The sequence below is a fragment of the Centroberyx affinis genome, unplaced genomic scaffold (assembly GCF_046629955.1).
Source record: "Centroberyx affinis isolate AG114_WGS23_722 - 3 ecotype Tasmania unplaced genomic scaffold, CSIRO-AGI_Caff_v1 ptg001013l_1, whole genome shotgun sequence".
NCBI classification, from domain to species: domain Eukaryota; kingdom Metazoa; phylum Chordata; class Actinopteri; order Beryciformes; family Berycidae; genus Centroberyx; species Centroberyx affinis.
Window position 1 is genome coordinate 144189 of NW_027279575.1, and position 72089 is coordinate 216277.

The 72089-nt window shown below is 40.8% G+C and overlaps 1 protein-coding gene across 1 annotated transcript; it reads right to left on the reverse strand.

Moving 5' to 3' along the window:
* Positions 1–1755: 1755 nt before the first annotated feature.
* ankrd26 (ankyrin repeat domain containing 26) lies at positions 1756–33847 on the reverse strand. The gene is made up of 44 exons (XM_071522674.1): positions 33648–33847; positions 32629–32743; positions 32307–32480; positions 31882–31988; positions 31637–31774; positions 30431–30591; positions 30253–30279; positions 29785–29821; positions 29628–29697; positions 29488–29545; positions 29204–29397; positions 26204–26399; positions 25422–25483; positions 25241–25340; positions 24859–24963; positions 23703–23791; positions 23548–23617; positions 23392–23436; positions 21949–22269; positions 21751–21852; positions 21588–21664; positions 19922–20884; positions 17029–17249; positions 16388–16627; positions 16067–16097; positions 15739–15886; positions 15053–15266; positions 14656–14839; positions 14224–14370; positions 13365–13827; positions 12675–13180; positions 12370–12522; positions 11938–12113; positions 11636–11729; positions 11382–11408; positions 10836–10913; positions 10505–10639; positions 9625–9737; positions 8218–8368; positions 7686–7976; positions 7259–7494; positions 5749–5998; positions 3228–3273; positions 1756–3092 (listed from the first exon to the last, which is right to left on the reverse strand). The coding sequence occupies exons 1-44, from the start codon at positions 33845–33847 to the stop codon at positions 2962–2964; spliced, it is 7446 nt and encodes a 2481-aa protein (XP_071378775.1). The 3' UTR covers positions 1756–2961.
* Between the last annotated feature and the right edge of the window lie 38242 nt (positions 33848–72089).

Sequence of the window (72089 nt, forward strand, 5' to 3'; positions counted from 1 at the left end):
AGTGATTCTCTGTTTGGGATGAATCACATAGGCTTCTTAAAATTTTAAATTATCACTTCATGCAAATATATTTCATCTGCAATTCATATCCAAGTACACCTCTAACAACATGCTTACTCAAACATTGATACAGTATGGCTCGTAAAATAATGTTTCATATTTCCTAATATTTCTTTGATACATTTACTCATTTTTTGTTTAATTTGGGAGAGGATCAATGTTTTCCAAATCTGTGACACTGTATGCACTTGAACATTTGAACAATCACAAAACTATCCTTTCTGTTGACAACCTCATAACGCAGTGGAGCCTTGAGGTTGAAAACCGACGCCTTGTTTTTCTTAACAACTGCCATGATTTGTTGGACTGGCAGCCTGAGATAACAAGAGTGGGCATCACAGATTCAGGATGACCCACTGAGGAACGGTTTGTTTTAAAACCTACGTTGCTTTTCAAAAACAACCCTTTCAACACATTTTATTCAGAATCTGTCTATTTGTATTCTCCCCTGCTCTAAAGCTCCATGACAGTGTTTGTAACCTCCTCAATCAAAACAAGCTTTATGTGTAGTGTATGAAGTGGTGTCTATTGAAAAAAGAGGAAATAATAAAAACGTAATAGTCAGTCTGTCAGATGTGCCCATCTGCTGTAAAGGAAACAAAAATAAATGTAACCAGATTTGAATATCTAACATTTGAGGCTGACGGAGAGAGGATAGATCAAAGGGAAGAGAGACACAGCAGAGGGGGGCAATCATAAACACATTGTCTCATTTTAATAAGTGAGGGGAATGGTTTCTAAACCAGCGCACGCCAGCAAGTTTCATGTGTGTGTTCAGAGTGCGAGGGGAGGGGGGGGGGGGGTAAAGTGAAACGCATCAAAACTTGGCTAATGAGGGTTGGGTTACAAATGGGTGTGCATGAAATATTGATGGCAAGCTTCATTTTTTATCTTGGAATGAGATACCTGGAATCCAGAGTAAGTTATGCACAGAATAACTGCAGGAGGACATGTGTGAGGAGTAATCCTGGAGCAACAGAGGTCAATACTAAATAATGACTGAATCTTTAGCTCATTTAACTACATTAACCAAGTTTTCATATCTGTTAATTCTCCAACTTTATTCAAGTTAAACAGACTGTATTTACTGACCAGTCTACATCACTGAGATTCCTTGTTTTAACTATGTGTATAAAGGAATCACAGCTGTATAAACCCATTTAAACTACAGCTTCACAGAATCTGTCATCTGGTTAAGTATTGTTATGTTTTTAAGTTTTTTCTTTTTCGCAAAATATTTTTTTGTGCGATTCAGTTAAGATCCACTTAGTTCAACCCATTTTTTTTAAGATGTCAGTGTGAGGGTGTATGTATGCATATATATTTCTCCTTCAATATTTTCCTTATGCATCATTATCTAGTAGTATTAATACATTCACCCCCTTTCAACCAACCAGCCTCATGACTAGACTTAACCTCTCATATTGTTGAAGATCTTGTGTTATTGCGTGTGATGTTTGTTGGTTTTATGTTGTCTCCAGTAGTATGTTCTCATAATCGTCTGTTAGTCTCAGTCTTCTTTTTGTGTTTGATATGATACTGTCTCTATATTAGTTACAGTAGTCACTTTTGTTTGTTTTTGTATTGCACTTTCAAAACTTATTATTAAGAAATTATAATAACTCCCTTTTAAACCTTGCACTGCCATTTCTCTTGTGTCCATGCAGTGTCTAGACATGAATAGTGGACGCAAAGTCAGGGTTTTCTGAAGCTTTATTTTAAACGTTAGAGTCTTCTGTAATGTACAGGCGTTGGAAATGTTCCCTTATATTTTCCACTACAAGAATTGTTATGACTTTCATGAAAAAACAAAACAAAACAAATACTGAAATGTTCCACTTTTGGTAGCCTTGAATGCAAACCAACCAAAACTGAAGTGACCGTTTTAACCTACAAATGACGATACCCTGTTTAAATAACCAGAGAATGTTCTAGTTCGTCTTATTCAAGTATATCATGTTCTCTTAAAAAAAAACAACAACATAATAATAATAAACGCGAGACTCCAATGAGTCTAATAAAATAAGACCAAGACAGATATTGCACCATTAGATGGCACGTACCAAATATAATATCTTGGCAATATTATTCATGACGCATACATCCAATACTTATAAATTCAAATTTAGCAATACCAATATTCACAAATAAAAATCCAAACCACAATCCTATATACTGTATATACATACTGTGTTAAAGATACATAACGATTACAGATTAAATATTCAGGAGGAACAAAAACTCATGATTTGCTCTCCAATTGTACCGATCAATAATGCAAGTGTTAAAAATATGGCTTAACATATGCTTTCAAGGAAAAAAAATATGCCATTTGCTCCTGAGTGGATAAGTGCAATGTGCATTATGTTTGCTTCCTTTCTGAAAAGAGGGAGAGTGATGTATAAGAAGCTGGAGTGGTGGTGGTAGATTACTGGGAGTGGCTTTGGCTAGAGATGCACTGATCGATCGGCCGGTGACCGGAATCGGACGGTTTTCAGCTGATTGGCCATGACCGGTGACCGGCTGATCAGTCTCATATATCCGATTCTGTGCCGGTCAAATTTAAGACAACGGTAATTTTTAAAACTCCGCTGTAATTAAGCAATATTACACGAGAGGGTGTGCGTTACCGTGATGCTTACGGACCTCGGCACAAGCGCCTCGGTCCTGACCGCATCACTGTCGTGCCACTGTCGTGTAACCTGGTGCAGTTTTGGAGAAAATCTAAGTTATTAATAGCAGGTCAGACTTTTAAAAAATCGGAAATCGGAATCGGCCAAGAAAATTGCAATCGGTGCATCTCTAGCTTTGGCCTTAGTGTTGTTGCAGTCAGTAAACCGACCGTTTACGTGCCTTACTGCAAGTTTTTTAATCAGTGAAAAATGAAGTTTGACTGTGTGGTCAGATCATATAGTTCTTCTTCAGTACCTCCAGATACTGCTGCGTGGCCCTGCTGACCGGGTCCAGCTCCGCTCCCGAGGCTGAGCCCACCGGGGACATCCGGGCCGAACCGCCCTCCAGCTCTGCTGTGGCTGAGGACCAGAAAGAGACCAGGGCTCATAAGAGACCATAAAGCAACTGCTACAATTCACATGCAGTTACCATCCATTTCATTAAAAGGTTCCACAAGACAGCTAAGACTGTGACATGTGCTGAACATCACTCACCACGGTCTAATTCCTTTGATATGTTTCTATCCAATTCACTCTGCATCTGGAGAAAAATGGAAAGAGAAAGATGTAGTTAGATTTGAGTTTGAATGCTTTGGTGGAACTCAATTGCAAACAAACTAAAAAAGGTGGCATTGAAAATAAATATGTGCACATTGTAACAGAGATGGAGACATTATAGAGATGGGAACTTGCCACCAAACACGACACTATGATAAATGGCAAGACATATTTTAGGACAAGCATTCAAATTAGTACTGCAAAAAGACTGCAAGAAAATCAGGACTATTCTTTAAAACACAGCAGGACATGCAAGCATGCAAGCTCTGCTTTAGTGTAGAGTTTCTACAGGCTGTTAATGTTTAAATCTGACTACCAGCGACAAAAACAAAGTCAGTAAGGTCAGCTGAACATATTATTTCCACCCAACTGAACACAAAATGTTCTTTCTGAAATTCAAGTTCAAGCTACAAAGAAATGTGTCATACAAGTTATACAAAAAATGTCTGATAACTTTTCTGGTTGAGTCAAGTAAAAATGTGTGAAATGATCAAGACCTGTGTTCATTTCAATCCATTAAACATGACCAAATGGAAAATGTACTTCTATAAAAATTGTAATGATTCCAGCATTTTAGATATTTTGTGTGTATACACATTCTTGAATGGTAGAAATACTACCCAAAAATGAAAATGTCATGTAATTATCTACTCACCCTCATGTCAGTGAGTAACTTGCTGTGCATTATATGAACATACAAATTTGACTAGAGCTGCAACGATTAATCGATTAGTTGTCAACTATTAAATTAATTACCAACTATTTTGATAATCGATTAATCGGTTTGAGTAATTTAAAAATTAAAGTAAGAAAAATAAGTCAAAATTCTCTGATTCCAGCTTCTTAAATGTGAATATTTTCTGGTTTCTTTACTCCTCTATGACAGTAAACTGAATATCTTTGGGTTGTGGACAAAACAAGACATTTAAGGACGTCATCTTGGGCTTTGGGAAACACTGATCGACATTTTTCACCATTTTCTGACATTTTATAGACCAAACAACTAATCAATTAATCGAGAAAATAATCGACAGATTAATCGACAATGAAAATAATCGTTAGTTGCAGCCCTAGACTTGACATGAGGGTGTGTAAATGATAACAATTTAATTTCTGGGTGAACTATTCCTTTAAGGCTCCTGTTCAGCTTCACTATTACTTTAGTTTCATTCATCTATTTGCAGTCCCTGAACGAAAGAAATCTTGGTCAATACATTTCATAGTAAAAAGTATGTTTTTCATAGTAATCTTCAAATTAAATACATAAACTGTGGGGCAATCTTGGTACTGCTGGTGGTGCTGTACTCCAATTCTGGATTGGGCTTTAAAAGAAATACATTCTGTCAAAACTGTCAAATTGAGTTAAAAAATAAAAAATAAATAAATAAATACATTGTTTCTACCCTACCAGACAACTTCGTAGCATGGAGAAAACCAACTAAAAGCAGAGAAATCAAGGAGGAAGGGTATAGAATGAACATGGATTTCAACTGTGGGACTATAGTCAATTTTGCATTGCACATTTTTACCAGTCAAATTATTTTGTTTTCTCGACTATTTCAGACATACAGCATAATGTTCAGTTTTCAAATCCTAGGTGATTATTATTTCTTAAAAAAAAAAAAAAAGGTACCTAGATCTGTCAGCAGCCAAGCACTTCACCAAATAATAACAAAATAAATCTAAATGAATGTCCCTGATACTTGGAAAGCTTTGTGGATATGCATCGTTTTCCATAACCTTCCCAGGCAACATGATTTTTAAATTCTATGACTTTTCCAGGCTGTCATTTGACTGTAGGAACCCTGAAACTCATGGTTGCATGTGAACAGAGCTGTAAATGTGGGCCAAATAGCCCAATATCAGGGTGAAAGGAGCAGCAGCCAATCAGACACTGAGCTAAACACAACTACACACCTGGTCATGAGTCTGGCTGAAGAGAGGAGAGATGAGAGACAGACTTTTGAGCTAGAAGCTGAAGGAGTGAGAAATAGAAGAGAGGTTAAGCGTAAAGTCCTGCTACCAGAAAGACTAGAGACAGACTAGAGACAGACCAGAGACAGACTAGACTGAAGAAGAAGGAAATAAAAGATTGAGAAGGAAGAACTTTTTAGTTTCAGAGAATTTGTTAGCAAGTCATTAGGTCAGTGTCACCACTCCGCTTCATTTGAATAAAGCCTCTTTTACAATCTAAAATATTAGATAGAAGCCTCAAAATCCCCAGATTAAAATGAGTATTACTCTGGATACTGTAGTACCTGCAGTCATGACAAGGTAATGACACAGAAAAAGCAATATCTTTAAATAAAGAGCCACCAGTTACACAGTAACAATGCTGACAACAGTGACACTATGGGAATGAAATGGCCCAAAGTAAATTAACTCGTCAACATAAAGGACAATATTCCTCTGTAATATCCAGGAGTGTATGTGTGTCAGAGTTGCTGACTGTACGGACCTTGGCCAGGTAGTCCTCCACCCTGCTGCTCTGTCCGTCAGTCATAGGGCTGAGGAGGGGGAGTCCCAGGCCAAGGCTCCTGTTGAGGGGCCCCAGTGTGGCCCCATAGGTTGGCGGTGAGCCCAAGGAGCCCACATCCAGCGAGGGCCCTCCGAGGCTACCGTTGACAATGCTGCTGGTGATAAAAGACTTGCTGCGATGGCGCTCGTTGAGCAGCTTGGCATTGGCTTCTGCCCGCCGGTTGTTTGCCCTGTGGGTGAAACATAGCACAGGTTACTAATTTATGACAGAGATTTGTCAGGATTAACACTGCCTATGTCCGATCACACCATCACATGGTACCTGCTGATTAGCAGACTTAGGCTGTGTTCACACATAGCGTTTTTTGATGTGGAAATAGCGCTGCCTGGAGCGCTTTTTGTGAGGAGAAATAAGAAGCGGATCACGGCAACGTCACCTGACGTTAGCTGAGCAGCTGCTAGCTCACTAACCAGCTGGTTAGCGCTTCTAGCAGACAATACAGTGTTGTGCAACAAGCAAAGGCTTAGCAGATATTTCCAATACATGTCCAGTATAATCCATACTGCCTTTATGATCGCTGTTGCGGTAACGGAAATTCACTTATTACAACGTCCCATTTCTCCACCGGCACTTTCGCTTTCTCCATATTTGTTGTTGCTATGGGAAACGGCCAGCGTCTCTGTCATCGCGATTGGTCGGCTGGGAAAAAGCGGTTCACATCACCCGGCGCTTTTCTGAAAAGTTGAACATTTCTCAACTTTTGAAAGCGCGCCGCTCTGACGAAAAGAAAAACGCCGGCTGCAGCGCTTTTCAGGAGCGGCCGCCTTTTGTGCGCCTTGCTGCTGCCTCCCATTACTTTTAATGAGGAAAGGGCGCTGGCAGTTGGGGAAAGGGCGCTATGTGTGAACGCAGCCTTACTCAGTATAGCAAAGTTTTTCACCAACATCAGTATACCAACAATGCAAGGACGTCACACTGTTTTCAGGATCTGGTGGAGTGGACCCATAATGCTGTGCGACATAAACCAATCACAGACAAGACCACCACCATGACACAAGACATACGCCAGCATTCAGGCTTCAGTATGGTTTGAATGCAGTATGCTGAAACTGTCATGTAGCACGTTGATATTTTTCCCTGTAGTACATGGATAATATATATAGTATGGTAAGTATAGATACAACGTATTGTTATAATTGTTTTATGTGCTACACAGTTGTCGGACATAGCTAGTGTACGACAAATTATAATCTACTATTCAAGAATACATTATCCCTAATCCTAATTCCAACAGCATCATTGCATACTACACTAAGCAAATAATTCCTTACCTTACAAGCAGTCTATGGGCCAGAAGAGAAGGAAGAATGCTGTTACTTATGATATCTATCACAAAATGTGTATTGTGTGGTACCAGATATCTACAGAACAGACCTTAGTGCCACAATGAAAACCTGTCACTGAGCTGTGAAGGACAAGCTGGTCTCACCTCTCTAGTTTGGCAGCAAGGGACTTGCGGAGGCGCAGCTCCTCTGTGTAGAGTTCACGGTATCGCTCCATCTCGGTGCGTGTGGAGTCTCTCTGGCTGAGGCTGTCCTGCTGGCTGGTGCGGGCCCGGCCCAGCTCCCCCTCCAGCTCCCGGATCCTCTGCTCCAGCTGGGAGCGCAGGTTGGCCTCATTGGCTGACTTAATCTGATCCAACGCTTCCTGGGACGCTGCCTGGGACTGGGAGACAAAGACAATCGTATTAACCAGATGTAGTAACGTTTTACTAAACATTGTGCGCAAAGGTATGAAAAATATTAATACTGTGTGTCCCAACAGAAATATCAACTTTAACTACAGTTGTATTTAGTAATTCTAATGGGTGTGCTGGGTTCATATAACCAACAAAATCCCCCCAATAGAATCCCTACCTGCAGGAAGAGGTTGACCTCCTCCAGTTTCTGCCGTATCTCCTGGCGGGCCCTCTCCTCGGCGTCGCGGCGATACTGCTCTGCCTGGCTCTGGTCCATCAGGCCGGCATCCATCTGGCGCCTCAGGCCCGACACCTCCTCCTCCAGCTGCCTCTTACTCCTCTCCAGCCGCTCGTTGCTGCGATTCAAGCCCTTCAGGGAGGTCAGCTGCTCCTTCAGCTCCCCGTTCACCTTCTCTAGTTGGTTGCAGCGAGACGCCTCCTTCTCTAGCTGCACCTGCAGATCATCCACCTGGGGAAATAAGGAGGACAGAGGACATGTCAAAGGTCAGTTCCCATATCAAGGAACAAGAGGAATTTTAACTGGAGCTCTATATCGGATTCTTTGTAGCATGTGGAGCGAGGGCAGTAGAGGAGCACAAGTAAAAAATATTGCTGTAAATAAGAGTGTGTTTGTAGTCACTTGCATAGTTAAGTAAGAGCTTAATTAGCGTTTTAAAAATAAACCGCAGCCCTGTGTCAGACTGACAAACCTTATCTTTCATCCGTCCAATGGCGCCCTCAGCCTGGCTGTGTCTGCCCATCTCCATCCTTAGACTGCCCATTGGAGAGCCAAACTCAGCTCCACCGCCACCGTCCTGGTCCCGCAGCTTCTTCTTTGCGGTTTTCAATAGAGTACGCAGCCTTAATCACATATGCAGGAAAAAACACCAAGCACACAGAGAAATACACAATGTGAATATCAGATACACACTAGCCCTATAATCAATCTGTGATCACCAACACACAACCGCAAATTAATGATGAAACAGACATGGCCTGCTCAGAAATAACTGAGTGTATTAATTTGATCAATTATTCCAAATTTTATCATCATTCATATATTCTACACAATTATAACATATGGTACATTATCCTCTCCTTTGATTTCTGATTTGTCCTGACTCGGAGATATCCTACAGCCAACAGACTTGGTACATTTAAAGCACATTTTATAGTCCAAAGTAAACGTAATGTAAAGGGCGAATGTAAAGAACACAGCAGCGCTTACATTTAAGTTTGTATACTTCTGTGTTGATGTGCGAGTAGCATGTCGTTGAAATCCCGTACACAGGGTGGCAGTGTTTAATAAACATCATATTGCACCAAAACCAAACATAGAAGAACAGGAAGCAGACGTGACGACAATCACCGGTAAAAACAAACATCCCTAACAACACACGTCATGATCGCCCCTACGATCAACCAATCAGAGTGCGCGACTGCATAGACTCGACACGAATGTGAGATTTTTGGGCAGGTATACAACACTTAACGCGGAGCCAGTTTTCAACCCCAAATACGCGTCAAACAGCGTCAGTTTACGTGCCGAGATGCCATTTTCATCTAAGTATAAAATGCGCTTAATTCACAAACATGCTTCTAGTTGTAACAACAACAAACAGATTCAGATACAAAACACATCAAACAAGCCACAAGGAACATTTACATTACACCAACCTCTATTCCCACCAACATACACTGCATGTCTAACTAAAAACAATCTCAGACAGCAATTTACATTACTAAGCAATCCTCGACAAAACAAGGTACATCAAAAAACAGGAACTCAGAAAAACCAGGCACAGTTAAATTCAAACACTAGGGTGACACAAGGAGCCACTTGACATGACACAAGCTGTCATGAGCAGGGATGTGATCAGAAACCCCAAAAAGCATGGGAAAAAAAGGTCTCATTAGAAATGAATGGGTGTTGTCTGTCCAAAAACCCTGAGCTCCTGACGAAGCCCCCCCTGAAAAAAAAATCACATCCTTGCACCAGATATACAGAGAGGTATCCATAAGCCAGGAATGATTGCGCTCTACTGGGTCCTAGGAGTGTCTACACAGCGGGAGAAGGTTCTGCCGTAGGTGAGGAGGAGGAGGAGGTTAGGTGTCACCTGTACATTTCTTTTTGAAGCTCAGTGTTTCTGTTCATCTCCTGGTCCAGCCGGGTGTCCACGGCCTTCTTCTGCTCCGCTATCTTCTTGGCTTTCTTCCTTTCTATCTCCATCTGGAACACAGGCCACAGGTTGGTCTTCAAACCCAGACCATGGTATATTCTCAGGTGGGATTGTCTACTAAATCTAATCCATACCACATTTAGTTGCACAGTTTCTGATCTGTAAATATTTCTGTACATTCTCTGCATATGAGTCAGTACCTCTGGACATTTTTTTCTGTATGTATGCTACATTTATTCATAAATATGTTCTGATAATGAGAACATGTAACAACACATTTGGCTTGCAAATTGTCGATTTTTCCGTCAATATGGTACATTCATCTGCATTTCTTGATAAGGTGAACAGCTAGTAATGCACACATCCCAATCTCCATATTCTATACATGTTTTCTACATCTGATAATAGTTTTTACAGCACATGTCTAGAAGCCTAGACACTTTCTGCACATATGTATGGCCTTATCTTAATTCATATTGCACATATTCCATATTTTTGGTATTCTTTTCATATTTTGCAAACTTTTTTATATCGCCCCATTTGCTATTTTCTTCTGTACATCTTATTTTTTTCTTTGCTGTATCTTATTACTATTTACTGCTGCAACGACTGAATTTCCCACATGGACCATTACAGATTCCCCTCATCTTAATCAACCCTTAACCCACAATAATCAGAAGAATGGTGCGATGTTCCCCACTATACATAAATTGATATTACAAAATTTACCTTTATGTGTTATATACTGCTTATCCTCTCCTTATTCTTTCTTTCTTCAAAACAAAACAAGTGCTTTAAAATGCATCATCAGGGTCACCTGCGTGTTGAGCTCTCCTTTCTCCTTCTCCAGCTCTGCCAGGCGCAGACCGAGTTTAGAGCGGCTCTTCAGCTCCTCCTCCCACAAGGCCTGAGAGTCCTGGGCTGTGTGGGACAGCATGCTTTGCTTCTGTACCTGAGGAGGAGAAAAGAGGGGGACACGCTGAGAATTGGATTATAATACACAAAGAACATGATATTTATTAAAAATAATTTATTAGTAGCTAACCTAACATCAGCATTGTTAAGATTTGCTTTGAAACATGGGTAAAATATAACTCATATTAGCAAATTTGTAAAACAAACAAAAAGAAACCAAATATGACACCAACCTCTCGATTGAGTTGGTCTTCCAAAGTCATCTTACTGCCTTGGAGGTTTGTAACCAAGTCCTCCAAACGACTTCTGACCTGAGGGAGTCAGAAAAAGTGTGAAATGTGAGAAACTTTGTTTTGTTTGGTTTCAAGTCTTTTACCATTTGGGAACGTCATGGAAAATTGTTCAATCTAAAGGGTGTTACGTTGCTTTTCTTTTTAAATTTTCACCACTTTGGAAAGTCAGGAGGGTGCTTCAATCTAGACTAGAGGAAGTAACATGCATCAGCTCTAGATACAAAGGAGCAACAGACCCCACATACCAAGATCATGCTTGAGGAAGAAAGCACACGGTCCCATCACCAAAAAAAAGACCCAAACCGGATTTTTTAAAATGTATTTGAATGCCTAGTGCAGCAGCTTGTACAGAGAGCCCAATTAATCTAAGTCCATTTCTTAGGTAGATATATGATTCTCATCAATTGATTATTTTGAAAAAAAAAAAAAAAAAAGAACATAGGTCAACCCACACAGAGAGACTAAGCCTATATCCACAATACCAACCCCTCCTCCAGGTGAAGAGTCAGATGGCTGGAAAAGATTGAATACCTTATAATATATCAACAATGATTCCATAATGAAACATCAGCCATTTGGTATCACAACAAATAGATAATGCTGAATATCACCATATTGAGATATTTTGCTTTTTTAGATGTACATAAAAGTAGATTTGATGCCACTGATATCCTGTGTAAAATAACTTCATGTGTGGGTAGATGATTGGGTTAGTGTTGCTTTTGGTTAACATCACTCACCATGGCAGCTTCCTGGGCCCCTTTCTGTAGTGCGTCAATTTTGTTGGACTGTTGCTTTGCGGCAGCCTCCAGCCTGGCATTTTCTATCTCCAGCCTAACATGACATTACATTGACACTCTGTATCACAGGCATTCATCTATCTATGTAGAGTTAAATGAGAGATATACATTTAAGACCCTACGCTCATATACATTGGAATCATATGCTTTCCCCCCCACAAATGACAATGTCATCTCTTCAATCCCCAATGTGTACAGTGAAGAAAATGTACTATGGTGTGGGTGTATGTGTGTGTGGATACCTCTGCACAGCTTCCTCCAGCTGTCTGATGGTGGTGTCTGAGCCTGCCGAGGCTGACAGCACCTCCTGGAGTTTCTGAGCCGCAGTGGTGAGCTCCCTCTCCCTCTCATCCAGACTGCTCTTCAGACTATTAATACGTCTCTCAGCCTGAACATACTGGTCTTCGCTTTCCTCCAGCTACATGACAGAGACAGAGCATCCACCAGATCAGAGAGGTTAACAGTGGATCTCAACTGTCAACTCAGGGAAAGCATGGGGTGTGAGTTATTGCCGTTTGTGACCGAGAGCTCTGTCTTACAGGTTTCAGTAAGAAATTCTATAATGAGCCATCTCATTTCAGCACAGCGTAAGGTGCTTGATTGAAACTCATTTTCAAAACATCACACCTGGTGAGAGTACACAGCCACAAGGTGGCACTGTCCCCTTTCTTTACCTTCCCTCTAAGTCTCTCCATGTCCTTGAGGAGCCGGGCCTTCTCTTCCTCCAGGTCATTGCGGTAGCGTGTGTTGACCTCCAGGGACGCCTCGCTCATTGACAGCTTCTTCAGTGAGTCAGCTAGCTCCTGCTGCAACTGCCTTAGACTGGTCTGTGATCAGATAGAATTCAGAGATAGCGTGTCTAGGTTAGACACTAAGAGAGATCTTGAACTCTGGGAGGTGGCATATGGAAGAAAGGCTAAAAGTGGGGCTGGAGGAAGAGGTAGTGTAATCCTCTTACCCTCCTCTATCCTGGTCTTACCTCTCTTTCATTCTTCTCCTCTTCTAACTTGTAGACCTGGTCTCTGAGATCAGCCGCCTTGCTGGCCAGCTCTTTGCTCCTTTCCTCCACTAACTGCACCCTCTCCTCGCAGTCAGAGCGCAGCTTGGACAGGATGTCACTGAAGCGCTCTTGGGCGTCTGTCACAGCGCGCTCCTTTGCCACACCTTTGTTTTGGGCCTCCTCTAGCTGCTGCCGCAGTAGCATGCCCTCACTCTGAGCTTGGGCCAGCCGCTCCTGTGTGGCCTCTTGGCGTGCTCCAGCCCGGCTGACCTGCTCCCTCTCGGTCTGCAGGGTTGTTTCCAGCTCCTTGACACGTGCAGCTGCCTGGTCCTTCTCCCGCTGCAGGACCTCCAGCAGTAGGCCTTTCTCTGTCAGCTGCAGCGTGGCACGATGAACCTCGTTCTCCATGCTGTTTAATCGTGCCTCTGTTTTGGACAGTTTCTGGGACAGGCTGCTGACTGCCTCGCGCTGACTGGCCCCTTCACCTGTAGAGGAGAAATGCTCCAAAGTCTAATAGGTTTGACTTCTGCAAATACATGCGTATTTTTTTTTTTTGTTTTTAGATTTGCAATGTCAGTTTGCCAGACTAAGTGTATCACAAAATTCCAGTAATCACAATTTTACTGGATATTGGAATATGTATGGTAAAATATTCCCACCACTGTTCACCTGTGTGTTTGTCTTTAAGACGCTGGTACTCCTCCTTCTCCCGGAGCAGGGCTTTCTCTGTGTCTGTGTGGGCTGCCTGGCAGCGCTCGGCCTCCTGCAGAGCCCCAGCCAGGCGGTTACGAGTCGACTCGACCTCTACCTCCAGCGTCTCACGAGTCTGCCGCTCGTTCTCCAGACGGGTCGTGGTTATGGTCAACTCGGACTTCAGGGTCGCCAGCTGGCTGTTGTACTGGAAGACAGTTTGTGCCAGGGCCTCACTGTTGAGTTTGAGGTCTCGACGAGCATCTTCCAGCTGTTCCTTGAGGGCCTCGCTCTCCTCTGTAAGGTGGCTCTCCTTAAGGTTGCTGTTGGCACGGGAATGCTCAAGCTCTGTCCTCAGGATGCTCAGCTCCTCCTGAAAGGTAGCAGTCTGCTGGAGCAGCTCCTTCTCCCTGTCACTGGCCTCAGTGAGCTGAGACAAGGCCTGTGGAAACATTCAGCTGATGAATGATTTGCTCATGTCAACAGGGTTATTGGGCCATTTAGATTCCAAAATTCCATATTTTTTTCCAGAGCTTCATTTCTTTTCTGGCTTGATGTTCAGTATAATTTACGCTGGTAAATTATACTGAACACCAGCCTCTATTAGCAACACCATGCTGTATCACTGTATAGATTAAGATTGAGAGTGAGGCACAATATTGTTCTTCCAAACTTTTCATGACCTATAAATTAACAAACTAGTTTTCTGCACATTTCCAGACACTCCAGACCTGTATAGAATCCCTGTATCAACAGGCGTAAAATGTTACAAAAATAGCCAAATCATAAAGTTTAACAATATGCTCTAGAATGATGGGTCAAACTCTGTGAGGATTACCTCATTGCTCTTGCTGATGTTTCTCCTGTTCTCCTCCTCTATCTCCTGCTGCTTGCGGAGGTGGCTGTTGAGCAAGTTCTCCTGCAGGGTTCGTGCACTCCGCTCCTGAGCCAGCAGCCTCTGGGTCTCACTGTGGTCATCCTCAAGCTGGGCGGTTGACATTCATAACATTCATAAATGCACCAGCCAACAGCTGGCCAACTACTCATACAGTGTTGCATCCCTCATCACATTGGCATGAATTCCAATTAGATTTCATAACATGATCACTTCTACCTGTATAAAAAAGGTTCTTTGCAACTGTGATGATACATGTCCAAAACAATTTCACTATCTCATAACTTGGCTTTATCAATAAAAGCAGTACAGCTCAATAAAATCATTGTGCACATAAGTTGGACAGACAAACAAATCAAGTCTACGAGGGTGTACCTGTTTCATGTTGTTGACCAGTGTTCGCATCTCCAACTCCAAATTCCTGAGGGTGAGCTCCACCCTCTGTCTCTCCTCGACCTCCAGCTGCTGCTGCTCCTCTGTCCTCTTCAGCTTCTCCCTGGTGGCGTTGTACATCATGGTGGCATTGCGACGGTTCTCTTGCTCTTGTTTCAGCTGAAATCTATATCAAGTGAAGGATAGCATTTTTAAATCAATAAATCATCCCCCTTTGTACCAATATCAACAAGACAAGGAGAGAGAAAAGCATGCATGAGGCAGAGAAACTACGAGAAGAGAGGCCAAGTCCAGGTGAGAGAGAGCCAAGAGCAAAAAGAAAGGACAGACAGACTACAGCTGTCAAACAAATCATGTCAGATTGAGAAATGGTTCTCACTTGAGGTTAGTGACTTCAGTCTGCAATTCCAGCTGGTTGCGCTCCAGGGCAGACTTGACGTCTTTAACTTCCTCCAGAGAGCTCTTCAACTCAGCCCGCTCCATTTCCAGCTGGCTCACCTTGTCTGCCAGGTGCCCATGGCGGCTTCTTGCCTTTTGGATGGAGCGCTCATACTCATGAAAAATGTTCTGCAGCTTCACCATGCTTCTGGAGTCTGAGGGATATAATATGGGAGAGTCAGCAAGGGAGCCCTCTGGGTCTGGTGCTCAATGGGCACACAGACATTCACATTAGCCTCTGAGATCAGGCCTGGAATTTCATTTTATCATTTTAAAATGGAGCAAACCAATTTTTAACGGTTGACTTATGCTTAAATTTTGACTGCCAAAATGGCTAAAATGAAAAATATTAAGGGGAACCTCTGTCTTTGCTTTGTCCTATGAAAAAGAACATGAATGGTATGATTTTCCATTAGCGATGACAATAACAGACTGGGGTGAAGCTAATCATTCTAAGCTGGACTTATTGACTATTCTGGCCCATCCCTAGTGAGCAATGACAAAAGTAGTATCAAATGTACTATTATAACTGAAATGCTGTGTGATAATTGTTCAAGCACAGCTATTTAAAAACGTGTAACTGCAGTTTGAGTGTTATTGTGCTGAAAGGGCATCACCAATCAGTACCTAAGGTGGCAGAGTCCAGCTTCTGGATGAGCAGGGAGGCATGACGATAGCCTGAAGTGGGAGAGTCTATGTCATCTGTGGCAGTGTCTGATGACTGAGTGAGCTCATCGAAGTCTTCTGCCATTTCCATTTCCCCAGGGGTCTGAATCTGGACACACATCAATTAATTTATCATCATCATTTTGTTTCTCACACTGTATATTGTATTAAAACATAAGCCAATTAAACTATGGAAGTACATTTAAAGTCAGACAGTAAGTGCAAATTATAATTTATAATAACTCAACAGAGGAAATTAATTGACAAAGTGACACTGGCAGGGTTTTACCTCGTCTCTCTGCTGAGTTTCAGATGGCAACCTAGGCCACAAAAAACACAGGGAAGAAGAACAGGGGTTATTTAGGAAACTGATGTCACATGCTTCGCTGTCAAGCTCAGTATCTTTAAGCTGAGGAGGGAGAGTCAACTGAAGTGTGATGGTATAATGCAGTATACTATTCCATTTGTCAGAAAGGTTAGTCATGCAACTACGTTGAGAGAAGTGAGTCAAAATCAAGGTAAAGGAGGCCTTGATTATTACCCACCACCAACAGTGGAAGTGTTAGTAAGAGAGGTGACACTGATAAACAGTGGCATACTGCATATATACCTTCCTTCATCGTCCGACACTTCACTTAAAGTGCTATCGTCAAACACAGAGAGAGGGTCTCCGTTAACATGGCTGTTGGTCTGAGGGGCTCTACTGCGCCGGGCCCCTCTGACCAGCTCCAGCTGTGAGGTCCCCTCTACAGCTACAGCTTGCCCCTCCTGCTTGCTGTTATTGTAGGTCTGCTGGAGTGGGAGGTGTAACTGCACCGGGGCCATGTTGGTGCTATGGAAAGCAATAGACCTAGCGGTGAATGACAAGCCCGATGACATGTTACACCAACACGTGGCTGCCCTGGGACATATAATTCAAGCAGGGCCTCAGAAAAAGGATGGAAGAAATCAAAATTTTGACTGGGGTCTCTGTTAAATGTGTCCTGCAAGAACAACAACCTTTATTTACAGAGCATTTACCAAAAAAAGTGTTACAAAATGCTTTACAGGATAAATAAAAATGAAAGCAATAAATTAAAAAACAAGGTATGTAGCAGTACCTGTGGCTGAACAAGTGTTCTGGTTTCTCATTTCAGAGGACATTGAACATGGATGTGTCAAGCTTTGAAAACAATCTGTAAGGATCTGGTGTACATACCAACAGAATATCAGGGCCTAAAAATGTACCTTAAAAAACTAAACAATACATACCTCTTTGGACTTCTAGACCCCAGGCTTTGGGTAATACTGTCAGTGGCTGCAAGCAGCTGTTCCCTTTGAGTTGCTCCATTTCCACTCGGCAGCTCTTTTCGGCATCCTAAACTGGTCTCAGGTTTCTCCGCTTCTACTCCTTCCACTTCTGCTCCACCAGCATCCCAGGAAGCACTGGACATTTGCACCTCCACTGCAGTCTTTGTCCTGTCTTTGCCAACCTGAAAAGACAAGGGTAAATGTTTCATAATCAAAGTTGAGGGATCAGTGGAAAGTGAAACGGGTTGGGGCCAGCCTTTTAAAATGCGTTTTGGAGCAGGTACCTGTATTCTTTGTCATATATAATTCAGTGTGCCACCCCTCCCTCGGGAGACCTAACACCTTAGTGTGGCTACTCTATGTGACATGGTATTTGCAGTTAATTACAAGGAAGCACCATATCCATGCATTTTTATGCTCACTATAACCAACATTCTCAAAAATAGCATTGGATCAAACTGGTGTTATCAGTCAATTGAGACCATACATATATTATTGTTATGGACAGGACAGCCTTTTGGATAGTCCAACTTGAATGACTGTCTCAAAACTAGAATCTAAAGAAAGTAGAATTCTGCGAGGCCCCAAATATTACCTTGTGTGACACAAAATGCATTTTCATCTACAAATTCAAATACAACACTTCATGTCATGCGCAAAGCTGAGTTTCTGGCTTTGATTTCGTGGATTCGTATTTTCATTCGAAAATGCATTTTGTGCCATGAAATCAATTTAAGATAACATTTGGTGCCTCAACGCCTCCTTGTGGACAGCGGATCTGTTCACAACCAAATGACGGATACTTTGAAAAATTTTAAACTTTGTGTTGGCAGCTTTTGGTGGACTGTCAGAATCTGTCATTTTCAGTCGGAAGTGGTGGTTGGCATAGCAACTAGTAAACAATATATGTTTTCGATAAATTAATTTCAATAAATTAATTTGATTGTTATTTAAGGCGTTTGTAGTGACGATCTTTAACATAAATAAAATATTGTGATTATTATATTCGATGAAAATGTTTTCTCACTCCATTTTTTGGTGCTAGTTTTGGTAAATAACTTTATAAACCTTTATAAGACAGATTACTTTTAAGAGCAAGCTAGAGCTACTATTGATAATTCAGTACCTCCCTACTTTAGCACTGGCTAGCTAGCGCTAGCTTGCTAGCCTCCGGGCGCTCCTCCATCTTCCGTGAAGACAGACTGCGCAGTAGAACCGTTGGGTGGCGAGACTGCGTTGAGAATTCAGGCACGTCTCGCTGTCGTGAAAAAGTCGCGTTCGTGCTCGTTTCGCGCACCCGCCTGCTCGCTCATCCAGTGTTCAATTGTCTTTAACTTTTTGTCACCGCGATGCGGCGTTTCACCACGCAATTGATTATCAGTGGACACCATGTCGCCAGTTTGAAAAATGGAGGAAAAGTTGATTCTCGAGGTCTGTGATTTCCCAAAACTTAACCGGGACATTAATGAGAGACTCCAACGTGTTGGTGCAAGAGTGGTACATGAGGTAGGCTATGTACATTACAATTCTGTAGTTATATATGGCTATGTAAACATGTGCAAACGTTAGCAGCTAGCTGTCATTATAGCAGCATCTTCTGGACTACACAGCTGTGCGTTGCGGTCGTTTCTATGGTTACCACGCGCGGAGCACCAGCTATTTTTCCCTCATGCCGACATGCCGACACCGGCAGTGTGAGTCCGCATGCGCGTGTCGCCACACGGACTAATTTGGTGTCATAGTGATACACACCCTGCAGCTGTTCCAATGACTGAATGAACTGAACTCTGACTTCATTAATTCAGCTAGTACTCAGCTAGGCAATCCAAATGGGCTTCACATTAGAGTTGTACTATCAGTTAATTGCCAGTAAAATGTAGTCACTCACTTATATCCTCTGAAAATCACCCTGGATATCATCAGTCACCTATATATTCTCTACGATGTATACAAGTCCGTCTTGTTGACTATGGGGGAAGAAATTAGTTAATGTTCCCTAGTAAGGATCACTCTGTCATTTGGTATAGGAAGAACTTACTTCAAAGCTGAAATTCAACATAATTTCCTTTTAAGTTGTTCAAGATAACATTGATCCCAGAAAACATTCAAAAGGCTGGCCAAAAGTTAATTTACATAAATCTGTTCATTCCATGGATATCAAGTTGTTTTACAAATGTTATATTATAACAACTCCATGTATGAAGACTAATGTCAAACCGGCATGCATGAAACAAAATCCAATACAGCAACTGCCACATCATTCCAATAGCACTTCTTTTCAGGGTAAAGAAGAGTATTATTTACCACACCACCTTCACACCACATCAGCTGGAGAGTTTGTGCAACAGAATTGATCGAATGTAAAGCTACATGCAGAGTCCATGCACAAAGAAAGACGACAAGTCACTACTAAAGAAGATGAAAGATGGTACTTTCTGTGCAATCCAGAATGCCAAACACACTACAACTGTGGATTGAGTGTTGTGCTGACAACCTTAAAAGCCACTAATGTTAGTTTTGTTCTGTAATGTCTTTCAGATTGGTTAAGACAGACAGACTGTTGGCAAAAAGTATAAATGATGAGTTCTATGACAGTTCAGGAATAGTGATGGTAGCAAAAGGATATATGGAAGAAGGAACATGCAAAACTTTTCTACATGAAATTACACTTGGGAGTATTGTGACATGGAAAATTGACATTTAATACAGAAGGAAATAAGCCGATGTGACAATTTGTGGCCATGGTTTGGGCTTTTTCCTCACACTCACCAAAGGTAATGAAATGGGGAAAAAATGAAGAGAAAGAGAGCCAATCTAGAAGGGACTATGGGAGTAAGGGGCGGCCATCCTCTACCTCTTTCTGTAGTTGGGCCTTCTCTTTCTCCAAGTCCAGGAACACAAACTTCAGCATCCCTACCTCATGCTTAAACCTTTGCATGTCCTCTTCCAACTCTTCGTCGGAAACCCCTGGGGTAGCTGCAGAATGTATGCTTAGTGAGGGAGGACGAGACTGAGTAAACTCTTCAGGATCCTCGTCTGAGCTCGCACGGTTCCTCTCAGCTTCATCTAGATCAGTGGTGTTGCCCCCCAGGGGAAGCTCCGGTTGTGGTTGCTGGATTGGCTCAGGTTTGGTCTCATCATTCAAGGATGAGTTCAAGTTGACATCATCAGACATAGGCTCGACATGGCCATCAGTAAAAGCCTCGGTAGCATGATTTATGTTGCAGTCTCTCTGTGTGGTGTAGCTTCCTGCAGAGAGCTGTGGTGAAGGAGACGTGCAGTCCTCCAGAACATCATCACTTAGGAGATCCAAGTCTTGAGCCTTGCCACCCTCACCACATGGGGGCTCACAGGCCTGGATCTGGTCCTCACACTGGGAGTTCTCAGCTGACTCACTCACGGAGTCTTCCAGTCCTGACTCCCGCTGCTCAGGTATGGGGAGGAGAACTGTACTCCTCGCTCTGGCTGTGGGGCGTACAAAGAGTTCCCCCTCCTCCTCATCGCTTGACGCCTCCTCTGCAGAGGGAGATTCAGCCTTGGCCCGCTCTTCTTCTGTGATGTCTTCTGCAGTACATCTGTTTGCCTGAGATAGCTCTCCAAACTTCTCCTTCAGTTCACATGCTACGTTCTTGAAGGTGGATTTTATATCCCTTTTCTCCACCTCTACCCAGAGCTTCTCGTAACGTTTCTCCCACTGTTTGTCATCACCCACTTCATCTCTCAACTCATTGTTTTCTCCACTCTCAGAGCCCACAAGGCCAGAGTGGTGTGGGTTATTTAGGTCTAACTCTGATGTATCTAAAGTATCATCTTTCTCCTTTGATGGCATGAGCGGACAAAGAAATACACAAAGAAACAAGACAAAAAATGCACAAACCAAGGTTTGACTTTGCAATATAGATGTTAAACTTTTCAAAATACAGACAAAAATATTTAAATGAGTGTGGAAGCACTGTAATATCCGATTCTCATATCATTTCCTAATTATGACATCACCAACTTAAATCTTAATACAAGGAAATAATAACCACTTTACAACAGGGAAAATCAAGCCCAAATTGTTTTAATATATCACCATGTTTTGTGTAATTAGAAAATATCACAATTTTGCACATGCATATATTGTAGCAATTTCTATGAGCACCTGGTATTAGAAGTCAAAATCCAGAGTCTATGCCCTTTGATCTTGCTTAGTGTTTTAAAAATTAATGCATTTTCACAACATGAGTCAAAGAAAATCTCAGGATTTGAAGATCCTAAAGGGAAGAGACTCACACAATGTAAAACAAATATGAAAGATACAAATTCATAATGTCAGAAACTAGATAATTTTATCCAATTTGGGTAGTTGTTTGTCAATGTAACTTCACTTTGAAATATACCCATTTATTATTTGGACTGATTTTTCCTGTGAGTGGGAAAGCATAACAGTGCTGTGCAGACAGTTTGGGACAAAAAGCACAAGAGGGTGAGAAATGAGGTAGGATTGAGGTGGGGCAGGGTATTTTCTGACGACTCACCTTTTGTTGCTGCTGTTCAGGCTCTTCATTACTCGCACTGTTTCTTGCCATTGGTGAAGGTTTATGCACAGGGGAATCTACACAGGAGACAGCCAGTCTTTATCTAGAGCAGAAGACGTGTGTACACAAATAGGCCAGCTTTACAAGTCAAGGGGTCCCTTACCTGGTATCACCACTGCCTGATGCTCAGCTATATTTGGCAGCTGATGGTCAGTTTTAACTGGACTGGAAGAAGAGGTCACATTGTCTGAATCCCAATCCGATTCTGAGTGACAGAAAGTCAAAGTCAGACGGAGAATTATTGTGTGAATTACTGAGGTAAATAATAAGGACATGGAAGTCAAGTCTTATGGTTTTTTACCTTCTTCGCTCTCTGGTTTCTGAGGCACCATCTTCCTTGCACGGGGTTGGGGATGGGGCAGGGTTTGGGGAGGGGAATGAGAGGTCAGAGCATGTGGGCTGGACAGTGTTGACATTCTCTTGTCTGAGCTGATGCTCCTCTGGGGTGTAGGGGGTGCTGCTGCAGGGATTTCTTGCTCCTGCTCCTGAATAGATGGAGTGGAGCATTCTGGGACCTCTTCGACTCCAGGGGAGGCCATTCTGCGGCCAGGGAGGGTCCTTCTACTGGTTGTACTGGCTGAATCCCAGTCTGAAGCATCTGCACCAGAAACACAATGAAAACCTGGATGAGCGATAGGTAAAACATGGTATTGATACTGCCAGGGTTGGGGGTTCAATTCCAACTGGGGGAACAACCAAAAATGTATGCGCTCATGGCATACATGGTAAGGTGCTTATATCATGTAATGGAGAAGATCTGGGAAATGCTATTTCAGCACTGCAGTGTGTATAATTGGGGTCTAAAGGGGGTCGCACAGAGGACGAGAAGCACTGCGCCGCGTAGCAGATTGGACAAGGCCAGTAGACGTTAATATTTATAATAGATTAACGTTATAACTTACCGGTACATCCCGTTACTCCCGCAATCTTCCTCCAAGCTGCCGACTTTCATTGGTTATCCTTCAATAATCTGTGATTGATGGCGTATAATTCCGGATATTTACCTACTTCATTGATTAACCGTTCATCATCCATCTTTCGTTTTTTTTTTTTTTTTGAGGGCCATTCATAGAGTGAATGAATGGATATACTGGATAGCCTACATTTATTTGATTTATTGGAGATGATTTTTTAGATGGAAAACAAATGTCAGCTGACAAAATAAAAACGAGTTATTGTTTTTAAAATATTAGATGGCTTGCTACTTCTGTTCACAATGATAAATTTCAAGCTGCATATCTAATATTGATTTGTGGGTCTTGTTCTGGGTTTAGCAGCAATAGTGGCGGTGAGTGGCGATCCAAGACTCTGCACTGAGCAGCGCTGGAAGTCGTGGCTGGGCGCCAGCGTGCGGCACTTGTGTGCACCTTCATTGTAAACTGGTTTCGAATTGGACGCTGTATGTCGTCCACCAGACGCATCCGGTGTGCGACCCCCTTAAGGAAGAACCAGCCTATAGCTGGCAAGGTCAAGAAAAGGTTCTAATCATCTAAATCCATGTGCACTGACCTGCTTTTTGAGCTTCAAAAAAAGTGTGATGAAAGAAACAAACACAGTAACTGTAGTCAACTTCATTTAGTGCTTTAAAACCACAACAGTTTGTACCAACTCCCCAACACCTGTAAGTCTTACCCGGGACCATGGGACACTAATTAGGGGTCTAAGTTCGGGAACATTCACTTTATGTTTAATTAATACAATCTCACCAAAATGTGCATCTGGAGATTTAAATAGTTCAGCTTACCTTCAAGATCATCAACATCACCCAGACCAAGCTCTTCCATTAAATCTGTTGAACAGAAATGAAGTACAAGGTTAAAGAGAAATAGACCTAACTGCTTCAAAGAAATTCATTTTTCTAACATTTGGAATCATGAGGCTGAGGAACAATCCAGTTTACCTGTCTTTCTATCAGTATCTCCTTCAAGCTTGCTCAAAACAGACAGTGGTTCCCATTTTGCCTTCTCAGTCTGCCAGAGGGGGAAAAAAAACATTGTTATAGAAATGGACCACCATTTCATACATTTTCTACAGCATTAAATTGCTGAAACATACCTCTTTCTGTGCAGCAGCATCATCATTATCCACATCTTTGCCATCACTGTCATTGCAACCTCCATTACCATCATTATCGTTCTTTACAACTGCAAGACAAGACATATATCATATGTTTGGCTGAGACAGAACAGGAAACATTTGCTGGACAAGACAGAACAATGTTCTGATGCAATTGAATGAGTTTGCATGGTAGTTTGCCGTATGCAGCCAGAGCACTGTAAATAGCTTTCCCATGCAATTGAGCTCATGGTTAATTAGCATGAAGATGCATGATTAGGCAAAGGACAAGCATTTAGTTTTCCCTGTTCTGGTTTCAGTGGGACACAAGTTCAGCATTAGTTTAGAATGTTGAGAGGTGTCATAGTCACTCATCTCAAAAGAAGTATTTGCAAATATCATTTGAGCCAAAACAGCAAGGGCCACAGAGGCACAAGAAAGGCAAGCAGAACTTGTGACCCTCTAAAGGCCAAAATACATGGGACACGGATGCGGCGCGACACGTCTGCCGCAGAATGCCCGCAACAGAGCGCGTCCGTTATAATCAACTGAAGCTGCTACACGGACCACGGAAGCCACGGCTATGCGGTCCTCAAACACGTAAAAACTCCATAGAACTGTGTAAAAAACGAGTACAATCTGTTTAAAAATCATTAAAATAAATACCTCATTGTACCAGAGGCAATGTGACGCAGCAGAGCAACCTTGTGGGTGTTTTTACATTGCACATAAAAAAAATCAATCAAATCAATGTGTATCCATGATCCTGTAGTTAAACCGATCTAGTTAATTAATTCAGTACCAGTTAATATCGCCTACACTTCCAAACCCTGCATAACCAACTGCATTATCACTTGGCAAAACTCAAAAAACAGTGAATCCGATCATCTATGTGGCAGCAACCACGCGCTACAAAGACGGAGTCTGTGTAGCAGGTAAAAAACCCTGCTCCGCCCCGCCTACGGGACGCGTCGCGTCCGTGTCCCATGTATTTCAGCCGTAAGACCCAAAATTGGGAATATGGGATTCAAGGATAGCAGTCAGGAAGGAGTATGTTTCATGCATTCTCTTATAGTGATCATGAGGTGATGGTCAGTCCTCTGGGATGGTTAACATGCTGTTCTTCAGGCCTATGAGGCAAGACAAACACTCATACCCACTCCCTGGCTGCCTCTTGGCCTGCCTACACTCCTCCGAGGCTCTAGAATTGCCATCGTATTGCTTCCTTCCCCTCTTAAAAAGGAGGGAATATAAAACAAGTCTACAAAAGAAATGTAACATACTGTTGGAAAATCTGTTTGACTGATGGAAATCACAGTGCTTATTTTAATTGAGAACACAACACTTGCAGACATGAACCATTACTCACAGACTCAGTACATGCATTAATACATTAATGCACATTATTCTATGATACTGTTTCTGCAGCATGGAATGGTGCCTGGAATGATTTTATAGAAAGCAAAGCTATAATGGCTGTCATCAGTTCTTTTGCTTTGACATATCCAAAAAAGGATTAACAATGAAGTGTGAATTACCTTCTTTATTCTGCTCTTCAACAATGGACATCTCTTTTTGAACTTGAGCATGAGAGCTTCGTTCCCCATCATGTGGCTTGTTGGGGTTTTCAGAGTGGGACTGAAAGAGAAAAAATAGTCTATGAGGACAGGTATAACAGACATCTGATCCTTCAAGGTATTCCAAAACACCTTACTGTACCTCAGAGTCCCATGAATCCTGCTCTTCCTCTCCCTTCTCCAGACCCAACTCAGAAAGGAAATCTATGGATGAGATTTCAACAGATGTTGATTAATTAAGCTGTTGTTCTGGAGTGTATCTGGTTGATGCAGGTTTACGCTTAATTTGAACGGTAACGGTCCTCACAGTCACAAAGTGTGACTGTGGCAGAGGGTCACAATGAGGTTTGGCAGACCCTCAGACATAGCGTGCACAACTAGACAAATGTAACTACATGACAGGGGCTGCACACACTGTAGATACGTTGATTGGCTTGTCAGAGTAGTGAAAACACTACCTCACATCCCTTCTGGCACTACAGCCATCCAAGATGGATTGATTTGAAGAGAGATTAGCAGAGCTCTAGCAATTACAAAAAAAAAAATCCTGGCAAGAAATCACCAAAATTCTGCAATTCAATACTGAAGAATGTACCAGAAAGTAGAAAAAACGTAGCGACAGATTTGTTAAAAGAAACTAAACAAAAGCAGCACATGCTCTGCACACCTAGGTGCAATCCTTCGGCACAATGCTAAATGATGGAGTCTCTGAACTATAAACAAGTGGTATGCGCGTGAGACGCACTTGTTTATAGTGCCAGCACCAGGGCACGTTATTGTAATGACTAGAATGACCTATACATTGAGATCTTGACAATGGTACATTTCTATTGACCTTTATTTATATGGTGCACATGTGGCTGTTTTATGTTTAGACCATCCATTATGAATAGAAAAGTCTATATTTCAGGATTTGCTTCTTACCCCTTTGCCTATCTTTTGAGACTTCTGTCTCTGGAACAGGAGTAGCAGCAATGGGGGAGTCTCCTTCATCTACTTCGGCCTGATCATTTTCATCTGTGAAGTCTCCTTCGTCTTCCCCATCTTCATCTCTCTCCTCCTCTTCGTCATCATCATCATCATCATCATCCTCCTCCTCCTCAATGGAATCTTCTTTTTTCTGTATAAAGAAGAAATGTGGTTTATTCACAATGAAATATTCTCAAAACCCAGTTACCTACTTACAGAAGCAGTCCAAATTACGACTTTGGCAGAACTGGAGTGTTTACAAAGGCCTTATTAAGAATAACTAGACTACATCACAGACACTGCTACACTATATACCTACAAACTACCTGTTGTATTCCACCACACAAAGCCTGTTTTACCTCAGTCACAAGCTCTTCAATGTTTCTGAGCTCTGGACCTTCCTTGCCCGTGCTCTCTAGCTCAACATATGAATCTACATCAACATCATCAATGTCAGTTTGAGGTAACTCCTCGTCAGAATATCCACCACTGTTGGACTCATGGCACTGACCAACAGCAACATCATCTTTGGTGGGTGGGCTGGATAATTTCACTTCCTTTGCTGGTTCTTCATCGAGGTCATCTAATGAGGCCGTTTGGGGGACAATGCCACCTTTATCACATAGTGGAACATATGCAGTTAATCTAGGCTCACGTTCTTCGTCTGACTTGTCGCCTTCACATAGGTATCCATCAAGAGTGTTGTCAGAATCATCTCCCACATTAGGCACTTTGATCGTGGCATTGGCAAAATCGTACTGCAGCATTTGGTCCTGGCTGTCAGAATCCTCACTTTTCTCCTCATCTTTGATGAGATTCTCTTTCTTATCATCAAACAGCTTTTCTTCCTCCAGTCCGTTATATTCTGCAGACTCATCATCTCCATCAATCATTGATACGGGAACCTTCTCGTCATCTTCATCTCCCTCCATGTCAACCTTTTGAGAGATATCTACGTCAGTTTCTTCATCTAACTTCTTGTCCATTGCACTTGTGGGTCTAGACACTAGTGATGGCAAATTTGTTGGTGTAGAAGGCCTGCTATTTGTCTTAGGTACAGGGGAAGCTGCAGTGGGTGTATACATGTGTGGTGAATTTTCTGCTTTGTTTTGAATGGGAGAGATAGGCTTTTCTGGCTCATCACTTTCATCTTCTTCATCATCATCATCATCATCATCATCCCAACTACCATCATCATCATCATCATCTTTCTGATTATCTAATTTTCCTCCTATTTCTGGAGATAGAGAACTGGGTTCAAGACCATCATTATCTAGTATCTGGATACTGGTTGTCTTTTTGTCCTCAAGTTCTGGTGACACTGCAGGGGAGGCATCAACATTTTCTTCATCTTCATCTTCCCAAGAGTCATCAGAACACTGCTGCTCTCCAGCCTGGTTTGTTGACGATACAATATTCATACTAGTAAATGGTGATGACACTTCTACTTCTACTGAACCAATAACCTCTAACACTTCACCTTTGGTGGAGGAGGCACCAACTTTTTGATCATCATTATCTGAGGAAGAATCCCACTCTGATTTTGACTGATCTACCTTTGATTTAGCTGATCTGTTTTTTGAGTGAGGAGTGCTTGGTGAAGAGACTTCCAAAGAGGACTTTGGTTCACCTACCTTTGGCTTAGGTGAGATGCTTTTTGAGCGAGGTATCACTGATGATGAAGAATCCCACAAGGACTCCAGGTTGTCTTCATTTGGTTTAGGTGATATACTTTTTGACTGAAGAGTCGTTGCTCCTGGCAACAAATCTGATGCTTGAGCATCACCTTTCTGATCAGGAGTATCTGTTTTTACCTTATCCTCTTCTGAAGCACAGTTGTCACTGTCATTTTCCTCTAATGGGGAGCCCAATGAGGACCTGCGTTTTCCTACTTTAGAAGTCTTTTCATGTGATTCATTATCAGCATCTTTAGCATCTAAAGAACCATCTGAATTTTCCTCAGATACCATATTGCTTCGGTTGGCTAGTACTGTGTTGCGACCAAATCCCCCCTTTTGATTACCCTCATCATCATCATCACTGTCATTCCACATTGTATCAACATTGTCTGGTTTATCACTCCAGGAGTCTGTATCTAGGTCGTCGTCATCCTTTTTCTTCTCTTTATCAAAATCCTCCGCAACCTTGCTAGGTGAATGAGTTTGGGTGCTATGTCTGGAAGTCATGAGGCCTGCAGTAGAACCTAGGTCTGAAATTATTTTTTGATCTGATAGCCATTTACCTTCCTTCCCACAGCTTTCATCTTCATCAGATAATTTAGATTCTACCCGAATGGCTGACACAACACAGTCATCCTCTATATCTAGTGTCACCGGCATACCATAGTTTGATATCCCAGCTGAACTGATGTTCTCATTATTTTGAGTCTCTGTATTGGTCGCACTCTCTGGAGCCTCTACTTTCTCAGCTATACCTACAAGACTAGGACCAGTTACTTTGTCAGTACCAGGTACATTTTGAGTATTGCCACTGTCAATAATCTTAAGGTCACCAGTGGCAGACAGTTTTTGTATATCTTCTATTCCAACGGTGTTGTCCGGGACTGAGGCCACAGCATTATCGTCATCCTCTTCCTCCTCACATTCTTGCTCCTCTTCATCTTCTTCCTCATCCTCCTCTTCATCATCATCATCATCCTCGTCCTCCTCATCATCATCATCTTCCTCCTCCTCCTCCTCATCATCATCTTCCTCATCATCATCATCATCATCATCATCATCTTCATCTTCTTCCTCAGAGTCTTCTCCTTCTGGGCTTCCCTCTGGAGAGTCTGATTTTGCTTTACTACTTGAAGGCTGCTCTGAAGGCTCACTTTTCCTCAGCTCAGCTCCATGGTCTGCTTGTTTTAAGTATTAAGGACAAAAATAGAAGAAAAGAAGGAGACAAAGATGTCACAGAAATACAACTGGTACGGTTTCAACATAGTTATTTTACCTTTTTGTAGTTTGGGAGAGGGACAGAAGTCATCTGGGGAGCTTTGGAAAAGGAAGCAGGGGAGGGGGCTACTAGGTGCTGTGGAGCTTTGCTGGATGGTAAAGCCTTGGGGAGGGATGGGATTCTCAGGACTCTATCCTCACTCTCAGGCTCAGACTCTGTGCCGCTCAAGGATCTGTCCGGTTGTGCAGAAGCTACAGGGGAGGCAGGGGTCAAAGATAACTACCAACAACCACAAACTATGGAGGGACACCAACAAGTGAACGAGGTTAAAAAAAAATTACCAGCATCCTCTCCATTCTTAGAGGCAATCAGTTTCCTTAGGTTTACCTTCTGTGGTTTCTGAAAAAACAACAGAACAAATAAGGGTCAGAATTGACTTCAGAAAAAACAATATTCGTAAGAATAAATGTGTAACAATCACCTTTGGGATTAAATCTGATTCATCATCATCTTCTGACGATGGCCAATCATCAGCAGCACTTTTTGAAGCCCTGAGCAGGTAAGAAGAATGACATGAACTGGGAAGTCACATAGTTGTTGACTGTTAAGTTTCAGATATTGAAAAGAAATGTGCTCACCGACTTAGTGACTCTGATTGAGAATTGTCCTCAGTATCTGCAACACAACAGAGGAACTTGGTGTTGTCAGTTGTCAGTTTTTATACACCTCAATCCTCTTTAGTCAAGACTTATCCACATTGGAACCAATTTCAGAGAGGTTCATGTTGCACGATTATATTTATGCTATCAAATGTTGGGTCCGAAACATAGGTTAGCATCTTAAAAAGTGCACAAAGTGCAATCCACAAAACACTATCAAATCAGCATGACAAAATCAGACATTTCCTCAAGACAGGAGGTGGGTAAGTATGCAGCCTTGGTAACGGTTAATCATCTTTACTGGAGAAAAAACATTGAATGCATAATTCCCTTTGAATTATACAAGTGCAGCATATTTTTAATTTACGTTAAGAGACAAAGATAAGCCCTGAACAACTTGAATTTGTCTGATTTTGCTGTCAAAGCTATATCTATGCATAGTAATACCTCTCCCTGCTTCATTTGCTCCATGCTCTAGATCCAGTCAAGTGGTATTGCATGAGGGATAAATGAAATAATCAAGGTCAATTATGAACAGACACAATAATGATACAGTACTAGGTTAGACTGATAATATCCTCGTACCACTTGTTTATTATGATGCAATGAAAACCCATCTTCCTACCATCTTTGTCAGTGGCTGGTCCTCCCAGAGAGAAGCCTGCTTCAACATCTTGGGAAGGACTGCCCAACAGCATTTTTTTCTTCTTTTTACTTGGGACTTGATGTGAGAGGGAGGGCATGGCGTTCCTCTTGGTACCATGCTCGATGATGAGGTGGGAACAACTAAAAGGGAGTCAAAAGAGAGTCATGAGACTGAAAATGTCACCAAGACAAATTCCTGTACATTTATTGTACTTGTACTAAGTGATTCTGATTGTGATATGCTAAAAGCCAAAGGAGATGTGGATATTACGTATACAGCAATCCTCTAGGTCAGGGGTGTCAACCCATCTGTCATAGAGGGCCGAGAGTATGCAGTGTTATATTCCAACTAAAGACTCCACCGGGTGATTTCACTGATTAGCTCCACCTCTCTGGTTGAAAGTGTGCTAATCAGTGAAAATCACTTGAGTGGATTTGATACACCTGAGTGGATTTGATAATCCACTCAGGTGGATCCAAGGATGCCAAGTTGATACTTGTGACCTTGTGGAGAATGTTCTTCCCAAGTTGTCTCTTGAACAAACTTCACATGAACGTAAGCACAGAGATGCATAATTACAGTTTGAGATGGACTGTGTGATTAATTTAGACACGCAGCTGTTAACTTTCCCAGCTGTTTCAACTGGCTCTGTACTAGGGCTGGGCGATAAATCGATTTTATCAATTAATTCAAATTTATGGTTTAGGACGATGTTTAAAAATGAAAATCGAGATTCACTTTAACCTGGGTAAATACGCCACGGATTGCTCTCTGTCAATCAAGCCCCAACGCTTCCCTGAGCTTGTGAGGAGCTCGTTTGGAAGTGGTTCGGTTTTGCAACATCCGACGTCGAGCGAAGCACTGTCTGTTGTAAAGTTTGTCTAAAGTCTGTGGCAACTAAAGGTAGCAGCACGACAAATTTATTCCAGCATATCCAACTGAGGCAGCAGCCGAGTGGGAGAAGTGTGTGGCACTGCGAGATGCACAAGCTAGCGGCAGCCCCCAAACAGCTGCTAAAAAGCAGGTAACATTAGCAACATGGAGGATAGAAGAACGCATACTGAGAAAGACCCCTGGTATAGTGTTTGGTTGGAACAAAACCTGCATACTCTCGGCCCTCCATGGCACATGGTTCGACACCCCTGCTCTAGGTGAATATATGAGCAAGTAAAAGAAACAGCTTACGCATGATGCCCATTCATCACTGCATGGTCGTCAGATGACCATCCTTTGGTATCCTTTAGTGTAATGTCTGCGTCAAACTGTAAGAGCAGCCGCAACATATTGATTTGTCCATTGCCAGCAGCTATCATCAATGGGGACCTAAAGGCGAAATAAATGACAGCAACATGACCTAGTGTAAACTGACAAGTCAACAAAATTAAGGTCATTCTACATGTATCACAAATGTGCCATTGTTTTGCAGTGACCTTTGCCCCTGGTCCTTAAAATTCACATCAGCACCCTCCTTAAGGAGAAACTCAGCCATCTCCGCATGGTTCTCACGGACTGCCACAGTCAAGGGGGTGAAACCCTCCTAAAAATCAGATCAAAATCAATATCCTCTTTCAGTGCACAGCCTTCATCAGAATAGCAACACCTCAATGTTAATATATGATCCAGTGCCCGATATCAAACAACGCTGTAGCATTTTAACATGTTAAAAAACAACAATTATTATCGTGTATAGTTATGATGTAACTGTGCTCCTGTCTTTAGCTTCATGCTCTCGCTATTCTAAACCTATAGGAGATAAGCCTACTCCCCACGGCTTTGCTAATATGTTTCTTTCAGTGTGTATTAGCTGTGCTACTGCAGACGGTCCCAGTATGTGGCCTGAGGCCGCAAGGGTTACCTTGTTCTGGGCGTTGATGTCAGCCTCATGCTCAAGGAGCAGCATGGCAGTGGAGATGGCAGGGATGTTTGCGGCCAAGTGCAGGGCTGTGTTCCCATTGATGTCCACCAGGTTTGGCTCGGCATGATTCTCCAGCAGTATGCTCACACAGCGCTCATACTGGCCCTGCACCGCCTGCCAATGTGGAGAATTAACAAGAGTGTGGGGACAAGGCTCTAAACAAGACATGCATTAAGAAATTGGCCAACCATGCTCATCACCAATACATTTTACTTTAAAAGCGTTGCTCTCTCCATCTAGGACTCTCATCATCCAGGATTACCTTCATCAAGGCGGATCTATTTTGATTGTCGCATAGGTTAAGCTTGGCTTTGCTCTCAACGAGGAACTGAACCACTTCAACATGTCCACTGGCACAGGCAATATGAAGCGCTGTTCTGTAAAAGGAAAAAAGGATGATAATTTTCTCACATGCAAGCATTCTAATTCACACTCTTGTACTGACCAGACATAATGAGCCAATTCAAAGCTGACACAAAAAATAATTTAATACAATTAATAATAATTACCATTAGAATACTACTTTTAAAACAATAAAAAAAAAAAACCAATAATACCATTTACTGTGCCCAACATCTGTGATTTCCTTCTAGAAAATATGCAAGGAATAGTGATAAGAATGCAAGTTATAGTAGAAAGTGTGTTTTAGAATATGTCAGACTTCATTTTTTGAATGGGTCAATGAATGGTTACCTGAATATTTAACTAGTTCGGACAATTTCGGCTCTTGGGGATTTTGAATTAGTGAAGTCCTACTGTAGTTTCTAAGGAACAGATGCCTCACTATTGTTTCACTATAACAAGCCACTCTGTAAATTGGCTCAAGCACTCCACTAACACCACTCAATTTCGTCTGCCACATACTACTGGTAAAAGGTAACTAGATCCTACCTTGAAACACAAGTAGAAAAGAAATAACGGAGGTGTCGCATCCATTTTACTTGGCATTTAAAACATGAGTTGACAGTATGAAATACTGGATACCAGTTACCATAACTCTTGTTCTGGGATTTTGGGCTTTAGGATACTCAGCTTATGTGAAAAATGTCCATAATGAGGACTATTGAACAGAAGCTGCTAAAAATATACACACTGATGTAATAGTGGATAAATGAGACGTTCTACAGATAGTGTTCAGAGAGATAAAGATAAGAGCATTGGAGTGATGAAGTGATGGTGGCATGATATAAAACAATTCATGGACTGCAATAATGAGTAATATCACAGAGGGCAATCAATCCAGCAAGGAGTAACAAGCACTGTTCCTACTATCCCATTTACCTGTTCTCCTTGTCAAGCTGATTGATGTCATTCTTCTTGGCAAGCTGCTTCAGCTTTGCCACATCACCCACTGAGGCAGCCTTATGAACCTTCCCGAGGTCCTTTTCTTTCAGTTCATAGCCAACAGAGAGCACACTCCCATTGTCGGGGGTGCTGGAGGGGAATTTCTTTTTCTTAGTGAAGTTGAATATCTTCTTCATTGTAGAAAGCAGCACAGCAGACAGCGACGCGACCGCATTGCTTTTGCACCGTCACTACCTGCTTCTCAGCTGCTGCTGGAGGATCACCACAGGCGTCTCTCCCATCCCTAAAAATAAGACGTGTAAAGCGGATTAGCCACTCAGTAAAACCGCGTTGAGAGACTTGCAGGCTTGCTAGATATTTCTTTGAGATTAATAGGCGACATCATCATTCAAACACATTTGATAAAAAAGTAACGCTAAACCAGCGCCTGGCATATCAATCAACTGGACACGTTAGGAAACACTGATACTTTTCACCTCATTACTTTAACTGTTAGCTGACTAAACACTGATGCCGATTAGCGATCAAGCTAACGGTAGCGTTACAGTTAACGCTAAGCAACGTTTACCCTCATTTGACCATACCTTTGCTGGAAACCGGGGCATACTCTATAACGTTAGTGTCTACGACTTAAAATGTACTATGTTGTCGTTGCATTACTACAGCGATTTTGTAAACTAGCATAGAAATTAAACATAACCCAAGCTTATAGGTCAGCTAGTGAGCGTTGTTACATGAACATATATCTTGTGCCTTGTTACCATGGCAACTGACTGCACAAATGGTTGGCTACCGTAACCATCTGACGTTATGTTGATGTTGACAGTTACCTTGATGTCATATTTTTCTCCTCTATCATTAACTATTGATTGATGCACTCAACAGTTTCTGGTATTATCTTGTCCAGGAAAAAGTAAACATGGTGGTCAATGCCAAAAATCTGCTTATAGTTGCGATCATTTGTTGCCTAGCAACATTACCTAGCTAACGATTTCAATGGCATAAGTTAGTAGATGGCTCCGTGCTGCGCCACCCACGTCGTCACTTCACAAACGATGCAAACCGCCATATTTGAATTGAATTTGTAGCAGAGCCGAACAGAGCAGCTGTTGTCGCTATCACGTTGAAATAGCATGGGTAGTATGCAAGACTTAATTCAGCAACAGTAATAGATATTGTTCTGACAGAAGTCGTTAGCTAACGTCGTTAGCTCAGGCAAACTAAACGCAGCTAACTCAAAGCTAATTAGCAAACGTTACATACTGGACAGCGGAGACAGCAATTATTTAGGTAAGCGATAACTACAAAATGAAGGGTGTAGCAAGCCTCTTAACGTTATGCGAGCATCCAGGAAAGACAACGTGTAATAGCTACTTAAGTTAGCTCAATAAACCGAGACACAAACCTGTTGATGATCCGAACCCTATCAGGCAGTTGAAGCTAACGAGTACACAACTCAGAAGAACTTGCTGGCTGTGTCTTCTGCGAACCAATCAGAAACCAGTTCTATGAAACAACTCCTTCCACTGACCAATAGACGACTTCAGTGTAAAAGGTTGGTTGGTTTACAATGGCTCTGGTTTACAGTACAGTTGTTTCACGTCTTCTTGTGCATTGGCAAAATTTTGCCACTTGATGGTGACATCTGTCTTGAAATCATAGTTGGCTCTGCCCATAAGGACTGCAGTTTTAAAAGGCCCAGCAGTTCCCAACATTGGGTCTGGTCACCCCAAGGGGTTCTCCAAACATTTCAGGAGAATTTAGACCCTATAGGCACACAGCATACTGAAGAGCACCACATGTGAGAGGCTTTGACGTAAACTAAAGACAGTGGAGTGGAAGAAAAGAAGATAATTTCTGTGGGTTATGTTTTTATGTTGAGGGCTAAAATCTTATTTTGTAGCATAATTTGTGCTTTTGCTCAACCATTATGGGGGAATAAGATTTATCAGGTTGAAGGATATTGGAGAGGAAATCCAGTTTGTTTTCATATGACTCAGATGGTTCTTTTGGCATCATTGAGGGGTCTGGAACTTTTTTTCTAGTGCCCAGTAATTTAGTTTTTACCTCCTATAACTAGATTTTATTGCCTTGTAATAGGAGCCACATCTCTTGCTGGCTTGAATTGTGTTTGTTGCTTGGCTTGTTACAATCTGTTTCAGTTAACAGTGTGCAGCATGTGAGGAGCAGCAGTCAAACAAGTATGTGTTCCTACAGAGACTCTAAAAACTACCAACATGGTTTTGGAAATATTCAGCCAATACCAATATGGAAGATCACAATTTGTGCCCTTGACCATGTTTATTGACCTAAACCTCAGCCTAAAATATCATGTTGAAGGTTTTTCCTGCAGGGAGACATCTTTAGTTTCCTTGACAAAAATAAAATTCTCTCTTTTTATTTAAGGTGACATGTAGCAATGGTAATTGTTATTTAAAGGATATACATTTGAGTCATAATGGATCCAACTGAATTGCTTAAGTGTTTTTCACAATTGCATAACCTTCGCATTGCCTTCAGTAGGTGCTTAGAGGGTGTTCAGTTATTTTTTTAAATTGTGATCTGAGACGGTCTTGAACGACTAGGCAGCCCTTCCACAATGGTATCACTGTTACTACAGAACTAAATCAATTAAATTCACCTTTTTTTTAGACTACTGTCTTGCCACATGACCATCTGAACATGATAAAACAAGAACAATCCTTTGAGAGATGTTTTTTTTTCTTGTTCCCCACACTGAATAAGTTTTTGATATCATGGAATCTCTGAAGGCATGTTGATGATCCTCCACATGCTGATGATCCTACCTTTGGATGATAATAATCCAAGTGTTTAGCTCTTGTGTTATGCAAGTTTACACGATGGATTGCTTACTCCCACAGCTGAACGTGCGACATTACACAGGACACTAATCCCTTTTCCTCTGTATGCATATATTTACCTTGGATACCAAGTCACCCAATGTCATGCAACAGTAATTTTATAGTAGCTGACTGAGACTCTTGCTACCATAGCAAGATATTTAAACTGTAGGCCTGACGGGATGAATGCAGAGTAAGTTAAAAATGTGACTGCAGTACACTTGTCCACTAACTGTATTTAAGACAATGTCAACTAGCTGTAACTGTAGCAGGATGTGAACTAGTAGCCACCCCTGGGTGGCTTTGTTCAGCACTCTTTGAATATCATAGCTTGTAATGGGAGAACAAAATGCAGGCAAATTGAGAAAAGCACAGAGCATACTGTGACACAAATCATTAGTTTGGCCCTGAGCTATTTTACCTCCACTAGAGCACAGCAGCTCAAAATTGCTTTCTGCTGCAGCAGGAATACACATAACAGCTGTGTGAGAGAATTATGATCTATAAAAACATCAAGCCTATCATGCCTTGGTATTACAAAGGAATGGTAGATTGCCTCATAGGAGTAAATTGATATGTGTTATGCTTACGAGAAATGCTGTATGTATGCCTGCATAAGACAAAAAGAGACAATTTTTCATGCATAGCTTATGATTCCATTGATTCAATGAGGAGACACATGAGAATAAAAAGTGCCTCACCTCTGAAAGACTTTCAGAAAAAAGGCACGTAATGAAAATTTCATCGGTTAGCCAACAACACAGTCTGTGTGAACACATCCCAAGTATGGTACATTTGTCATAAGACCTCAATACAACAGACAACAGCCACATGAATGAAGTAAGGCATTGGTGAATATCTGTGCATTTGAGAATGGCTAATTATTTGGCTCTTGTTTTGTAATGCCAGGTGCCTTTGACATCCTCCCAAACCAATGGGATTCTAATGAGGATGTGGGCAGATGTGGTCAGACTGCTATACCTAATTGGGGTAGAGGTAAAGCTCATTAATGGACAATGGCAATAACGGTTCATTTGGTTTCAATGAAATGCTCTTCCAGCAATGTTAATGATAACTTGATTGGGTAAGATAATATAATTTAACATGCAATTACTACTGAGGATATTACCACCGAACAATGTGCTTTGGATGATGGACAGATAATGACTTTCTCACTCTCAGTTATGAATAGACTTAATCTCAGATAAACACAGCTCTGAAATGATGTGTGCTTGAATACCAATAATGCTCCTTCGAACCAAGTTTTTGGTTGGAATTGTGAATCAATATTACATAGAGGTTTTACTTGAATGCTTCATGGGATTATAAAGCCCCAGTCTGTGATCACTGTTGAGAGCAGGGGGTTATTTCCCTCTAAACTAGGCTTAATTCAGTAAGTCTGACTAGTTTCTCGGATAATTCCATTTCACAAGCCAAGCTACGTTACCATGGTAATTGACGCTATGAGCCAAACCTGGTCGGGAGCAGGTTTAACTTGGCTAAGTCTGATTTAACAGCAAAGACTGGATGTGCTTTGACTTTATTGCTGCATAATGTGTTCTTTGATTTGTTGCTCTTTTTGTTTCATATTTTCCATGTACTATGTATTTCATGATACTTAAAATGTGTACTATTCCAATGGTTTATAATGTTTTCATAGGAATGACAAAGGGAAATGTAGTATCCGAGGCACCCGTCGCCCTCCCACACACACTCTGTTGCCTCCAAATTGAGTCTAAAGTCTTATGGCTTTGTGAGAGGATGTCAGGACAGGTAGCGTTGTAATATTATTGTTATTGTCATAACCAAACTATACCGCAATTAAATTTTCATCTTGAAGGACATATATATATATCGCAGATCAGGCCTTTAAGGGATGAACGATGGAGTTATGAGAGGCTACATTCAAAGTCAACATTCAATAATAATTCATGCCACAGATGTCTTCAGTTGCTGGAATTTGTAAAGTTTTCCAGCCAGGGATCAATGAGTCAGGTCAACATTTTCAGTTCAAGTAGCAGGCATCTGTGAACTGTGAGCCCTCACCCTCTCTATATGACAGTACACTGTCAAGGCGGCAGGCAGTCATATCATACCTAAAATCAAATCAATTGACAAGGATGGAAGAATAGGTTAATTTGACTCTGCAACAGCTTGACTACAGCCATATAAAACATTTATTATGATTCTATGTTCACAGAGAATCTCTTGTCAAAAACAATACAGTTTTCTCAAGTGGTTCTTTCCCAGAATTTCTTTGGTAGTATTTTGAAGTTCTGGAATTTGGAAAAGAAAATTCCTCTGTGAGTCTAAGTCATCTCAAGTAATCCAGGTAGATTAGTTGCAAAACATACTGTACTGTACTTTAAAGTCCTCAGTTGTCTTTAACAGATGTGTTGGCCATAGTTCATTTAGACCTTTCACAGTATCAGTCTTGATATTACATGTTGTGACACGTTCTTTGTCAAGTCAGAGAAAGGCTTATCTCTGCAGTAAATCCCAAATAAATCCATCTTTAAATCACAGTGCTTTAGAGGGAGAGCACTGCCAAGACTCATGCGCTATGAATGAGAGAACCACCTTAACTTGAAAGCTTGTTCTTACATATTCCCTTACACCAGGGGTTAGCCCCTAGTTGATTCATCATCTATTCAGTTGTCAAGGTTTTATTCAGTTAAGGCTTTTTTAGTTTGTCTCTAGCATCACAACAATACTTACAAATTTATATTGGTTCTCTTTGATAAACTAGATCTGAGGGTCAATTTGCATAAAGGCTCTAACCAGGATCTTTGCCAAAATAGGGGGAAGGAGTCTTATTGTTTGTAAATTCTCAGAGCATGACAGGAGAATCTACGGTAAGAATGAAGGTCATCTACTTATTCCGCTGTTTGTTTACAGAAAATATGTTCTGAAATTCATCAGGTAATACAGTATTTGAAAAACATAAATTCTGTCCTCAGAAAATGCACTATTTTATAAGCAAATGTCTTCAGATGACTCCTACCTTCATCTTCAGCCCATACTGTGCCTAACTTTCATGCCAGCAGTCAATATGGGACAGTGGGTGTCGTTGTTTTTGAATGGTAGATATCTAATTTTGGACACACACGCACGCACGCACGCACGCACGCACGCACGCACGCACGCACGCACGCACGCACGCACGCACGCACACACACACACACACACACACACACACACACAAGGGACAAGGTGAGCTGTTTTCGCCTTCCCTTACGTCTCTGTCACATCTCTGAGGCTTTTGTCTCACCTCTTAAAACCAACTGAGTCCTGCCTTCTCATTGCAGGTCCACTAACTCCATTTTCACCCCTCCAGCTCCCCGTGTTTCACCACCGGCCATGCTCTCAAATTGAAGAGCGCTTGTTTCAAAGCCACCCTGCTTAGACCCTGGAATTACAGCTTATGTTATTTTTTTGTTGTTTTCAGAAGTCCATTGGTGTCACGTCTACCTTAACTGAAGGTTTGTGATTTGTAGGCATGAAAGCCAGTGTCAATACCTCTTCTGGGATAATACATTCTATACAGAGAGCATGACGCTGCTCTAGAAGAGGTAAATATTCTGCCGTGTGTCGAGTTCAGAGAGAAGGACCCACCTGGGGGTTTTTGAAAGTACCACTGAGTTTAGATTGCAGCAATTGCAAACTGGCAGCGGTAAGTGGAGGTATACACACACACACACACACACACACACACACACACACACAGGGAACACATATGACTTCTGCATGAGGTCTTTTATAGTGCTGCGAGGTGCACAGCACTGTTTTTTATGTGTGAACAAACAACTGATTCACTGCCACTCCCTGACTGTGTTTGTCTGGCCTGCTTTTTGTCTCACATAGCCAAGGAAGAGGTTTGAAGAAAAGAGTGTATCTTACTGCCTGATTTATCTCAGAAAGATATCAGAAGGTAAATGCATCAGTGTGGTTTTTGCAATAATGCCATCATGTTAGGGCTACAGTAAACCAAACAGAGAGTGCAGAAGGAATGAAATCTTGCAGAATCATCTATTCTATCATTCTATTAATCTATTCTAATCATCTACCATGATGGAAACAAGTGCAGGACTTGTGTGTGCGATCCGTGCTATGTTTTTTTCTTCACGTGCATGCATGAGGGTTTTTAAATTGGTAAAATAAATAGACCAACGTGAACGAGCTGCTCCATTCAGCTGCCGATGTTTACAGCAGCAGCTTTTACTGTAACTTAGTACCGTTCCGTCCTGTTGACACCGTGGTGTGAACGTGCACGTTTGCCTGTCAGCACACTACCACATCGATGGGCCAGAGTGTCTCCTCACAAGCCTCAGCTCTTTCTCACAAGGAGCTCATCAACACCTCATCAAAACGACTGACAGTCAACAAATGGCCCCTCTACAAGGGCCGTGAAAGGTGTTAGTGGTAATGGGGGATAGGAAGCTTGGGAAAGAAAAACAACATACACATGCAGGATGAGAACCTTTTCAGCAATTCTGAGCTATCACACTCTGGGAGAGCGTATAGGAGCCAGATGGTGGATGGTGGATGGTGGATGGTGGATGGTGGATGGTGGAGGCAGGCAGCGAGAACAAGCAATGCAGGAAGTGGAGGCATGGTTGTTGTTTTAGTGGGGGAGTACCTCACACCCATCACTGACTCAGTGGTAGATTACACATGAACAAATGTATCTCAACATGCAGGATTGATTATGCACCAACATTGGGCCAAATAGTTTGGTTCAATGGTATGACTATGTAATAATAACTATATTGAACTTATCAAAACAACAACAACAAAACAGTTACAAAGTGCTTCACAGGATAAAGGACAGAAATAAGAGATAAAACATGATATAATAATGACATACAATGACATATTATGTCATTATATGTCATTATCATGTTTGTGGATGTATGTTTCACCTGAGATCTAGATAGGTTTTTTGAGTAAGTGAAGATGCACTCCTCTGCAATATTTGTTATCATTGCAACATATTTAGTCTATTGACAATAGAATAAATATTCATGAGATGCTGATCACCCTTTATGAATTATGTGAAAGGGTGATTCTCTTTTAAAGCCCCCTTTTTGTAATTCTTTCTTTATTTGAGAAAATCAAGAACTTACACAATTTTACTTTCAGTCCTTGTACAGAAATGAAGATTATAGTAATCACAGCTGTATCCTGTATGCTTCCTCCCCTTTTGTCCCATATAGAAACATAGAGAAATTTGTACACATGGAGGGAGCCCACCTTCCTTCAAGTCTCCCTTTTTTAAAACAGAAAAATAAAAATGTATAATATTATGTTTTCATATGCCCCGTGATGCAAGTAAGCAACCGATGACTAGACTATGTGCCCAACATTTCCATGATGGTACTTGAGTCTGAGTAAGTAAGATTAAATTGGAAGTTGGGAACTGAACTGGAGCACAATATTCCCATGGAGTCATGTTTTGGTCCGAGGCGATTGGGTTTTAAACAGGAAGTCAATAATGTCCCTTATCTGAGCCATCTGGTGTTTTCCCATCCGAGAGCTGATGTCAAATTAGAATGGCATCTTAAGGTAATTAAAACAACACAAGTGGCTTTAGAGTTAAGGCTACTGTGCATTTAGGGCAGGATGGGACTACGCATTGAGGAAGTTCACGTAGAAATATCCCCTTCCACATATTGTCTCTTATTGCTCTCCCTCTGACCCTGAGAGTGCATGGGAGGATATACTATGAATACTTATGTATACGACATGTAGTGAAATTCAGGCCAAGGATTTATCCAGGGCAATTCTAGCCCTTTCCCTTGCAGGAATACATTTCCTAAAGTGCTAAAAACAGCTTTTTTTGCACACTGTTGCTAATTCTGTCTGTGCCCCAGGGGAAACCTGAAGGGTCGAGGGGCTCACGGGCTTGTCGTCCATCACAGATGCATCACGGCTTACTGGATCATAGGTGGTGTGGCTTTGTACAACTGAGTACAAAAGGGGAAAGGTTTGAGGTGAGTCACCACTAGCATCTATCTAACCAGCTTTGTGATTATGTTTATTTTTCAGTTATGTTGCCTAATCAGATGAACGTTTACAGCTTAATGTTGAGACTGAAACCTCAATATTGTGTTCAGTTCAGTCCATGATGGCTACAGGTGGGGATACACTTTTGTCTTTTTTTTTTTTTACACAATTTATGTTCAATGTAAATGGGAATCCCTTCTGGCAGCAGGCACCACATTCAGCCGCAGGACTAAAAATCTATTCATATATTTCCTGGCAACAACATTTTTCTATGTAATTAAAGTATGGAGAAGAAAATTAGGATAACTCGCATCCAATGTTGTTTGGCCAGGTGTGTAGAAATATAGATAAGGCATCTAGGGATGAAGAAATTACCAGACACTTCTCTTGTAATATGCATCCATACTCTGATGAAGGTCCATGCAGACCAAATAAAAGAATTTGTGTATATTTCGAGAGCTGTGCGCAGGAATTTCTTCATCCCTAATTAAAGCAACCACACTGAGGCTGGGGCACAAACACACACAGTTGCCCAAAAAGTTGCCGTGAATCACTGCCTTAAAAGAAGATATGACAGCCATTTCATAATTTGTTTCTCCTGAAGAGAATTGGGACATGATGTTGAGCATGTGCAGAACTAAAGCGTGATAAACACTGCTGAAATTAGCCAAGCTCTTACTTCACACCTGTTTGCACAGTGGAGTGTGAGACCCCGTGGGATTTTGAGGTGGTTTGGATTTAGTGTGTAGCCAACTTTTCAACCTTTAAACAATTTTTCATTGGTGGCATGTTGTTACATTTTGTTGTTGTTGTTTGTTGTTCTGCAAATAATTATTATTTAATGAGTTACTATAGTTTTCAAATATTATTTTTCTCATTTTACAGCAAGTGATTTAAAAGGATGAATACAAACCGCTTAATTCTTGGTTAAATTGAATGTGTTCTGTCAAACATGCCGTATTACAAGAGTTGGTGACAATGCAGTAATTTCTTAGAGCAGAGGTGTACATTTTCTTCCTTGCCTGCATACTTGGAGCAAGAGGCAATCAAACTGCACTCCCAAGATAAGTCCCAATGGTGCAAAGCTCATTTTCTGACAAAAAATGGAGCAATTCAAAACTGCATTTACATAACAAAACAAACTGATGTGGCAGTGTGCATTTGAAATTGCAATGTGTCCGCATAATTGGATAAAGTTCACTCGGCATATCAATTTGAAATGCTGCCAAAAGAACTTTGCAGTACAGTATTAACAAACTGCAGCTAGGAAATATGACTTGGAAGATTTGACTAAAGGAGATTGCTGATGATTAGAAGATTAGTGGTTACTGATCCATGGTATTTAAGAATTTAGATAATGGTATACTCCTATGATCTAAGACACTTAAATCAATAGTGAACATAAACAACTATCTCCCAAAGCTAGAAAGCAGAGAACCAAGACTCTATACTCTGTGATGTTTTCAAGGTGTACGACCTGGAGCTGATCCATTGACAATGGATAAAAGACTGACTTTAAGCTTTTACACCCACAAGAGTTTCATTTTATAGCAGGGATATCCATTATAAACCAGAAAATTATCTAATTCACTAGGAAATCCCCATTATTTATTCCACAGACAAATTTGTGTGCATTGGCAGGGAACAGAAGTGAATGTTCACTCATACAAATTGAATTGTCCTAAGGCATGGAAAAATATATATTTGAGCAGCTGAAAATCAGCGGTATTCACATTTAATGGAGACTGGCCACTCCACCCACACATCACTTTGACTAAATGTAAACTACCTTGCTACTGAATGGTAATTAGCGTCAAATGTATGGTTCCCACTGCTGCTGAAATCTGCACAAGTTAGACATTGAACCTAAAGCTGCTCCAAGAACACTTGAACAAAGAGAATACAGTATATAAAGAAAAGAGTCCACAGGCAGTACAAGTCACTGGAACATTTGTAATTATGTATGTAGTTTCTATAAGTACAGGACTGCACTGTCAGCATCCATGATATGTGACCTCACCAATAAATATTAAACTTTTTCCATCTGCTTAATGCATAATGATGATTAGTGTGCTTTGCTCTGACAAGCTGACATGCTGAGATGAAGGACTGCCCCTAGTCATGAATATTAATGAGTATCATATTCACAGGTATAAATTAGGTTCTGATTAACAGCAGATGTAAAAAGGGCCATTCACAAGATTGGTTCCTATGGAGGATGATAATGTGGAGGGAGATTTTTTTGTTTTTGTTTTGATTCATTGATTAGTCTTCAAAATACTGTGACTAATAGTTGAATACATTTTTTTTTCTAGTTGGGGAAAGCTCACTGGACATAACGATAAAGACTGGAATTGGGAAACAATGATTTATGCAGCCAGGGGTTGGGGGTTGGGAAAAGGTCATGCTTACTAAGCAGAAATGGTGTTATGCTGAAACGATTGATGGTGTTTACAACATGTTACTGAGCTATCTCCATTGTGCTTTAGGAGGTTGTCCAAAGAGTGATAGGAACCAGCAACAACATTGGCTGCAGAATTAGCAGATGCTTTCAACCACTTTGAACCTCTTTAGACCAGTTCCTAACTGGAACATTGCGACCTAAGCTTTATTTTTTTCCTACAGTGAATCTATTTATGTGCACATGAAATTCCATAACTTTTTTCATTTGTGTAATCACTCCTTTTATGAGAGTACATGACATTTTGTTCAAATGGTGGATATCTAATTTTGGAATTTGTTCCTTTCATTTGACCTAAAATAAACAGGTCATGATTATCTTGTTCCCTAAGTATTATAACAAATAGCAATACCTGTGTATCCCTGGCACTCTGGTGTGCTCCAGCAAAAAATTTAGAATAACTCAAGTAAGTAGACAGAAAATATGTGTGACCGGCAGACACATTTTTACAATTTAGAATTCTCTCGCCCTGATACTTACAGGCTTAGTGAAAACGTGGGAGTAACATAAGAACTCTTATTCTATTCTGTCCCTAGGTGGCTGATATGTGGCACGTGTGTGTGTGTGTGTGTGTGTGTGCGTGGGCGTGTGGTGGTGGGTATTCTGTTAGAAGCCTTGAGTGTAGTCAAGGTGCTAAAGTGACTAAACTACTGAAGTGAGTGCAGATGAAGGACTGGTTCCTGGTTTCAGGATGTTGACACAGGCAGCGGGGGACAGCAGTGTCAGCTAATAAAGCCTCTGTTTGTTCCATGCAGCAAGCTACCCCCACCACGCCCCGCCCTCCCACCCCCCACCTCCATGCTGTGCAGGCAGGCTTTTGCTATGGGCAGCATCACATCTTGCGTGTACCTCTGGTTTGGCACGTACAAGCTGTTAAAGGGAATCGTCACAAATGTGAGTTGTGTATGGCTATTTTGGAACATGTTGATTTTACAGGAGAGGATCACTTTGTTCCTTGTATGTGGTATTTCATTGTTTCATGTAAACATGACAGTAATATGCTGCCCTTGTTAGGTGGAATGTATAATTTGTTTATGAGAATCACTTAAAGGTCTTTGCTTTTCTTTGATAAACTTCATTCCTCTCTACTGAACAAGGCACAGAGTTCTAACCACATTAAAAACCAGCAACATTATCTTATTTTTTTATGGGAAAAAATATGTGCACTTACCTGACAGAAGCAGGGTGACCAACCTGAGTGAAGTAAGACAAAGCAGGCAATAGTAACATGAGCAAAAATAACTATATTTATGCAGAGATATTGTAGCATGAACAACAGAGTGTGAGGCTTGATTCTCCACAACATAAAGTAGGTTTCCTTGGCTGAGTCTAAAACAACATTCTTTCCATGGAGTAAAAAGTCTCAGTCAGATTGTGCTGTATTTTGTTTCTTCCTTCAGTATGTAAACATTGCCAACTCGGCACATAAATTGAAGTGCGCACTCCTGCAGCGCTGTGCATTGGTGGTTTAGTGGTGTTTCAATTTATGTAGCATCCATGGGGTCGGGGAGATGGAGTGAGGCCACTAATATCGCCGTTTATATTTTCACTACCAGTTGGGGACACCAGGGACTAGTCTTGCTGCTGCAGAAGGAAAGGAAATCGCCCCCATTTTTTTGGACTCCCAGTCGATAAATGAGGCCATTGGTTGGAACATCTGGAAAGGATTTGACTGTTTCTCATCGTCTGCTCGTCTGAGAACCTTGGCTTCCAGTCAGGAGAGCACAGCAATACTCCAAGTCTGAGAATCGATGAAGTCAGGGAGTTTAAGGGCAAACAATTACTCAACGGAACCGTAAATGTTTAATGAGTCAACACTGACCATGAGAAAACACTTTAAAGATACAGTTCATGAAAGATCCTTTTTTATATGGCATTTGAGGATCATTTTAGATCACTGAGAAAACGCCTTCTGGTGTGCGTCCACAGTGAGAGATTTTGACAGGGAAATATGACGACTATGAAGTCCAGCTTTGCGGTGCACCTCAAGTCCTTAAAGCATTTTGGAATGCAGGGAACAGAGAAGCTGACGCTGAAGCTCCTTGTTATCATAGTGGCCAGTATACCTGTCTGTCATGCAGGAGAGTGGGGGGCAGGCAAGCTCCATGAAGAAGTCGACTCTATTCCTCTCATATTCTACGCATCTTTTCTTAACAGGAAAACATACGATGGGGCGTCACGGTGACACAGTGGTTGGTTTGACCATCCTTAATACGGGACAACACAGGTGTTAGAGCCAGTTTTGTTTTGTCCCAAGACAAATGATGCCACCTATAGGTGAAAGGTTGACAAATAAATACAGGAGCAAATGGCTTGCGCCGGCGCCCCAGCCTCTTAACTGAATCAGGTGTGCACAAGCAGCAGCTGCAAGACGCCATCGAGATACAGTTCTCAACCGCAAATGCAGAAAGCAGTAGAATAAAAACAAAAACAAGTGTAAAGAAAGGAATAGTTAACCGAAATAAGAAAGTTTTATTTGCTCCTTTTGATTTCATTTGACTTGTAAAGACCTTTTATTTTTATAAATGTATTTGAGTTTACTTTGTTCGGAGCAAGCCAAGCCAAGCCAACAAGAAAACACAAGACATCAACAAACTGTAACTCAAATAACCTGCATGCTGGAACTTTACAGTGTCTAGTGGCTAAAGTTGTTAATAAAAGAAGGCATGACCCGGGGTTTAAGCCTGCATTTTGGCCAGCATCCGCCCTGCTGAATTGGCAGAACAGTAAATGTCTACCAGCTTCATGGGTGCTGTTCTGTAGCGGACCCTGACCTCTGACCTCTTTGCAGGGGAGCATGTGAAAAGTGAATTTCCCTATGGGGATCGATAAAGTATGATATTATTACAGAGAAAGCTGGAATAATACATGCTAACACTTTGCATTCTTGCGGCCATGAAGAAGATTAATACAGTCAATATAAAACACTCCGTAGGGAAGGGATATTTGTCATGAACAGTCTCTATTGTTGGAAATATTTACAGTTAACCACATTATAGTTGAACAGGTAAGATTTGTGTCTTCCTCCTGACAATGATGCAAAGTGCTGTTGAATAAGGAATGTATAGGAACACCTAGCCTCTCTCTGAGGTTTTTAACACGCAAGTCATGCTTTCATATTATACAAACACTTCTGGACTGAAGTGAAGGACTGATCTGGATTGAGCACACACTGATTATGGAGGAGAGTGGGTGTGTATGTGGGTAAATTACTCAATTTCCAACAAATCAAAGCAGTTCATGTCAACAAGCTGTTTGTGATTACCATGCCCACTCAAAGCAGATGAGAAACTGATGTGTTTCTCACGTGGTATCACGACAGCATCACAGATATCTGAACGCAAGAACATAATAGATATGTTTATGATGATTGAGCATCCATGTCAGCCTTATATATTGGATTTTTAAGTGAGTGCACGAGATACTTTAAAGGTTATTGAACAGTATTCTGCAAAAAATGTGAGCCATTCCTGGATCCATACATGATCGTGCTCCTGCTCCACTGCTGACCTGGTAGACCTTATTTCTGTGTTGAGACATCCATCACAAAATGACAGGTTCAAGACAAATAATCATATCATTTCCATAGGGAACACAGAATACGAACACACAGTTACACGGAGAACACCAATAATAACACTGGGCTTCAATGAGAGGGATTTATAATGGGCCTTTTGATAAATCCATTAGGTCCTGATCATGTTGCTGTTGTCTCTCAAATTTGGCAAATTGATTGGTAAACACAGTAGGCCGGTTATATTTATGTGTGTTTGATTTAGAATGAAACTGGAATGTTTAAAGCACATCTGATCTGACACTGAGCGTGTTTGAGCACTAATAACTAGTAACTGGTAATGATCAGACTATGGCAATAATTCGATTGACATGTTTACATGCACTCTAATGCGATAACAGGGAAAACCCTGGTTTACATGATTCAGTCATAGTTGGAATTTTCTCCTTAAGGAAGTGCACACGTAGCTTATTTTTATTTGATCTGTGTCTCATTACTTTGCACTACTTACTGTTTTACAGTTTAACAAACGCTCTCCTACTTCTTCTTCCGGGGACGTTGTTCTCTATCAGGTTATGTTTGCGCTCATGCACAGATGTAAAAAATCAAAAGAAATCATCAAGTGTGAATATCCGCTGAATAATTTGAAAGATCGGACAAAAACCTAGCTGTGTTAATTGGGTTTCTCATACTGTGATAACTGCCTTCATCCGGTTAAGGAAATCACACTATGCTGTTTACGTGAACACTTGAATAATCAGGAAATTGCCTTAGTCAAACTATGATCGGTTTATTAGTGTGCATGTCACCAGGCTCATTTAGACCTAGATCTGGCTGCATCATCGTCTGTTCCTGAACAGCTCCTCAATGCACTACACATCATTGCACCATTCATGATGTTCATGTTCATGTTTTTTTTACATACATGTTCTGACCATTTTCAAAACAAACCCTCACATGGCTATATTCATACAAACATAAAAACACAGGCAGTGCCTTGTCAACCAAAACATATTTCCCCTGAACATAAACACATTTGACGAGATCCAATTGTTTCCACTTGTTGTAGAATCTGCTATGGGAATCGTTTCATACTGGGAATTCTGGCTTGATAAAGGAGCTGCTCATCTTCACACATTTCACACTGGAAAACCAGTTTGCCAGTTTGGATGTCTCTGCCAAAAATGGAGTGAAATCTGAACATATGGAAAAAGAAAACAACACTGCTAACGACTGGGAACCCAGTAAAATCCCATGAAACTTTAGGATGCATCTGCACATCAAAGTCATCCTTGGAGACATACAGTCAGGAGAGCAATGACTCTCTCGCTGGGTCACAGTGTGTACGTTCAAGTTAAGATGTGAGGAAACACAAGGGGAAAGTCAAGGAATTGATTTTAAAATGGTATGCATCCATTTTGGAAAAATCTTATCTGATGTTCATTTGTTAATAATTAAAAACACATTACTATCTTCTCTAAAATGTTATTTTGTAAGTAAAGGGCTACAGAGACCTATCTTAAAGACTATTAATTAAGGAGTTTAACTTTGATGCCAACAATCATCTTGTCAGAGTAGATGTCGTATTGTTCAAATGGTAGATGGCTCATTCGCTAATAGAAGTCCTCAAGTCTAAATTTCAGGTTTTGAGGTATTCACTTGCAAACTTTGAGGTTGGCTGAATCTTCAAACAAACTACACAGTGCTTGAAGTGATTGAGCTGACAGCATGAGAGTTTTTTTCAAAATATGGCAGTAAAAGCTGTCTGGCTCCAGTGACAAAGCACCATTCCAGATATCAGAGGCAGAAACCTTAAAGGACCCTAAGTGTGACAGAAAAAGAGATGCTGCAAAGCTTTTCCCGAGATTTTCTTTGCTACTTTGAAAGAATTTCTGTTCACACACAATGAGAGTGAATCCCAGGGTTGGATAGGAAAATGTATCCCATTACAGTAACTGAAATCAGTAACGTAATCTTAGGGATTACCAAACCTCAGTAATGTATTCTGATTACTTTCACTTACTTTCAGAGTACTTTGCCATATTTCAGGTATAAAGGTACAGATGAGAAAAAGTGAGAAATTACAAATTTCAGGAAATTTATTTCAGATTTTGCATGCAAACAAATTTTCTTCTGCACCACATTTAATAAAAACAAACACCTGCCACTATTTAAATGGCCTTCCAAGTTTCTTGCTTTTGTTTCTTTTTTTTTTACCATTAGTAATCCTCTAATTTTCCACAAGTATCTCTAATCACAATACAGAATACAGTTCTTCCTAAAAATTTAGAATACGTAACCCTAGCGATTCCCCATCTTCCACTGCAGATAGAAAACTCCTGCAGAAGTACCTCACACTACCCTCTCCTCACTGAATCATGTCCTCTCTCCCATATCTTTTCCCTCTGCATTACTTGCTGTAATATGATCATATCTTAAAGTAATAATCTGTGACATTTTTATTTATATTGCTGACTGATATATCACAGTAGTGATACCCAGTCCATAAAAGCTTCTACATTTGCTGCTCTAAAAACCTGGTGTCGCGCTGGTCTTTCCTGGAAAAAATCCTCTGCATTTTTGTAGCAGTTTGTTTGGAATAAATACAAGAACTTGAGCATGAGCAGAGATAGCCATCATCGCTGCAGAGACAAAGAAAAGAGCGCCACCTACAGACACTCAACCTTCATTAAGTTCAGTTCAAGTTATTTATATAGGTCTTTATCACAAGCAGGTCTCAAAGGACATTACACAGAATGAGCCTAACTACATCTAACTGATTGACAATCAACCATAGAAGAGAATTATGTAACATAAATTCAAGGAAGCAAAACAAAGCACAAGACACACAATAGCAAGTTTTAGCAAGACATAGCAAGCTCACCTATATTCTACATAGCCAAACCTACCCAGCACTACCAACCTTAGACCCTCGATGTATACACAAGGAAAAACACCCAAGAAAACCTTATTAGGAAAAAGAGTGGAAGAAACCTCGGGCACCAACAGAAAATCCAAGGAAAATGATGACAGCTTGTCTCTCATTCTGGTCATTAGTCTACTTTCCTCCGGTGCTGGTGGATATCTGAGGAACACAAGACACACCGGTGGTATATATACTATATATGGATATACAGCAAAATAAATAATAGGCATAAATGAAAATGAAAAAGCAATATGGTTGCAGGTCTGTTTCTCAGGCATTTCAGACATGCAGAGTTCAACATGCATGACCCCTGAAAATCCTACAGTCTCTTAGCGACTTCAGCACATGTAAATAGTTGCACTTCTGGCATGCATAAAAAATGTAAATGTCTGTCCTCTTCCATCAAGTTGCTTGGCAGAGGGAGAGGAGAAGAGAGAGGAACAGGGCAAAGAAAAGTGTGTGCTGTGGTTTCAATTTAAATTTCAACATAACTGGCAGATACACAGATTTTCAATGTACCTGAAAATGGTTGGTGTAGCGTGAGTTCCCAGATAAACTACATATTTTTCTGAGGTTTTTGCGTAATTCTAGATGGGACTTTTTATGTTTTGATAAAGTAGATAAAGCAGTGATAATTGATAAAACAGCGGTGGTTAAAGTGAGGCGGTTTGCCAAAATTGTGGACACTGAATATGGGATCTTAGCATATGGTGGTTTTTTTGGTCGTAACTGTATGCAATACTTGCTTGAGGTTATTCGAAAAAAACAGTTTAGCAATGAGGAAGTTCTTATAGCCAGATGCATAGGAATGAATCTGAGTACTTGTTCACCCACTACATCGCTCAACAATTTCGCCATTCAAATTGCCTTATATGTACAGAAGGCTGCATTTGTGGTAAAGACATACTGTGCCAGGAGAATATCCACAGAATGTAATGGTGAATCCACAAACCTGGAAAACAGAGCAGATTTCTGTATAAATGTATGTATAAAAATGACTTCTTAAAAGTGAGAGATGGTAAGGCTTCACTGGCACACTGGAGCTGTTCAACACTGAGAAATGTGTGAGGAAAATGACTCATCCAAACAAACCAGTGAGCCAGACAGACTCACTGAGAGACCCGACCTCACACTTCTCACCAACACAATCATTCTTTTATTCCCAGGTGCCAAATGGACAAAAAGTCATCCGCCATGCCGAGTATGATTTCCATGAAAGTTTCAGAACACATCCAACGCTGAAACAAAGCTGCGATTGTACAAAGAGCTCTGCTATAATATCAAACATGTTTCAGACCACCCATAACGTTATGTAAGACTACGTGAATTTTGAAGTGAAGTTTTCTGATGCAGTATTGCTTGTTGTGCTGTCAACAAAGACAGGAAGAGAGCAATGGCACTAAAACAAAAAGACATGTGGAGGGCAGACAGGCCAGGGAGAAAATGCTCAAACGCTTCCTTGGACAGAGTCCGTTAGTAATGAGTCCCTAATGCAAACTCCTTGTCAGAACCATGACTGATTCTTGGAGCTCCTTGCCAAACTGCATTATCATCAGAGGCTTTCACAGGAATACCACAGAGGCGTTGCATTAGTGCTCCCTGACCTCGGAAAACCATAAAACTGCAATTTTAGTGTTTTTTCATACTTGAATTGAAACTTTACATGGTTGTTTATGTGTTGAGTGAGTTTCTTGACCACTATAGCCATAGAAATCTGTTAAAACCCCCACTGTATAATTTCAAAAATATATGGATGTTCATGACAAAATAAGCACTTGAAGATTATACTGCACCCAAGATAGCTATTCTGAAAAAAAGAGTAGTAGCAAATAGTAGGAAATGGGACTGCCAGGTGTTGTACGTCAATAGGGGGCGCAGATCTGAAGTGAAAGGATAGGGGGAAAAAAGTGTGGAGAAAAATCTCCTGGTTCCTCACGAAAAGGTTTTGTTCTAAAATGGGATATCTACTGTTACAAAATGATTGCAGGCATCAAAGTAAAGCACATTATGGGTTATTATCCAGGCTATTATCAGAGCTATTTTCACTAAATATGTATGTTTGTGAAGAAAATCGACTGATATATTTATGGTAGAAATAAAATTTGCTAATTGGATATACAGTGTTTCACAATAATCAAATACACAACATTCTGAATGAGTTTTTTTTAACCTCATTAGATTGCAGAAAGAATCCAAACTTGTTTTGTATGGATACAAATGCTTGTAAATATTCTCAGAGCAAGATGCTATTCTTTATTTACCCGAGTATTTAAGAACACTGACTACAGAAAACATTGAATGTGCTCTCATGGTAAAGAGTAGACTTTTTAACGGGAAAAGTCTGAGTTTAGTCTCTTCCTTTGTAGTGGGAAATGATATTCTCACACAAGTTGAGGCAATAGCATGTTTGGCTTGGAAGTTTTTCCATAATTACATGCATCATTCGGCAAAATCCTAAGGCGCATTAGATGAGTAATGATCCTGGATTGATGCCTGACAGTTATTTCCTTGAGAAATGCGTTTCATTCATTAGGATTTCAGACATAATTTGACGATAATGGAAGCCAAATGGAATTTGCATCATTTGCTTGGTCCCTAATTCACATTACTGAAGGAGGTCCAAACAAGGGGATTGTGTGTTTCAGGGTTTGTTACAGAGGTTTTTCCTCAGGAAAGCGTGCTTCTTGTCGCCCCTTTGGAATTCAGTTGAACCGTTTTATTTCTCTAATAACACTGACTGACTGCTTGGTTAACGCTGCACCAACATACAAGAAGGGCAGCAGGAAACTGGTGGGCCTCAATACCTTGGGATTTTTCCTGAGCCGCAAGGGAACACGACTAGTATTAAACCATAGAAAAGTGACAGGTGAGAAAACTCAAACAAATACAATTTTAGCCACAAGTGTATTTTGATTTAGATTTTAATCTGTATGAGGGTTTTGATTAGTTCAGGGTAGCTTTGCTTGTTTTAAGTGTCCAAAATATGTTGCCCCCATTGAATTTCAATGTGAAATTTCACTCTTGTATGCACCTTTTACTAGATACATATTAATGTTAAGTTTATGAGCAATTAACATCAATATAACTAACAACATCAACTGCACCGATTAGCAGTAGTGAAGTCACTTGTTTTCATTTTGAAACTGGGTCTAAAGTTACTGGGTCTCAAAATATTTCTAACAGATGTGCTGAGTAAATGCAGACCCTGAAAAGATTTGTGTCAACTTTTTTTTGTCTATTTGCAGTTGTTGATCACCACAGGGAAATGTTCATGCCAACAAGTCAGAATGATCTGCATCTGTAAATATTCACTACTTTCTTCCAAAGCCAGAGCAAAGAGAGTGGAGTTTGTCCTGCCATCATCACACAGAAGATATATAACTCCACAGAAATTGAATTGCAGAAGTTGGATAAGAAAAAAAGCACACTTGTCTGTGACAGTATCCAGGTTGTTTTTGTGGGGATTAAAGCATTTTGTGGCTCAAAAATGGTAGCAAAATTCAACCCAACACTGTATAAATGCATAAAATCAGTCTGGTATTCACTGTTAGAGAAGCAGCCCCCGGCAAAACAACTCTATGACTGGACAGATGAGGGTCTTGGCTGTCTGGTTTTTAGCTTTGAGAGAGAGTTGTTGGCATGCACTGATTGAAGTGGAAAAAATAATATGAATTCTTATATGGATCCCTGCATGAAGAGTTTAATAGTCACTGTTTGAACATTTTTAAGAGCTGAACATATTGAGGAAGCAACAGAAGTGTGTCTATGAAACAACTTTAAACATTTTTAAGAGCAAACGCTGAAAATATTGAGGAAGCAACAGAAGTGTGTCTACAAAACAACTTTATACATTTTTAAGAACTGAAAATATTGAGGAAGCAACAGAAGTGTGTCTACGAACCAACTTTAAACATTCTTAAGAACTGAAAATATTGAGGAAGCAACAGAAGTGTGTCTATGAAACAACTTTAAACATTTTTAAGAGCAAATGCTGAAAATAACGAGGAAGCAACAGAAGCGTGTCTATGAAACAACTTTATGCATTTTTAAGAGAAAACACTGAAAATACTGAGGAAGCAACAGAAGTGTGTCTATGAAAGAACTGATGACAACACCAGATCAGAAGTCTTACATCCAGAGCATTGAGTGGCCCCGGCGCTTCTGAAGGGCTAAGTCAAACAAAGCTTAAGTAGGCCAGGTCAAAGTTGAGGCTTCAGTGACTCAGAGACAAATATAGAATTACCGATCAATAGAACGGTCAATACCCCATTTGCTCCAGAGCACTTGAGCAGCGGGATGTCAGTGCAAGCGGTCGAAAGGAAGTCAGAAGTATGGCTTGGTGTTTTCAAAGTGTCTCCGCTGAGGTTTTATTGGGAGTGGAATTCCTCCGGTCCCCTCAGCTGCTCTCACAGCTGGTGAACTACATGCCTAACATGTTGATGTAATCCATGTATGCCAGCTATTCGCAGAAAATAGTGAGATGATTCCACGGAATTGAAAGCACTTGTAGGCAGGAGTGCTGTTCACACACGTTGTAAACACACAGTGTAGTTCAGCTGCTTTGTATATTCTGTATTCTTTATTCATAAGGAGGTTAATTGATGTTGATGTTTATTATTTATTGCTATATATTCACACTTTTCTGGCCTATTAGATGATATTTTCTAATGCTGATGTACTTTGGGATTGGGATTGTGTGGTGTGATTTGTAATCTGTAATCTATTTTACATTTATTTATATTGCCTGATATCTAAAATATCTAAAACCTGAGGTTGAAACGTAAAATAAATATCTGGGATTATTAGAAGCAGTGCGTAACGTTCTCCATTTCCATAATTTTGAAAACGTACCAAAAAAAGTGTAAAAAATACACTTTCCACATTCCATTTTCGATTTGACCTGACATAGTACCCAGATTAAAAAACAGAAGAAAACAAAACAGCCTGGGGCTAAACCTGCTGCTTGAAAATGGCATGAATGATTTGTGCTGTTGTCACATAATCCTGTCATGGTGGAGGAATGTAATCTTCACATTATTCGTGTCCACAACATATTTCACAAAATATTTTGAATATTTTAGCTTGTGGAGACACACTTTGCTTCGAAGCCATCTCCTTGCAAAACAGTATGCTGAATCTCTGGAGGATCTGTCGTGTCTCTTTTTGGGGTCATGACCTTTTGTGAGGAAAAGGTCAGGGCCATGGAAGCATCATGGTTGCCTGCCTGACTCAGGAAGAATCCCAGGAAGATAAGACCGTCACTGACACTGCATCAGTGTCTCTCATCCTCAGGTCACTGGGATGTGACTCAGTGGTGCTGGGTGGTTAACTGACACAGATTCCCGAATTTCCCCAAGGGGATTAATAAAGTGATATCTTATCTTTAAGTAAATACTTACCATTAGTTTTGATGTAAATCAGTATTTTCAATGTAAAACAATCCCAGAGTTGTAGTACTCATGTCCAGTCTTGGTCTTGAGTCCGGTCTCTAGAGGGCTTTTCTGATTTGTGTCGGTCTCCTGGCTATTTTGACTCAGGAAATCTTGTCTCTCCCACTGTTGGATATCAACTTGACTTTTTCTTGCCCAAATAAATAATAATAATAATAATAATAATAACAATAATAATAATGATAATAATAATAATAATAATAATAATAATAATAATAATAATAATAATAATACTAATTATAATTGTATTGTTTTCTTCCCCAGCTCTACAAACAGTTAGATATTTCAACTGTAGAAACCTGTTTATGTAATGGTGCTCAAACATCTGATTAGTCAGTTTTTATGCATTGATTAGATGGATGTTGAAGGCCATAGTACAGCGTGGATTTTCAGGCAGATCTATATCTCTGTTTGTCCTTAAGAAAATCCTTAATCATTATTTTTGCAATTGGAAAGAAATGTACACAGTTCATTGCCTATTTTGGTCTTGAATAGGACTAGATTTGCTCTGGTCTTGGTCTTGACTTGGTCCTGACCTTCCTTGGACCTTCCTTGGTCTTGACTCAAACTCAACTGGACCTGTCTTGAAATTGACTTGGACTTGCCTCACATGGCTTTGACTACAGCTCTGCTGAAAGGTGGTCACACGTCGCTTGCTAGTCCCTCAGACTGAAAAAGACTTAGAACCGCTGCAGTAAGGGATTGTTTTTACTTTTGGCATCAACTAATTATTTTACCAGAGCTCAGTGGGTTCTACTTTCCACAATATGCCATGTTTTGACTGGTGAAGAGGCATTTTTCGAAAAGGTAATTTCCGTTATCACTCCCAAGAGATCATGGCCAAGACTTGGCAGACGAACAAAAATAATATGTGATCAGTTTAGTGTTTGCAAAACGTTGCTAAATGGACTGGAGAATGACACCAGAAACTTGGCAAGGATGTTATTACTTTTAGTACAGCTGTGAATGAGAAAGCCTCCCTTTGCTGGTATCAGTTGATTATTCATGGAGAGAAAGAACACAGTGAACATCTGTCCATCAATATGATTTCAAAAGCAGCCAAAAAGATAAGTGTGTTTTTTGTTCTTACTGACTCTGCTCAGTGTAGCTTTGAGGTCCAGTCTCCAGCCAACCCCACATTCAATGCAGCAGGTCATGTAGTCCACATTGTCTGTCATTATCTCCCACTGATCCATTTTATGATTGATGCCAACCCTTTATCGACCTTTTTCCTTGGCAGGCCCTTTGCCTCATGTTTCAAATAGAGCTGAATAATGTGAGTTCAGGGTGCAGGACACACTCGTCAGACTATCAACACCATGAATTTACATCACCTCTGGGGCCTGCCATCAGGGAAGCAGGGAAGAGATGCATAATAGTTTGATGAGAGTAAAAAGCACACTACTACTGCAAATATTAATAGGTCAAACATAACCACATTAAAACAAAGCAGCCAAAAATCTCTGTTGCTCTCTTTTCCTTTAGTGTGTTTGGCACAGTTGCGTGTTCAATTATCATATAAATGAGGGTAAGTTAATACAGTGTGGTAGGTAGAGGGATGTGGGTGGCATGTAATTCTCACAGATGAGAGGACCTTGAAGAACCAAACTGGACTCTGCTCTTGGCTGTTACAGCGTCAGCTGAGGTTTCAGCCCTGTTGTTCTTCTGAAGACGGCCGCTGCCTCTTCCAGACTGCTCATCTGGAATGCTTGCTGAAGCTGTGAGCTGGGCCCGAGGAGGCTGAGATTAAGGAGGATTATGGGTGAAGAAATGGGCTGCCAGGTCGGTGTCCGTTTCATCTGACGCATGTTTCTACTCAGCTTGGCCTTTTATCTCACAGTAAAAGAATTGGTCTGTAAATTATACCTTTGCATATACGCAGTGCTTAGGGAGATGTATGCACATGCAACAGACTCACATTACGTAATGATAGACTTACTTACTGTCATTATAAAACCACCTACAAAACCTCTTTTATTAGTCCCTTTAAAGCAGAATATTTTTTTAAAATTATTTGCAGATCTACTGAGTGACAGTATGTAAACGTCTTCTAACAGACCAGGGCCAAATAATACGGGAGCGGGGGCAGCAGTAGCCTATGGGCTTGGGACTGTAAAGTCACTGCTTTGGCTTGTGGACGTAACAATGGAGAGGTGCTTGTTGGAAAACGGGGTACACATGCAGGATTATCCAAAGAAAAAAATCCAAGGCACACTCACCAACGCATTGCGGCATGCAGGCTTTCCTCATCGTGCTACAATTTGAATGTCCGGATTCACTGAGAGAAATATGGGTAAACAACAACAACCACTGTCAAATCCTTGAGCGAGGCACCTACAGGTAACCCTCAACTGCTCCAGTGGTAGAGGACTGTGGTTGAACTGGCCAGCTCCCAGGTGTGAATGGCTGTAACCATGGCATTGCTGTAAAAGAGCATGCATGCCCCGTAGACTTTGCCTCAACTGTCTGGATGTGACACACTAACCAGTCTGGTTGCTTCAGTTCCATTAACTCTGATAATCCAAAATGTCACAATGATTAGTGACAGAGCTTAGGTGACGTTTGATGGTGAAATTGATGTTTGGCCGTGAACGGAAAATCTGGGTTTGATGAAGCCTCCTGTCACATCTGCTTCAGGTTTGCTTGTCGAATGTTCCATGAGACTATTGTTAATCTGTCACACAGCACCTGAATTATGAAACTCTTTTTGCAGAGGTTTGGCAAAAGTATCCTGGGCTGATTTCTGATGGTTTTATTTTGTCAAATAGGTCAGGTGCATAAAATTAAACTGCCTTTGACAGCTCTTTGTCTTTCTCAGCTGTTCTCATGTATCACTGAGCATATAGCTTCCAGGTACATTAAATTAGACTTTTACTGTCCTATAGTACAAAACAACCATAATATATCTGTGGGGATTTGACAGGGCTGTTGATCAATGATTCAAGGATTACTTTGCCAGGTGCAGAGATTACTGGCTTTCAAAACTAACTTTCTGGCCCATAATGTCTACTATATATATAATTTCTCACACACACACACACACACACACACACACCTACTCGCATTTGCAACCGCAAAGCAAAGCAGGATTTTTATTACAGTATTTTGCGTCATGATATATTACCTCTTCACTAGACATTTCTGATTTTCTAGCTTTGGTCTAGTTTACTAGATTAGCTATCTTACTTGTCTCTATTGTGAAAATGTGACTTTATTGTTTATGTCAATTACAGGCCACTGTGAGCTGCACCAGAGACCAGTCGATCTTGTTGCAGTTCCTTGATGACCTTGATATAGATTACTCATGAATTACCTAATGCCTCTTTAAGGGACTTTATTTGAGGTGCATCACAAGGTAATAATTATTAAGGGCTGAAGATAACAGTCATACATACTCCCTGTACCTGCAGCATTTTTTTAAGCGGATGTTCAATAGTGTTTCAAGTCATGTCCTGAAGATTATAAATACATCCCTTCAAACAGGCATCTTCACAGATGCCTTCAAAACAGCTGTTGTAAAACCTTTACTAAAGAAACCCAACCTAGATGGTAATGCACTGACCAGCTATAGGCCGATATCCAACCTTCCATTCATTAGTAAGATACTTGAAAAGGTAGTTTCAGTGCAAATAAACTCCTTTCTTAAAGAAGATAATATTCTGGAGGAATTTCAATCAGGCTTTAAAACATACCACAGCACTGAAACTGCTCTCACTAAAATAATCAGTGACCTCAGACTAAATTTTTATGAAAATAAGGTCTCAATTCTTGTCCTCTTAGACCTAAGTGCAGCGTTTGATACGATTGACCATGATATCTTAATCAATCGTCTTGGTTGGTCTTTCTGACTGTGTGTTAAACTGGTTCAAAACGTACATCAAAGGGAGAAAGTTTTACGTCAGTCTTGGAGATCATGTGTCTGAGAAACATGACATCTGCTTTGGGGTTGCACAAGGGAGCTGCCTTGGTCCATTATTATTCTCACTATACATACTGCCACTTGGTGACATCATTAGAGAGCACAATGTATGTTTCCATAGTTATGCGGATGACATGCAACTGTACATCTCTGCTGAACCAAATGATGCTGCAGCTATAAACTCCATTACTACATGTCTTTTGGCAATAAATAAATGGATGAGCAATAATTTTTTTAAGTTAAACGAGGACAAAACTGAAATCCTACTAGTCGGCCCTAAAACAAAAAGAAATGCTGTTTAATAATCTGGGAAAATTGACTCCCTGGATTAAATCTGAGGTTACGTTAAGTCTTGGTGTTATCCTAGATTCAGATCTAAGCTTCAGGTCCCACATTAACAAGGTGACGAAAACATCATTTTTCCACCTTAGAAACATAACTAAAGTACGACCATTTATAAATCAAAAATATGCTGAAAAACTGATTCATGCCTTTATTTCAAGCCGACTTGATTACTGTAACGCACTTTTTACTGGTCTCCCGAAAAAAAACAACAACTGAGAGACTTCAGCTCATTCAAAACATTGCAGCTCGGCTATTAACCAGAACCAAGAGGAGAGAGCACATCAGTCCAGTTTTAGCTGCTCTACACTGGCTTCCTGTAACATTTAGAATTGATTTTAAGGTCCTCCTCCTTATTTACAAAGCCCTTAATGGGCTAGGACCAAGCTACATTGCTAACTCCCTTGTTCACTACTTGCCTTCAAGAACACTGCGATCATCTGCTGCTGGTATATTGGAGGTTCCCAGCAACAGCCGAAAGAAAATCGGGGATGCAGCCTTTGTTAATTACGCCCCAAAGCTATGGAACACACTGCCTATAGATATCAGGGAAGCCAGCTCGCTAAATATTTTTAAAAGAAAGCTAAAAACTTCACTTCACCTGATACAGGCCTGACACTCTTTTTTTGCACTTTGCTTCACACTTATGCACTGCTGCACTTCTTTTAAAATGTTGTATTTTACTTGATTTTATGCATTCTATATACTCTATTTTTTAACTTTATTATTATTATTATTATTATTCAGTGGGTTTTATTTTCCATCTTATGTTATGCAGTCCTCATTTTTATCTTATTTTTACTATTATTATCAAGTGAGTTTTATTCTCCATCTTATTTTACATGGCATTCTATCCCTGTTTTTATGCTCATTCTACTGTATGTCTATTTTCATGTGAAGATGCATTCTATGTACAGTATTCTATTCTTTATGTGAAGCACTTGGTGCATGTAATTTCTTTGTTGTAAAGCACTTTGAGCTGCATTTATTGTATGAAAGGTGCTATACAAATAAAGTTTATTATTATTATTATTATTATTATTATCATTATTATTAAGTTTTAAAATCTTATTGAGACTGTTTCTTTGGGTTTCAGTGGGAATCCCAGGGTGTTTGACATGGAGGCAATACTGATCACAAGCAAGATAAACAGTGTTTCTGAGTTTATCTAAATGTGATTCTTTATCACAGAATTTATCTTTTTTCTTGGCGCAGGCAGGTCAGAGGTCAGAGGTCAGGGTCGGCTACAGAACAGCAGCCCTGGAGCTGGTAAGGATTCAGTGTCTTGCTCAAGGACACTTCAGCAGGGCGGCTGCTTGCCAACATGGTGACTAGAGCCTGTGTCCTCCGGTTGAAGGCCGGTCTCTCTAACCACTAGATCACTCTGCTGCCCCTACACTGACTAAGGATTATAAAAGAGATGGTTAATAGTAAAAAGGAAAAAAAAAGTACAATGTAAACAGCAACATAGGCATACTAGCTTACATAATACACCCCCTCATCTATTATGCTTACTGCCAATAGAAAATCTGGACCCATGATCTGACAGTAGCTTGTCTATTAAATTTATATGGTTTGACTCTCATGGTTTGGTTCTGCTATTTATATTTTCTGCATGCCAATCCTGGCTCAGTGGGTTTCCATCCCCTCAGCCTCCCTAAAATGTGACAATCATGAAATGAATGTGTTAAAACAATATATCCAACACAAGTATCATTCATCTACAAAGTTTCACAACTTCTAAAAAGCAAAGTAAAAGTCTTGTCGTCCTCAGCTCTCACTTTAGTATTATAATGAAAACTGATTGGATCATTTACAGCAGCAGCACTGACTCACAGGAAGATGATGCACAGGCCATGTCTTGTCTCTCTCATCACGCTGCATAAATCTTTAATAACAGCAGAACTGCTGGAGTGAACAAATGAATGCATGTTCCTTTATAATGCCGGTTTAATGACAACAAATGAAGTCCTATTAAAAATCTGGCTGTGCGTATGACCCTCGTCATTAGATCCCAGAGGAATTAAAAAAATAAAAAATAAAAATTGATAAATCATATTAGTGCTGTATAAGCTGATTGGATTTTTAAAAAGGTCGACCTCTCTCATGGGGCTTCAGAGGGCCAACATGATTTGTGTTGTTGTGGTTTGATAGTTAACAGTACCTGTGGATATAAGATAGGAATTGTCAAATAAAAGCCATTTCTTGAAAATGTCACATACTTGTTTTTGTTATTACCTCCGCCAAGGAGGTAATGTTTTCACCCGCGTCTGTGTGTTTGTACGTCCGTCTGTCTGTTAGCAGGATATCTCAAAAAGTTGGGCAGAGACTTGCACAAAACTTGGTATGAAGGTTGGTTATGGGCCAAGGAAGAAGTGATTAAATTTACATGTTGATTGGCCAAAAGGGGGCGTGGTGTTGGGCGTGGCATATCACCAAAAGGTGGTTGTCAGACATGGTGGAGGTCTGTGCTCTACTGAGCACATTTTCTAGTCTTGTATGAGAACAACTAGACATAACTGTTGGGGTTCAAGTTACAGCAACATGACATGGTCTTGGCAGTCATGGATCAGCTGAGAGAAAGCCTATACCTCCTAGAGAGTAAATATATTTGAACTTCTGTTATCCCCAGGCCTATAAAACCCAGTAAGAGATTTATTAAGGGAAGTGGAGAGCTGTAAATTCGTAAAGCTGCATGTAAGTTCACTGAGACATGTTTTATGAATTTTAGAGATGCATGATGTCTCTTTGACTTGAGATCAAGCAATTCTTAGTATAAAACAAAAGTAAGGTTTCACTGAGATGAAAAACAGCCCATGTTGTTATTTCCCTGAGCTTTATTGTTCTATGTATTGTAAAACAAGTAAACAGTAAATATGTCAGCGCCCATGAATGATGCAGAGTTGTAATGGGGCAATATGTCAAAAATATATGACCTCATTGGCGTCCAAGATACTGCTTAACGCACAGACAATAAAATGTTGTGGTGCCCCCCTTAGGCCAATCAGTGCAGTTTTGAAAACGGCAGAACACAGCTCACATTCTACCATGTTTTATCAAAATGCAATCAGTGACATCCAAGATATGGTGTGTGACGTACAGACAATCAAACAAACACTGTGACGCCAAAAGTGCAATTTTGAAAATGCCGAAACTGAGCAATTAGATGCATCATTCCCCTAAATTTCATCAAAATGTAATCAGCAATGTCCGATATATTGTGCAGACAGACATTGTACAGACAATAAACAAACGTTGTAGCGCCCCCCTTAGGCCAATCAGTACAATTTTTAAAAAGGTTTTGTCAAAATCCCATCAGTGGCATATGAGCGTTATTAGCGTGATGGATGGACGAATGGACACTGATATGAGAACCTAAACACTAAGTTGATTTAAAATTAATCTATTTAGTCTATCAGCAATATCTCATATACTGTATATGATAATGGATATCGATGTAGAACTTTTACCCATAAGCTGCCATACAATTAAACATTTGCTCAGTTTGATAAACTGTAGGCTATATATTGTATCTGACCGTAAATCCTGAGATACCAAATTGCTGACTGTTTTGAATATTTACATGGCCTGAGGTGGATAAGGACAGCTACCATTCAAAATATATGGAGAAGGAAGTGTCCCTGAATTGGTTCTTGTTGGTCCTTGATTTGGTTCTCTTCATTTTGGCCATGACTGTGTGACTTCTCACAGACCATGAGGAAGGCCTTTATCTTGTCTGCTCCAGCCTACACAAGGCCCACACTGCTCTCAATCTCTGCAGTCTCATTTTGTCATGGCCTAGTTTATATGAAATGTCCCTGTTATTATGTGCTGTGTTGCCTTATGTTTGTCTATTGTTTTGTGCTGTCCAGTACTGTATCGTTTTCATGTTTTGTTGTGTTGTGTTGTACTGCACTGCATTGTACTACATTGCATTGCATTCCATTCCATTGTATTGTACTGTAAGAGAACCAAACAACACATGAAATAACACAACGCAATCCCAGTATAACAGTATGTTACTTTTCGCCATACAGTAGTTTCCTTTTAGTGATGTTTGGGTTCTGTAATCACAGCCATAAGTTACTTTCTGTTACTTAAAGTACCATCCCCCTTAATTGAGACCCTGTAGATTTTCCAGCCCTTTTTACCAAAATTAATTTCTGGTGTCAGGTATGGACACTTCTCTGCCCACAGTAAGTGACAAATTTAAATTTAAGAACAAAATACAAACTGTCTCCAAACCAGCAGCTGGACAACTACCATCTTTTGTCTCTCTTGTCCATTTGGTATCCTTTGGTATAAAGCATCACAGACCGGCCAGGTTGGTATGGTAACAGGACTATGCTATTCAATTTTTTCAAACAGTTACCTCTCACTGCCATTTGGAGCCACCATTGTACAAAGTTGCCTTGCGCAGCTTTAACAGAAGACCACAGTATCCATCTGGTTTGTATGCACATCTCTCCACATCTCTCTATTTCAGGCCTGGCATCTTCCATCAGTGTGATTACAAATGTCTTCCCAAGTAACTACTTTAATGGTGTCCCTTATATTTGAGACCACAAGACCTGAGGCCCCTAGAGGAGGGGATGTATGTGGAACATGCATGATATTTCCTGGTTTCTTGTAACTCTGCAAGATTGGGTCAGGCCAAGTGGGGATGGAGACAGGAGTGATGGGTCACTATTCCTCAACAATTCAACCCCCATGGTAAGGTCTTAGGATACAGGCAGCAAAGACAGGGACTGTAGGGGAATGTGTAGGAAGTTTCTGTGAGATGTTACATTGAGATGCTTGAATATCAATATCACTCACAAAATCCTGATTATTTAGTAGAGATTTCAGAATTCCTGCATGAGGCTTTTAAAGCCCCTTGTGGTCTACACAGCATCCGAATTCATGTAGTTCTCATACTAACATATCATACTTACTGTGAAATGTTTGAACGCATTGATACTGTAGCACACCTGTGACATGTTAAGTTGATCCTGATTATGTTTACATAGCTGAGAAAGGCTGGTGGGTCTCACCAAATGACAAGTGTAGTGTAAACACTTATACTAATACACTACATTTATACTTACACTTTAACAATAGCACCATTAAGCACTTCCTTCTAGATGTCAATACATTTCAGATGATTTAAACACAGGATTGGATGGATTTGGAAACCAGAAAACCAGATGGATACCCTTGTTATTGATGGCAATTAGCCCAACATGCTTTCCCTTCTTTCGCTATAGTGTGCCCCCTGGATATATATTTGCACACTCTCTGTAGCATGTAGAGCAGATATGGTCAATAAAACAAAAATAGCCAGAAAATTGATGTTTGTTTAGTATTGGACCTGAGACTTGCCATTCTAAAAGGAAATTCCCATTTTGAGAGAAGCAGATATAGAGACATAAACACAGAAACTAGTACTTATCTGTCTTCTAGGAGTGCTTGACTGAAAACAGCAAAGGCACATGAAGCCATCTAAATGTTGCTCCTGGATTTGGGATTTATCTCTTAATTTTGAAGTATGTCTAGATTAGATTATATTAGATTAACCTTTAAATTGGAAGACATTTGAAATTGGATCATCATTGCAGCAGCAGAGAATTGGTTATAAAAATCAATATAAAAATCAAGAAAATAGAGAGTAACAAATATAATACCACAAAAGATTACAACAAAGGAAGATAGAGGATAGCACAACAAATAAAATAAAGATACGGCATCTTCATTGACAAATTAACAGATTTTTACGGTTTTCAGATCTACAATTTACAACATATATTTGAGGTGTGCAAAATGTGCAGAGCTGGCTCTCCACATTAATAGATCTACAGATTATGTGCAACTGTGCATCCATAGCTGTTCCTTATATCATGTGCACAGATGTGAAAACATGGCATTGTTAACCATTCGCATTATCAAATTTACAGATCAAGGTAATGTACAATATGTCCAGAACATGCTAGCTATTCACCATATCAAATTTACAGACTGGCAAATGTGCATTGTTAGCTGTTCTCATTATCAAGTTCAAGTTCAAGTTTATTGTCATTCATCCACATATACGGCTGAACGAAATTCGTTCCTCATGGACCAAGGTGCTAACACACAAAAGATAAAAAAATAAAAGATAGCATATTCTCAAACATCATACTACACAGGAAAAAGTAAAATTACCAACAACAACAGAACTGCGAAGGTGGATCTGTGGCATGGTGTGACTGCTGGCATTTAAAGTGTGGTGTGCATACCCGTATGTAAACAGTGAACAGTTAGACATGATTAACAGAATAAAATAGACATTTAAGCAAAATAAAAAATGTCTCACAGTGTAAGTAGTTTTTAGCAGTCAACATTATGAGCAGTGTACCGATATTGTGGAAATTATAAAATATAGGCTAAATATACTATGCAGTGCAAGTGTATCGTAAAAACTAAAGAATATAAATAATATAAATAATGCCTAACCAGTAACCTCAGTGGTAACATCAGATCATATTAACAGATGGACATACAGAAATGTGTAGAATGTAGAATGTAGAAATACTGTATGTAGGCTACAGAGAAAACATTACAGAAATCCATATCTAAAGAGTGATTCCTTTCAGTCGATCTCAAAAAACATTTTGGCTTCTGCTGTTAAACAGAGAAGTAGGCCTAAATTAGAGTAACAAAAATACCATAATAAATGATAGAGTAGCAACAAATTAATTTGGTGGGGTTGAGATGGCCTTTTTCCCACTGCGCAGCCGAAGGCATCACAAGGCAAATTCATGTCAGGCAGTCAGTCGGTGACGCTAAGTGAGATGTCGAGATAGCCTCTAGAGGGCATCTTTGGCTAAGAGATGGCCTCGCCTATGGGCTAAATGCCACACTGAGTCCCATACACTGATAATGCCACATTGAACCCCACACATTGAGCTACACTGTTCATTTATAGACATCCACATCTTCTGCTGTCCTGCACACCTTAATGGTAGTTAACGTTATTGTGGTATTGAAGTGAAGTTGGTGGAATAGAAAATTTAACCAATAAACGTATTGCGCTAGCTGAGCATTGCTCCCACACACTGAGCCACACTTTCTGCCGTTAATTTACAGACGTCCATGTCTTCTGCTGCCCTACAAACTTTAACGGTAGTTAAATTACATTAGTGGAATCAGATGTCACGCTAGCTGCGCGTTGCATTAACAGATAATTAAAAAAAGATATGGTTGATGTTTTTCAGTTACCTGGTAGCTAGCCAGCTGGCTAACTAAGTTTTCATTCACCAATGTAACGTTAGCTACATTGGTGAATTGCCTACCCAGTCCTTACAGGCGATTAATGAGTTTTACGTTTTATGAGAAGAATCCATGTGGCTCTTTAAAACATCAAATCATTTTCAGTTATTCTGTAGCTTCCATGTAAGTTCACCAGGTGAGCACCGTATAAGCAAACCATTCCCAGTAGTTTCATAGTAACGTCATGCCTAACCGTAAAATCTCCTGTAAGGACTGGGTAGGTACTGATAACTACATGATACTTTCTGTTAGGCGTAGCTATAACTCTGAGGTTCTTCACTGGGAAATGATCCCCATGTCCTGTAAGGACCGGGTAGCAACTGATAATTATAGGGTCAGTAATATAGAAGAAACTGGATTATACCTCCTGGGAGATGTAACTGTAACTACTGTCTAACTCCGACTAATGCGTACTAAACAGCAGGTTTTTACAAAAGTAAGCCAACTGTTGAAAAGAACCTCTCCGTGGTAACCCTGTGAGGCACAATAACCATATTTCATTTTTGAATGGGGGTTATGTTTTTGCCCCATTCCATCTGTTTGTCTGTTAGCACAATATCTCAAAAAGTTATACATAGATTTGCATGAAACTTTGTGGAAAGATTGGTCATGGGGCAAGGAAAAACTGAACTTTTCACACTGATTGGCCAATGGGGGGGTGTGGTGGTGGGTGTGGCTTCTCAGGCATATAACTTCTGAACAAATTCACGTAACACCATCAAACCTTGTGTGCCTATCAGCAAAAACCTCACTTATTGGCCCAATCAAACAACATGAGGCACTGGAGAGCTTATTTCCGGTTTAGACATAACCTCCCTGATAATTTTCCAAAATTTGGTACAGTGGTAGAAGGGCAGCCCTAATGGTCACTAAGTTCTAACTGGCGTGGTGTTGCAATAACCGACGAAAATGCTAAAAGAATTTGAACAGGCAGATCTCATGTCCCATTTCAGGTCCAGTCATGAAACTGTGTGCATCCCTTGATGTGACAAAAGTTGGTAATGTGGCAGAAATGGAAGAAATTTATATCTTTTGGTGAAAATCCGACAAGTGGAACTGGCATATTTTGACAATTGCATAGTGTTGCCACAGGTATGTGCTCTACTGAGTGCCATCTTTTTTTCTTTATCATTTCATTGTTCATGCTGCTTCAGATGCATCGTGCATAACTTACCAGTAACTGCAGCAGTCTAATCATGTGCCACCGAGGGTATGCAGGTTTTCATTCCAGTCCAACACTACACTGCTCATTTCACTAATTGGCAACTTCAACCAGAGAGGGACTAAATACCAGTCTAGTGGAATGAATTTTTCCATGGCCAATCAAACCCTGGAAAAAAAATTAAATCACAAACCAGCTCACTCCACTTTTTGTTTGTAACTGACCTCTGTAACATTCAAATGTGTTATCATCACATCTAATTTCACTGCAATATATGGATGATTAAATCCTATTCATCGTCTCTGACCTTGCCATACTTTGCCACCAAACACTTTTGTGGACATTGATGAAAGTGCTTTACCATGATCTGATTTTAAATCAATTTGTCATGATCCCTGCCTAATAATAATAATAATAATAATAATAATAATAATAATAATAATAATAATAACTTTATTGGTATAGCACTTTTCTAAAAACAATGTTTACAAAGTGCTTTACATAAAATAAAATCCAAAAGCAGCAATAAAAGAAAATAGGCATAAAAGGTAATATATGAGGTAGACAGGTACAACTAAAAACACACAAACAAACAGAGATACAACTAAAAACAGATCGAACTTTACATAAAAGTGTGTGCCGAAAAGAAATTATAAAAAATAGGAATAAAAGGTAATACAGGAGATAAACAGGTGCAACTAAAAATAAACAAACAAACAAACAAACAAACAGAGATACAATTAAAAACAGATGGAACTTTAAATAAAAGTGTGTGCCAAAACACAAGAAGGCAATAAAATGGACAGACAGGTACAAGTAGGCTACACTACCGTTCAAGAGTCCGGAGCCACCAAGAACCCTCCATGCCCCCGAAAGAGACCGATACCCCAATCCACCAGGGCAGCACCAAACCGGAAAAATCAGAAATACAGCCGAGACACCGACAATGCCACTAACCAATACCTCCACTCCAAACGACTGCTCCAATCTCCAAACCCCCCCGCCCATCAAAGAACCCCCCATGCGCAGCAGCAACAGCCCCGCAGACCTCAGGCACTCCAGCCGCCAGGCCCCCAGGACACCCGGCGAAGCCCCGCCCCACGCCCACCGCAGGACGGCCCACAGGGCATCACCCACGGACCCCACGATCAAGCAGCCCCCACAAAAGCCCGACAGGACCCAGACCCGGCAACCGCACCGGCCAACCCACCAGAGACAGTACCCGTCTCCACAAACCCGCCAGCCGACCGGCGCCCCGAGAGACGAAAGCCACCCCAATCGCGACACCGCCAAGAAACCGAAGACCGCCACACAAAGGCGCACACCCCAGCATGAAATCCCCAGCCTCCCGGCAACCCCACGCATGGAAACAGCCCCCATCCCCCAAAACAACAACCAAGCGCAGAATCAGGAGAGACGAGCACCGCCTCCGACAGACCGACCAGCGAAACCGCCCAATCCAAACCCCATAGAGCCCCTAACCCTTGTGTTTCCCATGTCTGTGCTCTCCTGTCTGTGTCTCTCCCTGTCCATCCTTTGTGTGTGTGGGTGTGGTCTCCCTTCCCTGTTCTCCTGGCTCCCAGCTCAACTCGTTCTGCACACCAGTCAGCAATCAGCTCATCACCAGTCTGCTCACCTGCTTCCCATCAGCTCATCAGCCCACAGTTTACAATCCCCAGTTTACCATCCACTCTCCGCTGGATCATACACTCTGTCATGCAAAGACCTCACCTAGACTCCAGCCTTTGTCTCCAGTCCTCCTGCCTCGTCTGTCTCCCTCATCAGCTCGGTTCGGCTCCTCGCTCTCTGGATCCCGCTCTGCCTGGCTCTCCTCTGCACTTTCCCTGTCCTGCCTTGGCCCAGCCTCGCGCCTCACCTCAGCTCCAGGTTTCCAGCTACCAGCTCAGTAAATAAACTGTCATCGAACTTTACTCTCTGCCTCCTGTCTCTGTGGTCTGCACTTGGGTTCACTTGCCTAGCCGTAACACAATTTCTGATTCTTTCTCTAACATGATAGAGCTGTTTCTGTTACATCTACTGTACAGTACATCACATCACTTTAGTAGACAGAGCAACAATCAGACATGGTGTGATTGCATATTCTGTATATATGCGTCAAAGTTCTGTTAGATATCCATCTTTACCATCTTGAAACTTGGTTCTGCGCATAAATGACTGTGGAAGCTTCAGTTCAAATAAAATGAAAATCACTAAAATTGGAGTTGCAAGGTTTTTCCACAACAGCAACGAATATGTATTAATCAGAAATAAAGCCATCAGATTCATGCTGCACATGCCTGGAGGATATTATTCCATTGTATAACAACAGGTTAGGGGCTGTCACTCAATAAGTAATTACACCCCAGTTAATTAAAATCAGGTCATAGAACCCACTGTTAACAGCTATTTAATAAAACAAAAAGCAATATCACTTTGATTATGTTCATGGTGTCAATCAAGAGAGTCAATGGCTATGTGACCAAAGGAACA

Coding starts and splice junctions, on each gene's coding strand:
- ankrd26 (XM_071522674.1), bottom strand. CDS start 33,847: ATGAAGAAGATATTCAACTTCACTAAGAAAAAGAAATTCCCCTCCAGC. Junction 21,665..21,750: donor TCAGGCAGTGGTGATACCAG/GTAAGGGACCCC, acceptor TCTCCTGTGTAG/ATTCCCCTGTGCATAAACCT. Junction 16,628..17,028: donor GGGTCTAGAAGTCCAAAGAG/GTATGTATTGTT, acceptor ATTCACCGCTAG/GTCTATTGCTTTCCATAGCA.